General features: G+C 38.3%; 3 protein-coding genes across 4 annotated transcripts; all 3 read right to left on the bottom strand.

The window, feature by feature from the left end:
• Nucleotides 1-18864: 18864 nt before the first annotated feature.
• On the bottom strand, nucleotides 18865-25503 carry LOC121317861 (40S ribosomal protein S4-like). The gene is made up of 7 exons (XM_041253959.1): nucleotides 25464-25503; nucleotides 22955-23103; nucleotides 22450-22630; nucleotides 21802-21899; nucleotides 19881-20052; nucleotides 19266-19423; nucleotides 18865-19036 (listed from the first exon to the last, which is right to left on the bottom strand). Exons 1-7 carry the CDS (start codon nucleotides 25501-25503, stop codon nucleotides 18938-18940), a joined length of 897 nt encoding a protein of 298 aa, XP_041109893.1. The 3' UTR covers nucleotides 18865-18937.
• Nucleotides 25504-28661: 3158 nt separating this feature from the next.
• On the bottom strand, nucleotides 28662-49665 carry LOC121318699 (cbp/p300-interacting transactivator 1-like). Of its 2 annotated transcripts, none has more exons than XM_041255652.1 (2): nucleotides 49605-49665; nucleotides 28662-31709 (listed from the first exon to the last, which is right to left on the bottom strand). In XM_041255652.1, the coding sequence occupies exon 2, from the start codon at nucleotides 31694-31696 to the stop codon at nucleotides 31235-31237; it is 462 nt and encodes a 153-aa protein (XP_041111586.1). In that variant the 5' UTR covers nucleotides 31697-31709; nucleotides 49605-49665; the 3' UTR covers nucleotides 28662-31234. The 2 variants fall into 2 exon arrangements, with proteins under 2 accessions (XP_041111586.1, XP_041111585.1); XM_041255651.1 differs by lacking the exon at nucleotides 49605-49665 and adding an exon at nucleotides 35325-35578 and having other exon boundaries at nucleotides 28663-31709.
• On the bottom strand, nucleotides 43913-70961 carry LOC121318698 (histone deacetylase 8-like). Its single transcript, XM_041255650.1, has 11 exons — nucleotides 70506-70961; nucleotides 69812-69864; nucleotides 69212-69342; nucleotides 68129-68270; nucleotides 62494-62606; nucleotides 61393-61470; nucleotides 59725-59833; nucleotides 58531-58703; nucleotides 57249-57343; nucleotides 49605-49710; nucleotides 43913-45521 (listed from the first exon to the last, which is right to left on the bottom strand). Exons 1-11 carry the CDS (start codon nucleotides 70620-70622, stop codon nucleotides 45499-45501), a joined length of 1140 nt encoding a protein of 379 aa, XP_041111584.1. The 5' UTR covers nucleotides 70623-70961; the 3' UTR covers nucleotides 43913-45498.
• Between the last annotated feature and the right edge of the window lie 1128 nt (nucleotides 70962-72089).

Genomic DNA, 72089 nt, shown 5'->3' with positions numbered 1-72089 from the left:
TTATTAGTTCAATTAAGGGTTTAGTAATGTAATTGACAGCGAGAGAGTTGGAATGAAAACCAGAAGACACTGGGGTCCCGAGGACCAGGTTTGAGAAGCCCAGCTATAGCGTGTCAGTTTCCTTTTCATTAATATTGATGATTATTATTATTATTATTATTATTATTATTATTATTATTATTATTATTATTATTATTATTGTCAGGGAACAGCTGTAAAGTGCAGGAGCTGTGCTGCTTGGAACCACAGCTCTGGACAGATGCAAGAAGCAGCTCGGGGTATAGCAATTAATTGTGTATCGATGAATGATGATACTTCCTTTACATGATATATTGTATAGAGGTGTGTATCCGTCCTTCGGGTGAGACGTAACCCTATTGTAAGTGACTCTGCAGCAGTTGTTGATAAAAGCATCTGCTAAATGAATAATAATATATAATAATAATAATAATAATAATAATAATAATAATAATAATAATAATAATAATAATAATAAATTGCATGTTTCGTATTGAATGACTAAAAGCACAACATCTCTCACTGTAGTTCCCCATGTGGTCCTTGAATGAAGAATAAGTATGTTTTATAATTAGTCTAATATACTCTCCCTAACACATTTAATGTATGTTTTAACAATATAGTCCTCCATTAAATGATCATTTGATGTTATTATACATATCGCATAGCGGCCTGCATATTGTGATGTCCATCATCTATATTACCCCTAGTATTAGCCCAGTTCCAAGTATACAGGCATAGATATCATAAAGCAGCCATTATATGTAGGGATTCAGGTTTTTTTTTTTTGTTTGGATTGCCCAGATGACTTCAATTTTCATATTTGTTTTGGACCAACAGGGGCACTTCATTGAAAAATTAACAATCTTATTGTGCAACCTTAATGCAACAACATTCCATTTGTTTTCAACCAGCTACATGGACAGCAAGTTAGATATCAACCATATCCAAAGCCTTCCTGTCTGAAAAACATGGAGAAATCAAATAATTGCAAAGAAAACTAATCAGAATAACTCCTACAGTAACGAGATTGCTACACATCTTCAAGCAAGGTGGGTGTCATTTCATTTTGGAGGGCAGTAAAATGGGATCACATTAAGTATCAAATCCATAGCAACCCGCTGCAGAATAAATACATTTTCATGATCAAGGTCCTTTGAGCACTGCTCTGAAAAATAAAAGCCACGTTTCCATCTGCACCACTGTACTTCAACAAGCTGTTACAATGGGTCAGGACAAGTTTTGCACTTTGTAGCCAGTAATGTGTGACAGGTGGCCTCCATGCCTGGGTTCTCAAATACAGCACACTGTAATCTAAACCAGCTGGGAATCAGACCTTGTTCAGATTATTGATTTGTCAGGGCCCGAGCCGGGTGGCTCCCCAGCATGGGGCAACGGCCTCGCTTTCTCTTGGGGCTGAAGACCCAAACAGCTTCCTGGCAATGACGTGGCGGACCTGAACCCTGAGGTTGTTGTTCACTTCTGCCTGACACCTGTGGCCTGTAATTGGTCCTGGGCAAAGCAGTGTGCTGCCTGGCGTAATCAGGACCCAGCATGAGCAAAGCTGGAGTACAGACAGTGCACAGCTGAACGGCAGGCCATCAACACAAGAGGCAGGTGGGTGTCCCAGTCTTTTTGGTAGCTGGCGGTGGTCACAGCCAGCTGCATGGCCAGCATGCAGTTGAAATTCTCAACTAATCCATCACTCTGCGGGTGCAGGGGGGTGGTCCGGGTCCTCTGGATCCCCAGGTGCCGACACACCTCCACAAAGACCCAGGACTCGAAGGTCTGAATGGAGCTCCTGGGGGATCCCAAACCAGCAACAGTCTCTGCCTCCTGGTCTGGTGTACACCTCCGGCCACTTGGTGAAGTAGTCGAGAGCTACCAGGACGAACCGGTTCCCCTTCTCTGTGTGCAGAAAGATGCCTAAGACATCCACCCTCTCTATGGGTCCGCCGACCGGTTACTGCTGGAGGGGGGCGTGCGACCAGCCCGGGGGTCCTTTTCGAGCAGTGCCGGTGTCACAGCAGAGGCAGTGGTCCTTGACATCCCGTCTGCACTGCCCCCAGTAGAAGAACTATCAGAGCCGCTGGAGCATCTTCGTGACCCCAAAGTTGGTTCCCCACTGATGCTCAGTCAAGCTCACCCTCCTTGAGCACAGCCTCGACCCTAGACAAGCTCTAGGGAGGATGGAGCAGTGAGACAGATCTGCTGGCGCAGGGCATTAGGAGTCAGGCCACGGACAAAGGCCCCTTGCATGGCTGGCGGGTAGATGGGGTACCCCCGCTGGGCCAAGTACAGGACAGCTGGCTAGCTGGCCAGCTTTCTCTGTTGGGCTCCAGGCATTGTTGAGCGCTAGCATCTTGAATTTGGCCTGGTATCAAAAGTATGCTCAATGCCCTGTGCTCTGCCCCACTTCGACGTTGACACCTGTTTCAAGCATCGTGACGCTTCCTCCGCAGCTACGTCTTCACTATCGATGCTGATGACACACTGATCCCGTGCGCGTGGCAGATCTCTCAACCGCATCCTCTGCCATCTTGGCTCTTTGTTCTGCTTCACCCTGCAGACTCTCGCTTTGTATTCATTCCTCGCTGTTCCTGGTCCTAATGGCGTTTGCCTCCAGCACCCCTCTGACACTCAGCTCTGCTACAAGTTCCTCCAGCCTGCAACGCAGCTCGTCTGCTCCCAGTGGCGGTGAAACTCATCGCCTGTTCGCCTGTTCCTGTTTCATTTTCTGAGGCAAGTGCTCCATAATCGCGTTTCTGTACACCAATGTTGTGTTTTTGTCAGGTTTACGAAGCAGGACTAGGGAGACAGTGTGGAATTCTTGATCTTGAATTTTTATTGTTAATAAACAAAGAATTCTTCTCAGGGGCCGGAATTCATGCCACCAAAACAACAAACCCTTCTATTACTATCTTTCTCGCTTTCGCTCAAGTCACTTCTTGCTGTCACTCTCTCTCACTCTTCCCCCTCTCTGAAACTCATGCACCCCCTTATATATACTCTACTCATTTCCCGCCGCTGTCCGGCTCAACCAATCAACCCATGGTCTGCAGTCCTCCTCTTCCCATTGCAAACTAATGGCGTGACCCGTTCCCCTTACAATACACGGAACATAAAAGTTAGACAAGACGAACGGGACAGACAACAAATCCTACAAAGACGCAATTGTCCAGGTTGTTGCTAATATATATATATTATATAAGCATCATATATAATATACACATACATTTGACGTGTTGTTGCTAATATATATCTATTACGTTCACACAGTATATATATATATATATATATATATATATATATATATGTAAACTGCACAACACAGCCGATGAAAACAGTGGTGTTCCCTGCAGAGACAAATTAGCCCCTGGCAGGCGTGAATAATGTTTTTGAAAATTCTGTCCTAGCGCAGATCCTTGGCATTCATATTTGGAGTGCATCCACGTGAACCAGGAAGTGAAATGTGCAAGGTCATGTTCCTGAGGTGGAGAAAGGAAGCGTCTTTTCTGTCGTTCACCTTGGCATGTTTCTGTTCCATTTCCTCAGCAATGCTACTTTTCAAATGCACATCATTTGTAATTTTTAAACTCTTCTTCCCTTTCATTTACAATAACAGTCATATATTTTACCTAGAGTTAGTAAATCACAGATATGTTGTTGGTAAACAGTAAACATTTAATATCTATTACTTTAATTACTGCCTGCATTCTTCTGGCACACTTCAGACAACATTCTGATTGTAGGTGACACAGCCTTCCATTCGTCATGGAGATCACTGGACAGTTACACCTGTTTTTGAGGGTGTGGCAATCTAAGCAGAATTCTCTGTTATAGCTCCTCCCACAGCGGTTCAGCTGGGTTCAGGACAGGGCTTTGGGCTGGCCATGCGAGATTGCCAGTCACAGATTACCATTTATTTAAATGAGGTCGCTTGGCATGCACAGTTGCATCTGAAATACACTGACAGTTATTATAATATTATGGGTCGCATTTAAAAGTAAATCCTGCTCTCGATTAATTATAGGGTATTAACAAAGTCAACAGCCAATAAAACACTCTCCTATAACTATGATGCACATTGTCACCACTGTACTTATACTAGTCCATAATACTAAAGCAGCAAGCCTCCACTCCTGCATGGATGCCTCGCTCAGATATGCAATCAATCTGTCGGAGTGGGTGGGCAGCTGCTTTGTACATGTGTGTCAGAAATAAAAACTGGTCTGACATACAAGAGCTCTGGCATGAAATTATAGAATGAAGAGCAACTGGATCATTTACCAGCTGCCAGCACTGCTCTTGGGGGAAGGCTTCCATGTGTGTTGGCAGACAGGCCCAGTCATCTGAAGGTCTTCCCTGGCTGCACTAAAGTCACAAGTGGGTTACGTACCGTAAATTTGGTAAAACTACCTCAAGAATTACCTGGTTTAGCCATTGGTCAGTCCAGTCATTTTATAGTGTGGCAGAAAACAGATGAAAAAATGGAAGTTAGTTTGTGAAATGCAATCCACATTTAGACTAACTGAAACTCATCAGAAAGTTTCGCCATTCTACAGAAGTTTTAATAGAGGCTCTAAAACTACAACTCCCAGTATGCAACAAGTGAAAGCATTGCATATGTTTAAACTGGATAGTGTTACACTGTGGCAAAGTGGTGAGTAGACAGAGGTGAGTGCAGTGCAGGAACAAATCACACAGACAATTCCGAACAGGTGCAAGGGTGTTTATTGAAATGGTTTACAATGTCCAGAGCCTTATGGCGAATACCTGTAAATAACAAATGATGGAAGCAATACAGCGGCGTGTATCACTTCAGTTTGTATAATCCCACAGGTTTGACCCGCAACCAAAAGTCATGCCTTTTTGTCCAGGATACTCTGCAGCATTGGCTTTCAGAGGAGGAGATGTACAGAATTGTAACAGAGCAACAATACACACTGTTTCTCATGATCTGCCATATAAAGCATACACTGGATTTCTGCATAGTATGCTATTGGCAATGAAATCTCTCAGTGGAGCGCTCAAGTTTGAATATTCTCTGCTCTTTTATCATTTCTATCTGTAAATTACTGTTTTTCCGGTTCAGTAATTAACATTTTCCGTTCTATGTATCGATATAGATGCAGCGAATGTGTGTGTAGCAGCTATAGTTTAAGGCAACACATTATTTATTTATCTGGCTTTTGGGGATTGGTTAATTCATGCAAAGTGAATAATCTCCATTAGGGATCTTGTTTCATATCCATGTTTTCCCCACAGACAACCAGCCTTGCTACAAACAAGCAGAAGATGAGAAAATTACTATAAACCTCAGAGATTGTTTCAGCCAATCGGGTTCTGAGTAGAGCAGTCATTTTCTTACACAGGCTTTAACTCCAAAAGGAATCCTTAACAAATCCTATAAATTTCTCCACATTTCAGTGTGCTTTGTGAAAATGTGCATTGAATATTATTCCCATTGTACGGGTAAAAACACAACCATGTTCAACAGCAGTTCTGGAGTATGAACTGTGTTTTTATGATTTTGTAATAAGGTATATAGCTACAAGTGTAGAGTACAAATGCAAGGAGGTTATAATGAGGTTGTATAAAGCACTGATGAGACCGCACTTACAGTACTCTGTTCAATTCTGGTCACCACAGTACCAAAAGGACACTGTGGTCCAGCAAAGAGCAACCAGACTAATCCCAGGGTTTAAAAGAACAGAGCTAAGAAGACAGGCTAAAATAACAGAATCTATTTAGTATTGAAACTAAGAAAAGAGGACATAGTTGAAAATGGAAATGAAGATAGACCAATGGAGGTGTGTTTCAACCACCTCCTTTACCCATAGCTACAGTATTAGTACCATCCTGCAATTTTAAGAATGTCTGGGGGGGTTTTCTATCTGTCAGGAGATTGAATAATTCAGAGCCACAGAAACAAATAATTATTTTCTAACATTTATTTCTAGTAATATGTTGGGCTGCAGTGGGTAATGGGTCTGCTCAGACCAATTATATTTCTTGCAAAACAAGACAGATTATAGAATTAGTAATTTGCTAAACAATCAACAATTTTCTAAATCAAATATTCAAATAAACAATTGCACATGCCCATCCTTAATTAGCACATCCACCCAACCCTGCCAAGCCAAACCTCCTGCATTCAGATTCCCCACAAAGGTGGAACAAGCTGTCCTACAGCACAGTTGTTGATTTCAAAAAACAGAAATGCATAATATAGACTGCAAGAAGTGTATTAATTTCTCATCCACCTACAAATAAGTCCTAGTCATTTTCTCTTAATTAAGGCTAAGGGAATCCAGGAACTAATGCCAGATCATAGCTCATACACAGCATCATTCCCTTTCCTCTGAGACAGTTACAGTCAAATGCCCCACTCCCTCTACCACATGAGAGAGATCTGTCCCTAGTCTTACTGTATCAGAGGCATCAGTCTGCAGGACAATTTACGCATTCATTTATTTTACTTTTTGGGTCAATTTAAAAACCTGTCCTGTCTAAAATGTACACCGTACGCCTCTTTACATTTTAGAAATTTTCCTTTCTCATCTGGGGGTTAGAATTTTAGAAATAAAGGTGGGTAAAGGTAAGCGTGTACAATGTGGGAGGCTGTAGGAAATTCAAATATTGCATCATTTTGTGTTCTATGTTCCCACGGATCTATGAATGTTAATTAAAATGATCATTAACAACAGTGAGGTTTAATTATTATCACTCTCATGTGATTTCTGTCGTATGGTACAAGGCAATAAAGACATACACAGTTTAACAAGCCTCATGGCCAGCTATGATCAGCAAAGAAAAAAAGCCAACATAAGTGTTCAGATAAGTTATCTAATTCAATTCAAAGGTGCTTTCTCATTATTACTGATTGGTATTGCAAAAATGCATACATTGAAAACTAAGTAAAAGTTAGGAAATCTCATCTTGCAGTAAAACAAGTTTTTTTACAGGCTCCTAAGATGTCGTGTACGGTGTCTCACATATTTCAAACTGTGCATAGGATTAGTTTCAAATTAGGTTTATGCTGTGCTTGTTTGTATCCGAATATCTCATAGGGAGCTCAAAGCAACCCACGAACACATGCGAGTGAGTCTCAACGGGACTGACAGACCACCCTGAGGTGTATGAACTATCCTTAAGAGTGCCAAAAATATAAACCATGTTCACAGCACTGTATTGGCGCATAACCATGGAACTGTATAAGTGAAGTTTCTCACATTTTTATATGGCAGCTCCACAATCAGGAGAATATATATTTTCTCCTCCATAATGAATTATAAAGTACAACACCAATCACATTGTACATGAAAGCTTTTTTTTAAATGAAATTCTCAAGTCTGCAAACCATAAAAGTGCCTAATCTTGATTTGAAACTGGAAAATTAATGATTACCGTGCACAGGCATGATGGAAAATACTCCACAGTGATTGCATCTGTATTTGTCACCTTCTTTGTTTTAATTTGTTGTGCAAACTCCATGGCCGAGCATGTATTTAAGAAAAATAAAACCGTGTGCAGTTCTTCTCAGTGCTGTGAAAGAGCAGGCTGGAAATGTCAGCTCTGCTCTAGCAACTACCCTGCTCCGCTCCCCTGCTCCATATACAATTCACCCGCTCCACTCCACTTACACTCTCTGTGCCCAACGCAGGGCCAGACTAACCATTATGGCAATAACACCATTCGCCAAAACATGCATAGGAACCCCAAAAAGTGGGTTAGCCTAGGGCCCCCACGGCTCTTAATCCGGCCCTGGGTCCTCCAGTCAAAACTCTAAGAAAGGTTTCCAGACTTCACAGATCACTGAATGGCGATTAAGTTTTTGAAGGTGACCATTTCTTGTGTCAAAATGTTATGGTTTCATAAGGTCTAAAGTTTGATGGGAAAAAAAACTCTTGCTGTTATTTAACATTTCACAAAAAATTTAAACTGTTGAACACCACTGAAACTGTGATGTCATTTTCCAGAGAGTGCCACGTGGCAGCAAGAAAAAGCATGTGAAACAATACACGGAACAGAGATTTCAAAAAACAACACTGAGGAGGAATATCTGGAATATTTCAGCTCATCGTTAAACAGGTTGCAGCACACACTTTGTGCATATGGCTGTCCCTCATGACCAATGAATTTGTCTTTCAGTCCAGAACAATGCAAACGCCTTTGGTTGAATCATCGTGGGCCCAACTCCCTATTAACAGTGTTATGGCAGGTGTTCTTGTGTGACACCTGTACAGCATGCAGCAAGCGGTTACCTTCTGTATCTCAATTCCAACACAAGTCTTGAATGCACCTAGCCTTTCCACTATGAAAGCCCAGCCTTAACCAGGAAAGGAACGATACTTGTACTTGTGTGTCTCATGGTGAATGAGTCGAGTGACTTCTAGCTGAACCCTGAATCAGGAAACTAAGTCATGATGTAAAACCCACATGAGAAATACATTTATGGCAAGGGTTCAATCTGCATTAAACACAACCAGCACTAGTTCCACTGGGCTCATTCCAACCAACTCTGTTGTATTTCAAATTTCTCCTTTGCAGAAATAGACTGCATTGTCTATTGTTGTGCCTCAGCTACCTCTGAATAAGAATCCCAATACTCAGATTTTTGGCTGTACACAATGAATTACTTATTATCTTAATGCTTGTAAAATTAGCTACGAATATTTTTTTTTAATAATGCCCTTTACTCTGTTTTGTTTTTTGCTCTGACAAGTTCTGAGTGAAAGCTATCAAGGGAATGCCTTTGAATTTGACCTGTCAGCAGGACATTAGCAGCATATTTTTAGGATTAACAGGTGCCTCGAATTACAGTTTAACCATTATTTCCTGGTCTACTGTATACAGAATATCCCAAAATGTCAAAAATAATACAAATTGAGAAATTAGCCATTTTTTGTATCCAGTGTACTAACACATGGACAAATCCACCCAAATCTATTCTGTATATTGGCCACATTTATCAGGGGTGAAAGCCACTTCTAAATTTAAAACAGTCTGCATGTCCATATTCATTTAAGATGGATTTCAATATTGTTGGTGCTAGGTCTAGTTTTAATGTGTTGGGAAGGTGCAGTTTTACAGACTTACCAGGTTCACTTCTATGATGGGTCCCATGATGAAATTCTTTAAGGGGACTGTATTGAATTGTTTTCTGGCTCAGCATTCTGAGCTCACTATTGGAAGCTGAGTAGTGGGGGCGGGTTCCGGACTGATGTTGGTTCATTGAGGAAGGGGGCTGTTCTATCCTCAACCTGTGTGTAATAAAGTTCGCTGACTCAAAACCAAGAGAATCACAACGAACTGAGTATTAGATCAAAGCCATTGGTGTTGTTAGACTTTGGAAAGGGTTATACAGTATATTATATATACTGTATATATATTTGAAAAACACTTCTTGCAGTTCTCTGTGTTTTGTTTTTTTGTATTGATATTTTTGTTTTATAGCTTCCATCAGATAAATGGGCTTCACCTGAATCAAAGTGCATGACATAGTCTGAAAAACACAATACAAATGAAAACCAAGCACCACTGGATTTAACTCAACTGAACAATAATCTTTTCAATAACCACTTTGAATACATATTTTTAGCCAATAGCTTTTTATGTTATCGACCTTCTTGGAAGCAACACTAATGCATATTCGCATGTACTGTTTTTTTTGCTAAAAGCATACACTACTGTTTCATACCATTCGTACACACACATAGTGCTGCTATAATCTCACCTGAAATGAATGCTTTCCCTTCTGAAAAGAAAACCTGGCCTTCACCATGAAGCAGGCAGCATTAACATCAGTATGCTAAAGTGAGAAATAACCATGTAAATATTTAGATGTCTTTCAGACAAATCTGTTCAACAAAAGATAAAAGCTTTACTCGGTGAACACTAACTTGTAGGGCTTGGACTGCTTTCAAATTGTTTCTCTATTTGGGGATGTTAGTTTCATGCTGATATGCTGCCAGTAGGAAAACCTAAACCAACGATGACATACCATAAACATAGAAAATTCTCATGTACCGTTTTTTATACGTATAATCCCACACGCACATGTTAACGTGTAAAATGGCTACTGACTTTGCTATTTTAATGACAGAATTGCAGTTACATTACAAAAGCACACGACTGCACCAGACAACATTTATTTTAAGTACAGTACCAGAAAGTGGTATGTCATCAGAATGTGATCAAAACTTGATCAGTGTAATGTCAGAAAATGGTACACACATTGTTTTGAAAGTGCTGTGCTTGACTACTTAGGCCACTGCAAACAAGACAAACTGTAGGTCACCCACAAAATCGTATGTTTACAATTTTAGATAACCCAAAGTGTTGCTCATCAGTTAAAGTCGGATAGATTTGCTTAATTGTGAAAACAAAAATGATATTAAAAATAATTTTAAGAGCTAAACTCTGTACATTGCGCAACCCTTTCAGGTGGGTGTTTCCTTGTTTTCGGAGCTAAAAACATTTGTGCGTGCCACAAATTAGCACACCTGTATCGCACCATTACATCAGATTTGGCTTCATCACATGTGCCTAGGTTATAACCAAAATCACTGACCCAGCCTATGAAAAAAATACCACCGGAATGAGTCAGTCAGCCAATAAACTAGATGTGATGAATATAGTTAAACAAAACAGGATGTCCATTTTATAAACAGATACAACATATGCCCTACACAGCTTATTTCATATAGTACCGTAGTACTACTGCCTGTTTCCCCGCCACATTCGTACCCCCTTCTCCACCATAAGACCCTTACATAATTCTGTAAAATAAAAATAAATAAATAAATAAATATACTAGAAGGGTGTCTAGACCAGTTTGGTAGTTTCTCACTTCTTATACTAAATTAGACTTGTTGCCAAGGAATGTTTTACAAAAGGAACTTTTCAAGATTCTAAAAAGTTAACTGATAATTCTCCGTGATAATTCTGAGTGACACAGGAGGTGCGCTGACAACCAATGTATACTGACTTGGAACTGTCCAAACAGTCAAAATGGAAATTATATATATATCTATATATATCATATATATATCTATATATAGTATATATATATATATATATTATATATATACTTATATATATATATATTTGATAGTAATATTGCAAAAGTTTTCAATTTGCTCCGACGTTACGGTTAACGCCTTTCTTTGTTTGTATGAATGAGAGAGTGGCCTGGTTTGACAACCAACGCCGAGACGTATCTTTGCAAACTAATGACTTTTTTTTCTAAAGCCCCTGATCTCAGAGATGTCGATGTGATTTCCCCCTCCAGTTCCTCAATGATATTCAGCGAGCGCCTGGATAAATCCGAGAGCTGTCTCAACACGGAGATCAGAGTAAAACTGCAAACATCCGCTAAGTCTTTGAAATCCGCACCTTGCCGATTCGTGTCTGCCCTGCAAACCTGTTTTGGGAGAATAGACCTTTTGCAGAAAGGCATTTTTAAGAAAATCCGCTGCAATTCAAGCTCAGCTGTAACTCGTGGAAAAGTCGAACAATTGCAGGGTAACTTCACGAGGAGTTATGATCACTTTCATGTTTTTGCATTGCAATTAATTGTCCACAGTGTGGAGCTCTCTCTAGTCGTTGCAAACTGAAGCATGTGCAGGACCTCCTGTTATGGTAGTGTTGTTCAAATTAGACTGGGATACTTACGTATTTGTCAGCAAGGTCCTTTTATGTTGGTATTTAGAATCAGTTTCCTTTAATAATATCTATCTAGTAAATTGTATGCCATCGTTTTGCAAAGACATTTTTTAAAATAACATTAAAAGAATGCCTGGATAATTGGACAGCACATGAGAATTTAATAATAAAAGACTATACTAGCGACTAAACTTTTCTTCTGTCATATATCAAATCCCATAGTGGTAAAAAAATAAATCAATAATGACTTCCATTACTAGCATGTGTAATGTTTTTTGGTCCAGGTCAAAAGTTTAATGAGTTTGTTGGTGTTGTTTTCTCCTGACCACATTATAAGCAACATGGGGAAATCCTTCAGGATTGACTGATAGTTTCTCAGTAGCTTGTGTCCTCAATGTTTAGTACATAACCCTATATATATATATATATATATATATATATATATATATATATATATATATATATATATATATATATATACTATGCAAAGTTCCCTTTCAAAGAAACCACAGTTACAATATAACACATTAGAAACTTGAAATGATTAAGCACACAGACAGACTGGAGCTAGGTGTTACAGCAAATCAGATCTTAAAACCAAGAATGTGCTTCCCTGAGGACTGTCCTAACACTGACATACAGTTCTCTTTGCATTGTCTTCATATAACTTGTATTTCAACTCACAAGTTTAATCTCGTGTTATATACACTATCTGGTCTAATTGGCAAGGAGACTTTTGCCAAGATTAAGGTTCTCAGCGTTGTTGCTTCTATTTCAAAACATATCCTTTGTCTCTGTAGTGTTCTTTACGAATCACAGTTCAGCTAGATGTTTTTATACGGGTCATTTGTTTAACAACCTTGGACAGAACAGTAATGTGACAATCGTCCTGGTTGTAACCCTTACTTTATAAAAGTTTACCACGGTCATAGTGCAATGCATAGTTTACCATGGTTTGCTATGGTTTTTTTTAATATACTTTACTATACCTCAGTTGTTTGCCAATGCTTCACCATGCCTTCATGACACTATTGCACTTTGCTATGCTTTCGCTCTAGTAAGGTTTGTTCGTGATTCCAGTTCTGCACACTGATGAAGTCCTGCTCCACCGCTCATCTGCTTGGCCTGTCTCTGTGTTTTTCTAAGCTAATCACTCCCAGCTCAGCTCCCTGTGCAGAGCTCCAACGGAAGAGTCCCACAAAGCAACACCGAAGAGAAAGCACCCCAAAGAGAGCGAGGCACACCTGGTCAGTGTTTGTGATGAACGTTGGATGTTGTTTCTTGTGGGTTTTTTTTTTTTAATTACGCCCTTTTCTTTGACTTTTGGACAAGACTGTACAGGGTGTGGCCACTTTATTAGGAATGCCCATTTATCTGAGTCAAGAAACTGTCAAGATCTGTTTTGGAGCTAAAATGTCTGTCTAAATAATTAACACAAACCCAGGAAAATGACTTAAAACTACCACATTTTGTACTGAAATATACATTGACCAGTAAAACAAATCCATACTGTAGATTGTAGATCACATAAATGTTCAGAATTCATTCACTTTTTAATTTTTCTTTTAGTTTGGGATGTGTCACGGCATAAATTAGATTTGACAAAAAGAAAAACAGCCTTTATCAATTTACAAGATAGCTGTTTGAACACTTTTAAAAATCTGTTTGAAATAATGTGTCTTAATGAACAAATTGGTATGGATATTAAATACAAGTTATTGTAACAAATGTATTGTGCTTGTTGTTTAGCTTTGTAGTCATAACATCCTAGTATATTTGTAAAACTGAAGAACCCTGTGGCCTCATAGAGCTCTCAGAAACATGTCTAGTAATTTAGGTGCACCAGAGTGGAACCATTAATCTATTTCCTACAACACTGCATTCAGCAGGTGTAACAAACACATCAGTAAGAAATACCACTTCGAAAATGTGATATATCTTTGGCAGATAAACATTTTCACCAAGTGTATGGAACGCTAAAAAAAGACTTGTGCAGTTTCTGGTCTCCTATCAGTCAGTGCCAGTCAGACTGCTACAGATTTCCCAGAAAAAAAAATAAAAAAAAAAATGTTAAGGTGTATTATAGTTGCTGATCCAGTTATTGTTCTCAGTTATTATGCACATATGGTCCAGGGACATGTTTTACAAATAAAATCATTCTATTTATTTTTAAATACCTTGCAGAGTCCAATCCACATACTGTTATTTTAAGGATGGCTTGTTAGTACACTTGCTGGGTTGGATTAGAGAAGAACAGGTGGTGCCCAGCAGTCCCCATATGGCTCTAATGTATAAATCCTGAAAGGAAGAGCAGCAAATACCAATTCCATAATATCAACTATTGTTATATAATTTTCAATCTAATTAATTTGGTCATGCAGCCAGTGAGCATATATTCTTCTGTATGCAAGTGTTGTGGAATGATCATATATATATAAATATATATATATATATATATATATATATATATATATATATATATATATATATAAATATATATAGTGCCTCGCAAAAGTAATTAAGACCCCTGACCAATTCTCTCATATTACTGAATTACAAATGGTACATTGAAATTTCGTTCTGTTCGATATTTTGTTTTGAAACACTTAAACTCAAAATCAATTATTGTAAGGTGACATTGGTTTTATGTTGGGAAATATTTTTAAGAAAAATAAAAAACTGAAATATCTTGCTTGCATAAGTATTCAACCCCCACACATTAATATTTGGTAGAGCCACCTTTCGCTGCAATAACAGCTTTAAGTCTTTTGGGGTAAGTATGTACTAGCTTTGCACACAGTGTCGGAGTGATTTTGGCCCATTCTTCTTGGCATATTTGCTCCAGGTTGTTCAGGTTGGTTGGACGACGCTTGTTGACCACAATTTTCAAATAGTGCCACAGTTCTCAATGGGATTGAGATCAGGACTTTGACTGGGCCACTGTAGGACATTCACCCTTTTGTTCTTGAGCCACTCCAATGTTGCTTTGGCCTTGTGCTTGGGATCATTGTCCTGCTGAAAGGTGAATTTCCTCCCAAGCTTCAGTTTTTTTAGCAGACTGAAGCAGATTCTCTTGCAGTATTTTCCTGTATTTTGCTCCATCCATTCTTCCTTCAATTGTAACAAGATGCCCAGTCCCTGCTGATGAGAAGCATCCCCACAGCATGATGCTGCCACCACCATACTTCACTGTAGGGATGGTGTGTCTTGAGACATGGGCAGTGTTAGGTTTGCGCCACACATAGTGCTTTGAGTTTTGGCCAAAAAGCTCTATCTTGGTCTCATCTGACCACAAAACCTTTTCCCACATCGCAGCTGGGTCACTCTCATGCTTTCTGGCAAACTCCAGATGTGCTTTCAGATGGTACTTTTTGAGTAATGGCTTCTTTCTTGCCACCCTCCCATACAGGCCAGTGTTATGCAGAGCTCTTGATATGGTTGACTGGTGCACCATTACTCCACTCCCAGCCACTGAACTCTGTAGCTCCTTCAAAGTGATTGTTGGCCTCTCTGTGGCTTCTCTCACAAGTCTCCTTCTTGTTTGAGCACTGAGTTTTGAGGGACAGCCTTTTCTTGGCAGTGCCTGGGTGGTGTGATGCAGCTTCCACTTCCTGATTATTGATCCAACTGTGCTCACTGGGATATCCAAACACTTGGATATTATTTTGTACCCTTTCCCTAATCTATGCATTTGTATTACTTTATCTCTAACTTCTGTAGAATGCTCTTTGGTCTTCATTTTCCTTCAGATTCACAGCCTTACCAATGATCCTTCAACAGTGGGGTTTTTAGCCAGAAAATGTGACAGCAACTTTAATGGTTCACAGGTGGAGGCCTTGGTAAGGTAATTGTGTCCTCATTAGGGCAATTTCTTTCATCGGTGCAAACTGGGAGCTTCCACAGCATAGGGGTTGAATACTTATGCAAGCAAGATATTTCAGTTTTTTTATTTTTCTTAAAAATATTTCCCAACATAAAACCAATGTCACCTTACAATAATTGATTCTGAGTTTCAATGCTTAAAAATAAAATATCAAACAGAATGAAATTTCAAAATGTACCATTTGTAATTCGGTAATATGAGAGAATTGGTCAGGGGTCTGAATACTTTTGCAAGGCACTGTATATATATATATAGAGAGAGAGAGAGAGAGAGAGAGAGAGAGAGAGAGAGAGAGAGAGAGAGAGAGAGAACAAGGCACACAGGTCAGTGTCCATCAAATCAACACTACGAAGGTCACTCTTGAAATCAGGACTTGAAGGATGTCTTGCTATAAGAATACCTCTGTTAAGAAAGGGGAACTGGACTATGAACAATGGTCAAAGGTGCTTTGGGCTGTTGATGGATGGACAATGACACCTATGCCTTCTGCCAGTTCAATTCATTGCTTGATTTATTTTCCTTAAGGATATTATCTTCAAGTATTGCACATCCTTGTTTGACAGCTTTTTTGGGTCTTCCAGTCCTGGGTTCGTCAATTACAGATGATGTTTCTCTGTACTTGTTGATTATGCTTTTGCACAGCAGTGTGTATGTATGTATATATAAAACTGTCTGTCCCTGAAGTGACTGGTTCATTTGTTATGCAAACAGAATCCCCAATATGTATTTTGTAATATTAAAGCTGCATCTCCCTGTTGCCAGATGGTTTATTTCACGATGGAGACAGCAGATCTGACTCTGATTTGGTATCAAAGATGATGCACTACAGATGTTAAAATACAAACTGTAATACAAGCGCGCACTACTTACAGTGTGATAAAGCACATTGAGTGCAGATCAAGGGATCTTGTGATTTAATCCTGGTCGCTGTATTACACAAGTATGACCTTGAGAGAGTCCAGAGCAACCATGCTAATGCCAGAACCTCAAAGGTAAGATTAATGAGAATAGATCTAGGGAAAATGAATTTATTTAGCTGCTTTGAAAAATCTAACTGTGGAAAACATTAGCCCTGAGTTAATGGTTCAAGAATGGTATAGACATCAGGGCCAGGTGTCAGTGTATGGAATTAGTTATGCTGCTGTTTCTTTAAGAGCAGACCAGAAAGAGTTCTGGTATCAAATCTACATCACATACCTAATAAGAACACTCTACCTCATGGATATCTTTTAACAGTTAAGAAAATACATTTCAATTTGAGTTGTCACCTTAGTTTTATAAGTGTGATTTTTTTTGCCTTAATTTCTCCCTATGCATTTTTCTGAAGCAGAATGCACAACATTAAACACAAAGAAGCAATTACATTATAAAGTTACCTGATAAAATAAAAAATAAAACAAAACACTGGAGGTAGTTCTAGCTTTTTAATATTGCTATAAAATCTAAATTCAGTAGACTGGTAAAAACACTTGGAAACTCAGATGACAAGGTACATCTTCAAATACTGGTGCTAAGGAGCCAGGATTTCAGCGGATAGCGCATATAAAGTCATACTGGGGTTAATTTACAGCTATTATGTTGTACCGTCATTTCATTTTATGGATAGTTTTTTAAAAATTATTATTATTGGAATTGACACTGTATGTTTTATAGTATTCATTATCTCTTTTGTATGTTTCATTGCATCAATGGATGTAAATTGAAACTTGTTGCTTCCCAGGTCACTCCAGTAAACAACATGATGCTTCTCGCAGAATTGTGACTGCTTAATAAAGTCTACAGAAATGAATAAATACATTATTAGTGTACTGTTCTAAAACACTGTATAGTATTATTTTTTTAATCCCTAAAACAGTTAATGTGTCAAAACAAGCACCAAAAGGTTAAACAGATTATAAGTGTCATTTTCACATGCTTCCAGCAGGTGTCACTATTGGACAATTAATTAGAGGCCATGGTCAAATTAATAATAAAGTATAACCAAGGCGTGAATGTTTGATAATAATAAAATAAATGATCCCTGACAATGTCACTGGTAGCTTCTTGACCATCTACTAGCTTGCGGAGTTTGGCTTTTAACTACAAATTGCTGTAATTGAAAACATATGCTGCTGGTGACCTGGCCAAAAGCACTAGAACTATTTATGAAAAGCATGCAATTGCATTCACCATGTTTATGATGCTCAATGTTAAAAACGGAAATTATATTATTTATTTATTTTTCCATTTCAAGTAATTTACTGTACTATACTGCATAAAGGATGGTTACATATTGTACATGTGTAAATCAAAACTTGTATAAACTTAGAACATTAAAAATAAAAATAAACAATTAGAAGTCACTGGAAAAACTATCCTTTCCAAAAAGCTTGTTTACAAAAGGATTCCCAGGACGAAGGCAGAAGCAAGTTAGTTCAATTCAAGCACAAAGCAACCACGTCTTTCCAAAACATGAAAGGTTTCAGTACGGAACGAAGTTCACTTCTATATCACATTTAACTTTCCTGAAATTGCTTTTGACAGATTAACATTTCATAGCTTTATTTAGTACTTGGAAATGTATCTTTTTCATCTCTGATAATGTGCACTTCTTAACATTGGCCACAGATATAGTCCAATTCAAATTGTACCCGTTGCAGGCTGTAGTCCTTGTATTATCATCCTTTTTCTTGTCTTTTTCTTCTATGGCTTCTGGTAGACACTTCTAATAGCTTGTAGTCTAGGTGATGCAAAACTTGTGGTCATAGTTGTACATACTCAGGATGTAGGTTATTGTGATATAGGTTTTCATTCTAATATTATCTAATGTTGTAGCTACAGCTGTGGTGGGGGGGATATGTAGGTTTCACATCAGTTGATCTATTTAATAGAGAAACAGTATAGCCATGTGATCAGTGCCATCTAGTGGAAGTCAATGAAGCATTTATTTGAATTAATGGTAATACATAAACTTCACATTACAGGTGAAGAATTAAAACACACCTTTGTCTGCTCAAGTTTTTTGCCAGATGCTGAGTTTGCAATACAGCATGATGCTTAATATTGAAAACAGAATTCAGGCCATTCTGTTTTAGTACGAATAGTACAGTGCTAGGTTGAAATAAAGTTCCAACATAAATCGCATGGATACAGAACTTACATCAGTATCCAATGTGTATCCACAAAATAGTATAAACAAACCTCTACAGACTGCAATGTACAATCGTAAATAACCAAAACTTCAATATGTACCTAAATGTAAAGATAAGTAGTTCCCACTACTTGGTTAGTTTTAAAGACACTAAAAACAGTAATTTTGTAAATATTTTTTTATTTTATTTTCAAATCACGGACAAATGGTTTCTCTGCACAATTGTCAAGCGCACTTTAGCTGCTCTGCTTGGCTGCCAGTCTCTTGTCTCTCTCCTCTGCAATGGTGAGGCGGATACCCTTTCCACGGGGCAGGGAGACCCATGGCTTGTTACCCTGAGAAGAAAAGCATGACGTCAACATTTCTGGAAAAAAAAAAAACTAAAAAAAAAAAGACAATTCTGACAATGCTTTTATTCAAGACATTAAATCCTACTGCAAGTATATCCCATTTCTACAGCTCCAGATGTTTGTCACTCTCATCACATCCCCAGCAATTTAATGCAATAGCAGTAATCCATACTGATCAGTATCAGCTTGATCAGCAACCTTATTAGACACTCACCTTGCCGATCACAAAGATGTTGGACAGCCTGGTAGCAAAGGTGTTGCCAGTAGAATCCTTGACGTGAACCACATCGAAAGAGCCAGGATGTCTCTCCCTGTTGATGATCACACCAACACGACCCAAGTTAGCACCACCAGTCACCATGCACACGTTACCTGGAATACAGAAATCAAAATGTTAGACAATGCATTTCAATATACTGATCTAAAACATTGACAACCGCCACAAGGATATATTTTAATGTTATAAAACCATCAGCATTTTACATGTCACATTTTAAAACACGTTGACAGTCTGATTGAATGAACATTAAATCTGTTTTGCCTTGGGAGTCTGGTCAGCTTTTTCTTTGCAGTTTGGTCTGTACGGAGAGTTGGGGGCCCAGCAAACTGTACAAAGGTTGACTGAATCTGTGAAGGATCCAGTCTAACAATGTATTATTGTTGCTATCTTTACAAACGTGATCCCTATACAGGCCACGTACCAGCCTCTGTAAATCGGTTAAGGACACTTTCTACAGCAAAGCCATGTGTCAAAACCCCTTCATTCTGCCTGAAGATTTTCAACCCTGCAATGTCATTAAAAATAGCAAGTCAGCACACGTTGAGTTACCTGTATCAAACTTGATGAATTCAGTGATCTTGCCAGTCTCCAGATCAATCTGGACAGTGTCGTTGGTCTTGATGAGTGGATCCGGGTAGCGGATTGTGCGGGCATCATGGGTCACCAGATGAGGGATTCCCTTTGTGCCAACAAAGATCTTCCTCACTTTGCACAGCTTGTACTAGAGGGAAACAAATACAACAAACGAGAATTTTTAAACTAAAAATAAGGCATGACCCTAGTTAGCAATACAGGAAAATGCTGAAGTTTAACCAAGTACTGGATGAAACGCATTTATCCTACCACAATGCTGTAGATGCACTCGTACACATCTTGTTTAGGGAGTGAATACACAGTGTGGTGGGAAATGGGGGTCCAGACTGCGACAAATGATCGCAAATGTGACCCAAATGTTTTTGGCAACTATTTTTGGAGTTAGGCGCCATTAGCACTTTAACACAAAAAATGCTTCCTATCCCTTAACTTGGAATTACTTGTGGCATTAAATGAATAGTATAAAAATATAATTCAGCTGTCAAATTCATAATGAATACAATATTATACATTTCAAATAACTTTTTTTACAATGCAATTTATCGATACTATAGTTTGTATATCTAATATCTACATCTATCTATCTACTCTCAAGAGAAACAAACGGAATCATGAGAAGGACGGTAACAATCTGATCTAATACAAATGCCTGGGAAATCCAAAGGTGCCTCAATAACACAATCAGAAAATGAAATCCGGTAACCTCAGGTTTTATGCAACAAAAGTACAGGTGACCAAATGTGAGAATTTAGCTTAATATATGAACAGTTGCATTCAAGAAATTTAGAAGAACAAAAAGCAAAACAACAAAAATGCACCAAGGATTTTGTGTTGCACATGTGCCATTAACAACATGAACCAAAAACTAAGAATTCTAAGGGCGGGAATTTAAATGAAAAATATTACATTAGCTGAAAAAAATTGTTAATTCTAATAAGCCAACATTTCCCCAGTCGTATCACTGGGTGTATAAATAAAGTGGTTGTATGAGGTTGGTAAACAGAATTTATTTAAAAGGGGAAGTGTAATGCAAATGAATATACAACCATATCAATAGAAAATATGTTAACTAAATCTTTTGACATTTTCAGCTTCTCCTAGAGCAGTACATTGTATAAAAACCATTAAAACAAAATTAACATTGAATGTATTGGAGCTCTTCCGTCGCGCTGTGTGTGCTGTCCTGTCACTGACTCGCTCTACAGTCACACATAGTATTCTACTGAGCATATGTCTCGTTCCTATACTATAAAGCCATTGTTTTATTATGGCAGCCCTTTGTTGGCTTAAAGGTTAAGGCACACAAATACTTTGTTACTGTTTTTCCTTTTGTTATTTTTGCACCAGAACACATTGCAATCCAACAATTCAACCTGCCAGCGTTCATTGCTGTGGGTGGCTGTCAACGATATGATGTAACACTGGTGCCAGAAAGGTTCCACTATGGCAGCAGCCTGCATTTCCAGCTGAACCAGAAAACTGACAAAAAAAGTGAAGTACTGGCCAAACGCTTTACTTAACAAAACTGGCACAGCGAGACACACTTGTTATGTATACAGAGCATTTAGAGAGCCTTATTTTGAGTAGAGTTCCCCTTTAAAAAACTCCCTTTGCTTCCGACCTTCTCCATGACTGTTTAAGCCATTTGGCATTCATGATAATGAATTTTAACTTTTCAAAATGCAAATTGCATACAACTGAACCCAGTAACTTCTGATACTCCAGATAAGCAACTGTAGCTAAACAGGTTGCAATCCCTCTCCCAAAACTAGTGTCTTTAAAACTGCATATTGGTCAATTTCACTCTGAAAAGCTGAAGGCTACATAGGCAACATGCCATGTTGAGAAGCCGGTTTCAATAAACATGTTTATTCACCTTGGCCTCCTCAGCTGTGATGCGGTGAACAGTAAAGCGCCCCTTGACATCATAGATCAGACGGAAGTGCTCTCCAGTCTTCTCAATGCTGATGACGTCTGCGTTGAGAAAAAAAAAGCAATAAAGATTAGGTCATTATAGCATCTCTAAAACAACTATGCACTATTTTACAAGGACATGAATATGGCAATTGTAAAGGTTTTCTACAAATGCTGCCAGAAAAGAATACTAAATCAAATGGCCTGCATAGCCATATCTGCTAATTTCAACCCTTAGAACGCTTACTGATCTACAAAGCGACTATTCATGGAGTTAAAGCAAGCAAAAGATTACCTAAATCAAAGCTTCTAATTGTATACAGCTATGGTCTACCGACTATAAAAAGACAAATATCAAAATACAGTCGTGTAACAAAAAATCATATTAACTCAAGTGTGCGTCAATATGGCAGCCATATTAGGTCAGCGGTCAATGTCCTGGTCAACACAGTTAACATACAAGATCTGTACAACACCAAGGGTTCATTTTACTTGCACAGGACTCCCAATAAATCTGACCTAAAGAGTCAGCACCAGTTTTGTTTTCTATATTTTTTTAAAAACACTGTCATATTTCACCCCCCAAGTTGTTTTGATTATAAGTGCTTACCCATGAAGCCAGCAGGGTAGGTGATGTCTGTGCGGACCTTGCCATCAATCTTGATGAATCTCTGCATGCAGATCTTCTTGACCTCATCTCCGGTCAAAGCGTACTTCAGACGGTTTCTGAGGAAGATGATGAGGGGGAGGCATTCCCTCAGCTTATGCGGACCAGTTGACGGGCGAGGAGCCTGGGAAGAAAGCAAGGTGGAATGGTTAAGAATACCTCTAAACATTTCCTGACTAGTAAGTGCAGGAAACCCAGAATAGGTGCATTGTATTTTATCCAATAATTTCTCTTAAACAGCAGAAATACATAATGTCAATGAACCAAAGCTATGACCACGCAAATCTGTTTGTTTCTTTCCTTGTTAAATATAAAAGCTCTCATTGAAACAGCACATTACTCATTTTTAAAAAGTGCTCGTGCAAAGAGGCAGCCACAGGCCTAAAGTGTACACTAACTATATTTAACATGCATCAGACACCTAAAAAAAAAAAGAATGTCAACTTACAAACACTCCCGTCAATTTATCCAGCATCCAGTGCTTCGGAGCTGCTACACGCTTCAGGTGCTTTTTAGGTCCTCGAGCCTGGGAAGGAAGGTAGAAAAGTTTAACAAATAGCCAAGCAGGCCTTACACACCGACATGTCAGTAATAGATCTTTGATAGCAATTTAGATCAACGACATGCGAGCTGTCAATATGAAGTCACCTAAAGCTACACAAAACCCTGATAACAGCCAACTTAATATGTTCCATTCCAACCGGTGTTAAATCTAGTTCTGGTCATAGTGTTAACATGACCTGCACTGCACTCGCCACCCCGTATCAAAAAATTATGCAGACACCAAACGACGTTGCGTACAACTTATAATCTATTCAAAAACACCAGAATCAGTTGCATTAAAAATATAAACGTATATCCTGAACGTGTATAATCGCTTCGGATTCTGCAAGTGTGACACTGCAACAACATACAGTACACATACATTAATGCGTCCATCACTACACTGCCACCACGTACTCAACAGTCCAATCACTAGTTAAGAGGCCTATATAAAAGTCTGAAGTTTACCACTATGGAAAATAAACTGAATTTACCGCTTTAAGAATCAGACTTCAGGTCTTTCCGTATTTTAAACCGAAAGCACCCAGGTCAACTACTTCAGTACCTAAACAGGCCTACTTTCACATGTTACTGGGAAACGCACAAGCATATTTACAATTCACTTAGCATACCCATTGAACATATTAACGTATGGGTATATAACGATTAAATACGTTTTACCATGTTTGGTAATTGTTACTGCCGTTTTCCAATACAGTCGTGCTTTACTGTTTAGACCTTTTCGATACAATACGGAATACCGATAAATTTCAACCAATGTATCTTAAGATTCCCTGAGCCCGAATTTTGAAATGCGGAGGGACATTGCTTTTGTAAATGTTAAAAGCTTTATATCTGAATTTAGGGTTCGTTACATTTTTGGTATTAACTGGATGTTTAGGGATGATTTAGTTCAAGAACAAAAGAGAAATTCTCCTCACCATGGCGGTTTCTGCAGGGAAAAGGACCTCCCACTTTCAGGCCAACCCTGATAACTTGCCGGGCGACGGACACTGAAAGGGGACATGTCCCTGCTCCTAATGCGTTAGCAAATACCGACACCTAGGGGTGGAGGACTGATTGAAAATGCACTCTAATTTCTAATTAACATTGGAAGTCTAGTACTAAAACCAAGCTAACTAACAAGAACGCATGTGTAATCTTACGTAATAAGCACAGTAATACATATTTATTTTTATTTTGATCTAAGATGGTTGCTATATGTTTTTTGTTTGTTTATAGTCATATTTACAATGAATTATTCATAATATAACTGCTCGGCTAAAACTAACCTCTCTTTCTTGCTAAAGTAATCTTAATTATACATTGACTCTTTCCACGCGAGGATTTGAGCGTTAAAACGACTTTTTAACGACTTAGCAGCAGATACATTAATTCTGTCGCCCAGAAACTAATTGCTTCTTCATTCAACAGGTCCGGGAAAGGGCGGGTTATTTAATTTCAGTTTTAACAGCGTCCACAAGAGGGAGTCTGATCATATATAATTTAAAATCACTGCCAAAGTGTTCTATTGTATGATTATACTGCTACATACTGCTGCATATTTTCAGACATGCGTCTGAGTTATTTTCTAATAAGCTTCTTCCCCTAATGACTGTCAGATGCTTGACCCAGAAGACATTGCTGAGGTGAAATAACCTAGTAAGTGAAACAGTAATATATTTCCTGGGAGGCAAGGCAAGAAAGCAAACGGAGAACTCTCTTTTACTAGTCTAGTACAGTGTTGCTCTATTAACAGCTATTAAAACGCTTTTAATTACTGAGCCATCAAGCATCTTAAAACTGTTCTTTAAAAAAAAAAAACATTATGTTTGTCTAGTGTTTATTAGCTAAAGGTCTCAAACGGAAACTCTTTAACACACAAGCTGGTGTAAATAAAGCTGTAAACGATATGGAAGCATATTGTCTCTGGGCACAGCTGACTGCTGACGCTTCATCATCCTACAGCTCTTCAGCGCTCATGAAAATCAATTCCAAATGTTTTCTTGCAACATAGAGCTGAAAACTTTAGGTTACTTACCGTAACCCTGGTTCCCTGAAAGGGAAGACGACCACCAATGACATTACGTATGGCAGTGTTCTTCGGTAAGACATCATTGTGAGGGCCGCCACACCCCCTTTTTCACATTTGTGTATTGTCGGGGGCTGCACGTCAGGGACGACGCTAAAGTCCACCAGGGGCCGCCAGTGGCCCGCGGGCCTTGCAATGAAGAACACTGACGTATGGGATATGCCTGCCAACTTGGTAGATATCGCTGAGCTCTCTATACCAGAGCTGCCAGTAGGCCCCTTCCTGGGATGATGCACTTGGTCTCGCCCACCAAGGGGATAAAACTGTCATTCAAAGGAAGCCTCTTTCTCTTTTTCCCTTTTTTTCTCTTTTTCCATCAAACCCGTGAGGGCGACCAATGCACCCTCGCGGTTGGTGGTCATCTTCTCTTTCAGGGAACCAGTGTTATGGTAAGTAACCTAACGTTCCCTTTCCGTTCGAAGAGGACCACTAATGACATTACATATGGGATAATGTATACCAGAGCCATCGCGAGGGAGAAAGAACGACAGCATATGAGGGACGCACAAGCACTGACTAACCCAGAGGACCCGTGTGCCTAAAGAAGCCAGGGCAGGGTCTACCACATTAAGACAGTAGAACCTGGAGAAAGTATGCAGCGTAGCCCAGCTAGCCGCAGTACAAATATCAGACATAGAGGCACCTCTGAAGAGGGCGCAAGATGTAGCCAACCCTCTAGCAGAGTGTGCGGCTATACTATCAGGTGGGGGCAAGTCAGCACCATTATATGCAGTTGAGACTGTATCCACAATCCAATGTGACAGACGCTGCTTAGAGAGGGGCTGTCCTAGGGTCCGTGTCCCATGACAGACGAAGAGCTGGTCAGATTGACACAGAGCACTTGTCCTATGCACATAGCATCTCAATGCCCGCACTGGGCAGAGGAAATTCAATCTCTCATCCTTTGTTGAAGCAAACGGAGGTGGATGGAAGGATTCCAGTTCCACAGACTGATTAACATGGAAGGCTGTGATCACCATGGGGAGGAAAGCGGGGTTGGTGCAAATACGCATGCAGGAGCTGTGCACAGACAGCACCTGCAGCTCACTGACCCACTTAGCGGAGGTGATAGCCACGAGGAAGGCTGTCTTTACGGACAGCAACTTCAACTCTATGGAGTGTATGGGCTCAAACGGGGCCTTTGTGAGAGCCTCCAGTACAATATTAGGGCTCCATTCGGGGAGAACAGTCCTCCTAGGACGGCGAGTGCCTTTAAGAATCCGGGTAGCCAAAAAATGCGCACCCAGAGATATCGAATCCACATGGGCATGGCAAGCAGTGGAAGGTGACCTACCAGCATCAAGCAGTTCTTGTAGAAACTGTAAGTTGACTGGCATAGGGCAAGATATGGGGTCATGACTTCTAGCCAGACACCAAGCCTGGAAATACCTCCACTTATATGTGTACAAGGACCTAGTGGAGTCTGCCCTTGCGCTCTGCAATGTACCCACAACTGCATCTGATAGCCCTATGGCTAAACATAGTGCTGTAGCAGTGGGTACCAAGCACAGCGTGCACCATGTACCATGCAGTGCTGTAACTGTGCACTGACGCTGTGGCGCTGGGCACCGTGTGCCATATGCACTGAGCACTTGTGCACCAAGATACGTAAGTATCAAGGGCTATGCGTGCGCTGCTGTACCAAAGCACTGGGGGGGCCGCTACGCAAATGTGCCTACCCTGACCGCGATGTCACACACACTTGGTCAGCACGTAATGTGCACCAGGGGGACACAAGGCCGAAGCCGCGGTGGCCGAGTTGAAGCAGACAGCAAAAACATGGTAGAAAGATAGTATAGGGGAGAGCACACTGTTTGTTTACAAGGCCTGACTCATCGAGGTGGGTGGACTTACGCAGCCGGCAGGGTCTTGTTGACAGCGGGGATGTGGCAAGGCTTACCTCAGTGGAGGAGAGCGCAGCTGGAAGAGTCACTCAACAGCGGGGATATGTCAAGGTCTAACTCTGTCTTTTCAAAGTTGTTGATTCTGGGAAAGCAGCGAGCCAGCTTTCAGCTCGAATACAAGGGCAATATAATTGACTCGATTCAACTGGAGAAGCTCTTTTCTATCAACACGCTCAGCTCAGCTCAGCTCAGCACAGACATCTTACCATACCATCTTGAGAAGGAAAAAGAGAAATGGCTTCCTTGGGATGACAATTTTATCCCCTCGGTGGGCGGGACCGAGTGAATCGTCCCAGGAAGGGGCCTATTGGCAGCTCCGGTATAGAGAGCTGAGCGATACATACCCAGTGGGCAGGCATATCCCATAAGTAATGTCATTGCTGGTCATCTTCGAATTGAAAGGGAACAGGTTATCACCTGAGTTTAATCTTACCAGACCGACAGAAATGGATAGTCTTGTTTATTTATTTTTTTTTTTTTTAAATATTTTTGATTTATTCCATTTCGACTCTTTTAATTGTTCTATTTTTTACAGATTAGCTTTTTATCTTTTAAAATTACATTGGGATCTTTTTAAATTTCTGTTTTATTAAATTCTGTGTGTTTTTAATTGAATAGTCTAATTGGTCTCTAATTAGGCAATAATATCCAATACAGTTTTAATCTGGGTGATTCCTACTGTTTTTTGTAGTTCTTCTATTTTTATTCTTGGGACAAAGTTATATATTTTAAGAATATGGCTAGTACACATAAACAGCTATGGTGAAAAGTTTTGCATCACCCTAGAGAATGAACTAACGTTGAAGTGGAATGAAACCTGCTGAATAATGTTACTTTAACATAATGAATGGCATACCGCTTTGTAGTTTTCCATGTACTCTGAAAAAACTGATAAAAACTGAAAAATGTGACATTTTAAAATCGAAGATGAAATACTGTACTGCTATTCTTGCTTCCGGTAGACTTTTGAGATATCATTTTGTACTTTCTTTGAGGATATCATGTTAAGTGAAAGATCTAAATTATGTTCGATTATTTTTTTTTATGATGTCTCCATCATAGAATTCTAGATGATGTAAACTTTCAAGAAGCCTTATATCATCTTGAAAAGCGCTTTGTGATGGTGGTCCACTATGACAGTTGATATATATCATGTTCATCAGTATTTTCATTGTACTCTACAGCATGATTCTAGACCCAGGGCTTGTTGCTCAGCAGGGAGATGTTCTTATCTTATCTTTTTTACTATTGCAAAGCTGCAAGGGCAAACAATGGGTCCCAGAGTTTCACTGAGAACCCCCCCCCTCCCAGTGCACTAGGGAAGAGCAATGTGACAGAGAGAGGTTTCTTTGGGATTATAAAAAGGCTGCAGCAAACAATACTCATTGACTTTAAAAAAATCATTGACTCTGCCAAGTTAATGGTTTTCCCCATTGAGAAAGCACACAAGTGCCATTTCTGATATTGATCGGATAGATGACTTTCAGTGAAACAAAACCGTTATACAGTCACCAAAAAGATATCTCTGTGAAGGCAAAAACATTAGATGTAAGTCATAGCTGCCAACAGAAACAGTGGAATAAGTGTAATAGTTTATTAAGCATACAACAAAAATAGATATTTACATAATATCCAATAATGTACAGTCTTCAGTACAGGGGAAAATAAGTGCAAAAAAATACATTTAACAAAAAAATATTATATATACACAATTCACTTGGTACACACACTTAAACTTTTCCAAACAAAAATCATTTTTTCAAATCAATAAGGCAGGGGTTTGAAACAAGATGCCCTCATCGCCATAACAGAAACCAGTCTGAAGCCTTTAAACTGTACACCAGAGCCAAACACACTCCATGAAGAAAACTCCTGGCTTGGGCTGAACAGAAATCATATTAGTAAACAGCTGTCCTATGAATTAACCATGCCCTGGGGACAGGTGGACGGGAGACAGGCACTATCCTCATTAATTTATAAGTCACTAAGATCAAGTTCCCTGTGCTGTGTAAAGCTAAGTGGGGGTTGACTGTATGGGTAGAACACAAGCTCTGTCTTGTTCCTGCCATGCGGGCACTTGCTGGAGGCACAGTTTCACCTAATGCTTATTTAATTACTAGAATGCAATCCCATTCAGCTATACAAGCATCCCTCGCACCATCGACAACCTGACAGGCAAGGCAAACATCTGTGCTCTAGAACATTGTATCAGTATCTAAATACTGAATGAAGAGGATCTGGTGCAGTGTCTATAAAGCTTTAGTTATGAGTTACAGTGATACAGCTTTTTAAATTCTTACCTCACTAGCACCAACATTGCTAATCCACTTTTATTCTGCCAAAGATTTTAGTTCTTTGCTTTTTTTTTCCCAAATAACATTGTATAGGTTGTTGATTAGGCACCAGCTGTTTAATTGTATAGTCTAATAGGAGAAAAGTTAATAGCAGGAGGAGGTTGCTCGTCCTATTAGTGCTTATCCAGTTCCTAGTATGGATTGATCCCAGAACAGTCCAATTGGTTTCTTATAGACCCCAATCAGCAACATGGCTTGGACCCAAGTTATACACCTGCCACTCTGGAAAAGGGTCTCCTCACAATGTCCTGTGGTCCAGGTGTATTTGCTAGATTCAGTTCCTTCATCTCATCTTCCAAAGTCATATTTTAGCCCTGGGATTAAGCTGGTTACTCTCTGCTTGACTTTCTCCAAAGCTGCAATGTCCTATTTATTTACTTTTTTTTTTTTTTTAAATGCAATAACCAGAATTCAAGTAAGAAATTTCAAGTGCATTCTAACCAGTGCATTACACATTCAGAGCCTGTACTGTACACTCGACTATATAACCAAGTATTCAGTTAGCTTTTTTTCTTGCCTCATTTTTGCTACTAGGCTGGAACATTTCACATTTAATAAAATGTAAAAATTTGCCAAAATGAAAAGATGAATTAAAATAAATCTGCATATACTGAACCGTACAAGCAAGCAAGGCACCAAAAGATCTTCAGCATAACAAAAAGGGGGGGTGACAGCTAATGCTGATCCGAGAACAAAAATAGATTAGCTGGATTCCTAAACTGCCACATAAAACGGCTGTGAAATGTGTTGTTTATAATCAAATTCCTACACACATGCATCAAGGAGCATTATTTGCTCTCAGTTACGGTATAGAATTTTATTTCTAAAAAGAAGAAATAAAAATAATCTCTGAAGATTGAATTCGCAATTTTAATGTTCGAGCACTGGTTTAATTCAGGTCCTACTCCACATTTTACAATGATCCTTCTTTTCATCGTGACATTTGTGATGATCGTCTACACAGCAAGTCATATTTCTGCCAGGTTTGGTTAATGGCAGATGCAGCCAAATTCTCAACATCTCCTTTTCCTTGATATACCTCGGTGCCATCGGACATAGGCAGCTTCAGGAGGGTAGCGTTTCATACAGCAGGGAGAGAGAGGGGGGTATACTCCCATGAAAGCTGACAAGTCTACACATCCAGCTATTTAAACTCTTCAGGGAAGTTTTGTTTTACCATCTACAGTGCACCAAGAACACATGTGTTTTAATTAACTTGTACTCCATTTGGAACAGAAATCAATACATTCTAAAGAAACTAGCATGAATCAAAATACTTTCCTTCTGTGTCTATCTTCTCAAACTTAGAAATTCAAAGCAAATATGATTGAACTAGAAATAAGTTCCTTTTAGTGCTAAAACACGTTTCTCTCCATATGAAACCCTGAACGTTTCATTGCAACGGTCTATAATTAAGGACTGGACTTGGTTTAGAAAAAAATAAGACAACTGCTCTCCTTAACCCTTTTTAAGATGTGATTTACAACAATACAATTTGTTCCAGTCCAATTCTCTGCCAAAACAAACACAGACTGGCCTTTGCCATTCATGTTGCCTTATAGGCAGATGCCAACAATGCCCCCGTCTGCCGTAGCAGTGCGAGCGATTCAGGGACGTGAAAGCAGCCTCAAGCGAGACTGTTCAGAGGCATGACATTTAGAAAGATATTACATAGATCTCAAGTTCATAGACATAGAAACATATGGGTCTGTTTCATGTACATTTCAACTTCCACAGCAAACAACAGAGCTGGGTTTGAGACATTAAGCCTAGACCAGGGGCTCCCAATTTCTTTCTCCATTGCCCTCAAGACGATCTTTCCTACATGAGGAGAATCAGCAGCTGGAGGAAACATCCGAGATAAAGTCAAACTCATTCTGGCCAAGCCACAGCTCCGGCAGCTCGTTGGCGCGGTCCAGTCCCAATTCCACCACCAGGGACATCAGGACCTCTTCATCCACGGGGTCCGAGTCAATGATGGTGCTCCCTGGGTTGGACAGGGCGCCCTGGCTCTGCGAGCTGTAGGTCCTGGGTGGGGCTATGGTGTCCCCTGCTACACTGCCGATGTTGTGGTAGTGGCTGTTGAGTTTCTGGAGCTGCATGCTGGCCAGCAGGTGAGGGCCTGTCTGGAGGCTGAAGGGCTGGGGTTTGGATGTGGGTGATGAGGAGGTGGTTACTGAGGGATGGATCCCAGTCTGAGTGAACTGTCCATTCATCTTGCCTGAGCCTGGGAAGTGGATAATGGTGATGGCCTCACGGTCTTTCATGATTCGGCTAGGGTAGACCAGAGAACTCATCTCCCGGGCTCACCTAGAACACAGAGGGTAGTGTTGAGGAAACATCATTTGGGCATTCATACGGCTTACATGTCTTAGACACCTAAGGTACCATATGTGCTAGGACAAGCCTGAATACATTTTCTGTACACTGCTAATTTTACAGGGGCATATTAAAAAAAAAAAATTGCCATTACCTACCCTACCTAAACAACCTATGCAGAGTTTCTCCAAGTACTGTTTCAGAGTTTAAGCCTGAAACAGAAAACCTTATTTTCACACCAGAAGACTGTTTAACTTGTGCCTGTACGACTTCAGTCAGGTTATAACAAACCAACATTTTTGCGGGAAAACCCAGTTTGCTTTCTTGTGCTTCCAGCTCCTACACTGGGCATTTTTTTGTAAAATTATAATAAAAGCTATTACTGCAATCCACCCTGTGTTTCCCAGGTTATTAAAACAGTCCAACTATGATACAGAGCTTCATTAATCTGTTTGGATCCACTGTTTGCTCTTCTTCTCTTAATTTATTCTTGCTAAACTGCTGTAGTCTTCCTTCCACGTCATACCACAGTTATCGGCTGTTACACATTCTGTTCTACCTGGGAACTTCATACTGTATTTAGGAGGTCATTCCAGCAGTCCTTGGGCAAAGACAGCATAGTCTAGGCAAAAGACACACAACAGCCATAAAGGCATTGCTGTAGTTCAGTGCTCAGTAACGCAATTCCTAGAGAAAGCGGATTTGAAGTGAAACATGCAACACATTTCCTTTGCCTCAAAACTTCTTGGAGCAGAATGGAATGAATTTCATAGAAAATTATTACATCATGATAATATTCCTGGTAAACCTTGCAAGTTAGCATTTTTTTTTTTTTTTTTTTTTTTTTTAAAAGGTCTAAAATGGCAATTTTTGGGGGTTAAGGAAACCGCAAAGACTGACCTCCAGATTAACATTAATTACTTATTTTATACAAACACACACCACCAACTGCTCCCTTCCATTTAAATAAGTTAATTTTCTATACAAAATGCTGGCCTAAAAAAAAAAAAAACACACAAAACACACACAGCACTCATTGTATTTTCATCAGCTTCACCTCAGGTACAGATGGTACATTTTTGCAAGCTGGGCCATAATAAACTGCAGTCATCAAAAGCAAAATAAATGTGGGTTTGTGGCTTCAGATTTTTAAACAAGCTGTGAAACTATATCCTTCCCTCAACACCTACGAGTGCCAAGGCTTGAAGAGCCCTGCAGTGGTGAGGAGGCCTGTGCAGCGTTTAAAGTAGATTGCTGAAGTCCTGACACTCGGCTTAGTGGAACAATTTGACTGGTAAAGTAGAACTGCCAATCAGGATCATTTTCCACATACAAAATGTTAAATGAATGTACCAATAGGAGGTGCAATCACCAACACATTTCCTAAACACATTTAGCAAAATACTTTGGAACTGAAAACATACAAGCTTCATATTCTGGATATACTTATAGAATAATGAATTGAGAACGCGTTAGTTAGGACAAGGGAAACACATGCAGATTCGTAATTTATATACAGGAGGCTCCAGGGTGATTAATCTATCAATAGCTGTTTAGGGCAAAATAAAAGCTGTGGTAATTAATAAATAAAATTACTGCACCTATAGGTACCAGTAATACACTGGCTGGGATTATAAATGAGGCCACTGGCCTGCAAATAACATAACATATATTGCTCACATGAATGTACAGTTCTTAATTGTTTTCAGCTCTTAAACAGTTGCAGAGTTCAAGTTACTTATAAAATGCTATAGCTAACATTTGTTTCTTCACCATGCCCATGTCCTAATAGCATCACCCTGTACATCTAGTGGGTCTGCCATTGAAGATCTTAGTCTTAGAATTGCCATTATTCTGAAGGAATTCTTGCACAAGATTTAGCTCAGGGGTTCTCAAACTCAGTCCTGGGGACCCCCTGTGGCTGCTGGTTTTCATTCCAACCAAGCTCTCAATTACTTAACTAATACCCTTAATTGAACCAATAATGTGCTTAATTAGACATGTTTACTTGTTTTCAGGTCTTAAGCAATTGCAGTTCAAGTTACTTATCAAATGTTATAGCTAACTTGAACTATGCAACTGTTCAAGAGCTGAAAACAAGTACAAAGGTCTAATTAAGCAGATTCATTTCAATTAAGGGTCTAGTTAAGTAATTCAGAGTTCGGTTGTAATGAAATCCAGCAGCCACAGGTGGTACAAGGACTGAGTTTGAGAAGCCCTGAATAGCTGCATGTTGTCTATGCCACACAAGACAAACCTGCCAGTCCACCATGCCTTTATACATCACCAATGGTTGTTGCTGCTGCTTTATGGAAATGTGCAGCACACCACCACACACAATGGAACTTGTGACACATCATGTGGCAATTCCATCTATCAAGTTTAAGTGCTCAGAGAGGTATTCCCTTTCTCAAGGAATGCAGTTCAAATATAAAATAAATAAACAATAAAGCTCCTGTGCACATCTCTGCTGCGTTAAGTGCAGGGTGTCTAATTAGGGATGTTTGTCAGCAATAAAAACAATCTGGAGTAAGTGGTTTGTTTCCCTACAGCAACCTGGCAAGTCTGCCTTGCCCATACAAACAGAACTCTTATTTGAAACACTTGCTTTGTTCATGTTATAAAAATAACCAGACCATGCGGTTATTACAAGGAAGGCTGTCATGGTGTACAGGACTGGTATGGTATTACAGATGTATTATTCCTTTTGGATTGATTTAACACACCATATATATTTCTGGAAAATTATGTGGTTTCATGGTTTTGACCCTGCAAAAACACAACGCACAACCAAAAAAAAAAAAAAGCTTCTTAAACGAATGGAAGGACCACTCACTTCTACCTCCAGACAAAACAAATAAGCTAATAAAAATAATTACAAATCAGTAACACCTCTAGGAGAAATTAATTTGCCACCCTATTTCAGATCATGGGATATCAAAGCGTTGGGGTGCATAAGACACTTCTGTTTTAAAACTGCAAACTCAAACCAACCTTACCAATGGCATGTTATATTACCTGAAAAATCCAACTCACGCAAAAAGAGTGAGAATTCCCCAGTAAGAGGTCTAAACTGTCCCGTATGCTATTTACCTGTGTAGATGTGTTTTGCATTAATCTGTGTTTAAGCTTTTGAGGTTTAAATTGCCAATAATAAAGCTGTTTCTACATTTTTTTTAACGCTACATTTGCTATCAATTATTTTAATTAGGCAGACACACACAAAATAAATCCGATGTTCCAAATGCAAAATATCTGTAATGAAAACAGGCAGGGTTTGGTGCAAAAAACTTATTTTTGGACCTGTTTAACTAAAATCTAGAATTACTATGTCGTACAATTATCAGTGGTGCTACTGTAACTTACAATATGTTGATAGTAAACTATAGCCACTTAAAGTTTTCTAACCCCATTCAACTTTTACTATATAACTTTTCCCCTTCAATACGGTTTAATTGAACACTAATTATTTGACTGAATATATATATATATATATATATATATATATATATATATATATATATATATATATATATATATATATATATATATGACGATGTTCAGTGTTAATTTTCCTTTAAAATAATGTCCTTCTTATATGGTTACCTTAACAAGTATCTTCCTCCTCAGCACTTTGGTGGGTCCAGTGAAGTCTATATGAGAAGCGATGTTATTTCCAAAAACAGGAGATACAATTATCTTAACGAGAACTGCACGTAGATGTCTTCACAATTGTGAAAATAAAGTACCGTGAATTGGGCTTGTTGTGTACATTGGTTTTCGACCTCTAGAAAAACAGCCACTTATCCCCTCAGTTAGTCAATGAACCCGGTCTGTAGCTAACCTGCTCCGCACTGCTGAAAGTCCTTGACAATGAATGGACACTGACTTAAATTCGTTTTTATATCGCCTTTGGATCTTTACAAAGTCTTCCAGGGCTAGCCTCAAGAAGCGTCCTGGAGTTTCAACAATTTACGAGGATTCGGACCGACTTTTTGTTTGCCCCGTTCACAAAAGATTCTCGGCTAGGCAACTCCGGTCGTGCAGGAAAATTCCATCACAGGTTTAGTTAAATTATGAAATACTGTAGTTTAAAACCTAGTTAGAGTCTTAACTGTTTTAAAGTTATTAGTTTAAAAAAATACAGTTGGAAAGACCTGGAATATGAGGGGCATTTTCACATATTTTTATAATTCGTTTTTAAGTTATTGACCATATTAATGGTGTTATTTTACCCGGTTAATGTTACATTGAAATTATTATTATTATTATTATTATTATTATTATTATTATTATTATTATTATTATTATTATTATTAATCTCTCAATTATATATCCACAAACTTGTGTCAATACCATTGTGTTTAAAAATCTCTTTTTTGAATGTTAATGTCATTACAATTGTTAATTTTGGATTAGAAGACGTTTTTCTTTGTTTGTTTTGTTTTAGTTATTTGGAAGAATATACTGTGTAGGCTATGAGGCTGATTTGATCAACCTATAATACAAACGGAAAGAAATTAATCTTCTTAACGGATACGTACAATAAATGCACTTCGGGTTATACATTTGTAAAACTAATCTCTTAGTACTACATGCACAAAGTATTGGCACCCTACGCTTATTATACCACAATTCAAGGTAATAGATTAAGGACAAGCATTTAGTAAACTATAAATGCTTTTTAGCAAAACAAAAAGCAAAATACACAATTTATAGTAAATAAATCATTTTAATAAAAAAACAAACTTTTTTTTTTTTAAGTATCTGTTCATGACAAAAGCATGGCACCCTGATTTATTACTTCATGTATCCTGCTTTTGCTTTCTATTACCACTTTCATACATTTGTGGTAATTCTTCACCTGTATGTTACACCTTGTTGGTGAAATCTGGGCCCTTGCACATTTCTTTCAGCTCAGACAAATTGGATAGCCTGGGCTACAGCTTTTTTTGTTTAGTTCTGTCCAAAGCATTTCTGTTGGATTGAGAGCCGGTGACTGTGAAGACCATTTCAGAACTTTTTCTTCAGAATTCCAGAGTTGACTTAGCTGTATGCTTTAAATATACTGTGGTCCATTTTTGGGGAAAAGTTATTTGTTAATCTCATTGGACCAGAGAATATTGTTGAAGAATGCTTCAGATTCCTGTTTATAGTTCTTGTCTAGTTTGAGTTTGTTTTATGAATTTTCAAGACAAGAAGTTTAACCCAGAAACAGGGTTTGCACCCTTTTTTTCTAGGCTGAAGAGATTTCAATCTTTTAACTTTGTAGCTCATGTCATTAAGTCCTGAGATCAGCCTATGCCTTTCTCTCTAACTTCTAAAGTGTAATTCTGTCTTTTATTGTAGTGAGTGGCCAGAACTGCACACAGTATTGTGGATTTACATTGAACCTTCATTAGAACAGTATATAATGATGGTATTTTATACACGCTACAAAACCAGGTTTATAGCCTTGTCATGATAAATATACATATTCCCTTGCCCATGTTTTAAAGTACCGATGCAGGGAGACTGATCTAAGCAGATAGGCAGATGTTCAGTTTCCTAACACAAAGGATCTCTCTCATCTAGTTCAATAACACTATACCTTGGAATTCAAGGAACATAAAGCGCACCCCTTCCACACACTTCTGTTTCACATATCACACTGCCGTTCTATATCCTGCCCTTTCCACACACTTAAACAAAAGCAACACAATGCACACTTCTTCTCATCAACCCACATAAGAAAAACAAGCTTGGAGTCTATCTGTGCATACACACTACATGCAAAATACCTCATACATACATATAGTTTGATGGCAAATAAAACCATTACAGAGATCTGTAAAAATTAGAGTGACTTTGAATTCAAAATGCTTAATTTGTTTTAATGAATGAGTTGCGTGCATTTAAGACATTTACATTGTAGTCCCTATTTGCAAAACTGCTTTAAGGAGCTTTTATTGAAGATCATTTTGACACATTTAATCAAGTTTGCATTTCAAAAACCCTTTTACAACTGTTTTTAGAAGTTTATTCACAGTATTTAAAGCTCCCTTTATCCAGAGCATGTTGCACGTATACCTCTAGTTCATTTAAAGGACAACTGTAACCTCGATACCAGTTATTAAAGTGAAACACCAGAATATATATTTTAAATAACAGTACATACCCTTTTATTCCTGGTTAAATTGGATGTAGTTTCCAAAGTTTTTGTTTAAATGCACAGAACGCAAACTAAACATCGCTATTGTGGATATACCAGTGTCTGTATTTTCACTGCTCTTTTAAAATCCCTTTACATTTCACTATAGGGTGCTTTATAACAAACAATACTGAAGCAATAGTCCTTACTGTTGTGTTTCGCACTTCTTTAAAGCTGTTATACAGAAAGGGGCATCATTTAAATATTCTCCTCAGCCTCAGCCTCAACTTAGAACACGAACTACTGAAAGACGTTTGAAGTTATGTTAAGATGTTTTGAATAGGTTTTAATGAAGGAAATTATGTTTGGTATTCATGAGTCGTAATCAGTTTATTTAATAAATATCAAACTATATGCAACATGTTGAAAGTTCTAGCATTGAAAAAACACTAGCGTTAATAACTTTTTTTTTCTTTTTACCAGATCTCATTTGGAATCTATTTTATATGGATTCAGATTCAATAACAGAACGAGTAGCGAATTGCACTGTTCTAAATGCTGCCATTTTGCTAAGTAAATACAAAGGATATCAGGCCACCAACTCCCAAAGTCAGCTCTTTAATCTTTAAACATATTTCTATTCCAAGTGTTGTAAAGAATACTACAGTATGTGAACTTTCATGAAGTATCTTCGGTCTAGCCATGGAACTTCTCAACAGTCAAACAAAGTGAAATACCAAACATAACACCATTTACTGAAAAACTTTTAATAAGCATAACTAATGAGTTAAGACCCACAATCTCAAATGTGTAAGTCCAATTAATTTTTTCATATGTTTTTCTGGGATACAGTATATTTGTGAATTATTTGGCACAAAAACAAAACTCCTGAAATAAAACAATAAGCTCAGTATTAACATTCTTTTAGCACAGAACTGCCTGCCATTTAAACACTTCAGCACACTGATCCAACTTAACTGCAAATGAAATGGATCTTTTCCATTTAGTAATTGGGATGTAAAAAAAACAGCATGTGGGAACACCACTTGGCATTTACTAGGAGCTTGAAGGGATAGCTCAATGCTGTTGTTTGTTTCTTTATAATTTGACTAGGGAAATGAGCCACATCTGGGGTATTATGCGAAGGGCCCTGAATCCCTTCAATTTCCTCAGTGTCTATTCTGTATGGCAGCGCAATTGCGTATGACTGAAAGCCACAGCTCAATTAAACGAAGCTGTTCACTAAAATGTGCTAAAATATTTTTTCAGCATTTCTTGTTGTATAGGGTAATTGTGAATTAATTTTTGCAGTATTTTTTTTTTTTTTAATCTCTTCTTCACTACTGAAAATAGCATAGGTTTAAATGGGGGCAACAATTTGCATATTAGCTTTCATAGCGGCACTGCACTGTACAAAAAAACCTGAAAACAGTGACTTTGTTAGATATTTTCCAATGCAAATCTTTTAGAAACTTTTTTTTTTTCAGGTGCACATTCCCGATGGTCATTTTCACACTGCCCTCTGCCTTACTCAGAAAGCAATCTTTCTGATGCCCAGGTATGTAACATGTGTTGCATGCTGATATGCACAAAGTGGAAATAGGATTTGGAAAAGAGAATGTGATCTTTGCAGGGCTTTGTTTTCCAAGATTTGGGAAATATTAGGTTTGTAATGAGTCAAAAAGAGCCTGAGGAATTTTAAAGACTATAATAGAATGCACATGCTGGTGCCAAACAGAAATTTGGAAAATGTTAAGAACAAACTGGCTGTACCTGGATCTATTTAGTTTAGAGAGTCAGGGCCAGATGCACCAAGTTTTGTTCCAGTAAAAAGTTTGCTTTATATTTTTATAAACATTCAGAACTATAAACAATCAACTTGTTAACTTAAGGTCTCAGATGGACATCTTGTTATTTGTTACTTTCAAGTTCTGAAACATGGATGTTTATTTTATTTAGAAAACTGCACTGAATGAATCAAAAGCTTATCCTTAGGATAAAAAAAAAAGCAAGTAAACCAACTTAAAAATAGTTGCTTGATTGCAATATATAGACACCACCAAAATCATAAACCCAAATGCATATTTTATATATATATATATAATCCATTTGTAAATGAGCTTGGTACCACTAATGGGGACATTAGTATTCTAATCTATTTTCTCTTCACAAATATCAAAAATATGATATTGCACATATAACTTAAGTTAAAATGCACTATTTGTACAAAAAGGAACAATATTATGCAGTTTGAAGGTGTTTGTGTTTTTTTTTTTTAAATTGCAGCCTCCTTGGGGCACTACTTCTAATTTAAAATATTAGACTGATAGGCTTTTCAAATAACTTATCCCCCCATTAGTGTGATAAAGTCAAACTACTTTGTCAGTAAGTTAGGGGTTGCAAAGGCCCCACCTCCAAGCGTTTCTGCTTTTATTCACCTGTCCCAATACTTGTTGGAGGGTAGTACACAGAGAAACTGCTGGTTTGAGGGGATTCGTTGGTAAGACCTTCTATCGTGTTATTAAATTGTAGGCAGATGGAATACCATTAAATATAACAAATGGCATCCTTGGCCTGCTGTCTTTATAACTCATGGGTCATTTTTACTGTCAATGCTTGTTAAACCATGGACTCCAGGTCAGCTGACAGCCGTGAATATCTGCAATATTGCCTGCTACCATCAGCAAGCTAGCATTGAATTCTTCAACCCGCATCAATGTATAATGAGGACATTATTGTCTGAAGTCTGCTTGGCACTTTCAGTGACAGCAATGTCCTACATAGCCCAGCATGCATTATTGAGCAAGTGTCACCAATTTCAATACCAAGAATGGAACCCCCCTTGACCTTTGTGTATTGTAATGAAAATTCCAATGTCATCAATCCTTCAAAAGGAGTGATTGGCAGGGTCACAGTTTAAAAGGGAATCAAACATTCCCACAGCTGACCTATTCTATAGCAGACATTTCCACCCAAAAATAGTCTTTAATATGTATTTTGCAGTGACAAACTGCAAGCAAAGACGAATTAGTGTATTATAACATTTAGTAGTTCCCGGCTCAAGGCTCCTACATTTCATACTGCGCTCAGCGTTTCTACCAAACACTATGTAAGTTTATCCATCCAACCTGGTGGTCCTAGAAACAAAACTCAAAATGGCACTGAACTAATTTAGTTTTAAACAAATGTATATGAATTGCAAATCCAATGCTTCCTTATGAATGCAAATGCCAAAGATAAATGTGCATTCTGACCATTACTGGTCGCTCTATACCCCTGGCTATGTTCCTACTGTTCATGCAACATTATCAACTAGATTCACTTTTTGGTTCCAGAACCCAGGCATGACTTTTTTCTTAAAACACACAAACAGCTGTTACAGATTAAAAATGAATAATCTGTTAAGAATGAAGAAATCATTATTGAAGTCAGATCAATTATAATATGTATCCACAGCATGTATAATTTCATAACCAACCTCAATGCCTGATTTTGATCAGATGAATAAACATCTTTCTTATTAAACGTATTGCTTGAACACTCACCAAATTGTAATGAGCAGCTTGGAAGATACAGTACGCAGCTGCTAGGAACCTGACGAGCACTGATGGGCCAAACGACCTACTCTTATACATCATTTGATGTTTATTGTATAGCCTTCATTAGCCCATGTCTATACCAATTTTTCAATAGTACAAAAGCTTAATAAACGTATCCCTGTGCAGTTAATTAAATACAGAATAGATTAAGTATACACATGTATTTATAGTTGTTTGACACCAAGAAATGAAGTTCACCAAAACATTTGGTTTGTAGGTTTGAGACATTAACAAAAAAATGAATGTGTCTGGCTTTGATGCTCACTAATGCAGATGGTCAGCAGTGTTGTGTGGAGCTCCAGCTGAGATAGCTCTTGGTTATGTGGAATAAACTGCCATTCCTCATTGAACACATTGAGGAGTTCTTCATGGATGTTCGTGGGTAAAGTTTTTCACTGGAAACACATGTTCAATTGGACTCAGTTTTAAATGAATCTGCTTTCTGAGGTAAAGACTCAATGGAAGGATAATAGGAATTAAAACTTTAGATCTCCATTCACCAGACTGAACAAGAAATAGAAATGGGATATAAGGCACCTGAATAAAACCTGCCAAGGCTGCCAATACTAGATAACGGTGTATACCAGGAGTAGCACGAAAACATATTTGCAAGCATTACATATACACACTACACTTTATAAAGGATTATTCATAAACTCAAGCATAGATAGATGCTGTACTAGTACACAGGATAAAAGTATGCTTTGGAAGTGGTTCAGCTCTTGATCGCACTGCAGAATCCCCCATTTGGCTCCAGGGGTCTGATACGATAGGTGCTTTGCTACGACCCCCCCCCCCCCCCACATGACAGATACAAACGGACATGACCACAGCCACCACAAAAACAAGGCATATTTTTAAAAAATTAAAAAAAAAAACTCTAGGGTGCACGGAGGTGGGATAAAGACTGTCACTCAGTCATACTGCTGGGTCACTGTGAAAGAGCCTGGCGGGAGACATTTGGGGTTAGACGGAAACAAACTCAGAGCAGAAGGAGGTGCTGCTGGTGGCAGACTCTCTCTGCAAATCTAGCTGCTTTCTTTCCAGCGCTGTAACACCCATAGATACAATTATTCACATCAGTGCCCCTTTCCTCAGGCAAGGATCCTTCTGCCCCTTTCTCTTGCCCTCTCTCCATTGGGAACTACACTGATTTTGAGACACACTTCTTTTATGGCACACCAGTTTGGGCACGGAGCACTGCTGCTCACTTTTGGAAGTGAAACAGACTAAGTGATTGGAGAGGATGTGTTTTATAAAACAAGGAGAAAAAAAAATAAAGCAGGATGCAATTTTCATGAACTGCAGAGAACCTCTTTTAAACTCATTACTGATATATTTGAATAAGAAACATATTACAACCAAATGGACACCAAACACAAACAGTAACATTGACTTTGGTTGCCAAATTCATAAAATGTACTTAAAACAAAAATACTTTTGTAAATGAGACACTCGCTATATAAAGAGGAATGGACCTACACAGCCCATTTGTCTTTTATTATCGACTACATAAAATCGCATTTAATACAAAATGTGTCACAGAGTACTGTAATTATCGCAGAAAGTGAGTTAAAACATGAATTAGCATCCAATCCTAACAGTTCCGTTCTGTGGCATTGTCAGTCAACAGCAGAAAAAAACAAAACAAAGACTCAGATGAAAATTAATTTACAGTACAGAACAGTTGGCAGTTTAAAAATCAACAGTTACAAGTTAAAAACATGTTTTCTAAAATGATAAATGAAGTCAATTTCAAACGCTTATACACTTAATAGCTACATTTAAAATAAAAATACAAATAGTTCATTAGACATGCACATCAGCTGTTTACAACTTAACCATTTTGATCAGTAGTAAAAAAAACAAGCAGGGTTTTATAAGTACAGTACTAGGAGTCATCCCCAGGTAGAACTACCCTCCATGCCACTATGTCTAACTGATCATTACACCTGGAACCTTAATGATGGTGATACTAAAGATTGCACCTATTTGTTCATATTTATCTTGCTTTGATGCAGCTATTTGTATTCTTAGTCAATACAGTATTTACAAACAGAGGATGAAATGAATTAAAGTCTTCATGGGCTCAGCAGGAAGTCCATGTGAGAACTCCTCAATGCTGTTTGCAGTGTAGGGTTACTGAGCCTTTGCTACCAGGATGCTGTGGCAGACGCTGTCCTTTGTGTGTCAGAGATATTTATCAATTCTGCTGTTTCTATCTGTACCATGAAACAGGTTGTTAAGGCAGATCTTTCCTCGTTCCAATATCAAATAGTCTACAATCCAAATGGTACCAATAAAAAAAAAAAAGTCGATATTGCCTGCTTAGTTAGAAAGCAGCCTTTATGTTGCTTTGTTTTGTATTTTTCTAGAGCTGATACATACATATCATATTATATATATATATATATATATATATACATATATATATATATATATATATATATATATATATAAAAAAAAAATCTATGCACTTTTCTTTGGTCACTCCTTTTTCTACCAGCCACTCTCACTTGAGCCCCAGTTGAAACTGGTTTGATCACTATCTACTGTTGATAGGAACATGTTTTAAAATGGCATTCAATTCAGTCCCAGTGGATGCAAAAAAAGGCATCCGAGTATATTTATACACAAAGGTGGAGATTAAATTGTCAACATTGCATTGCATCCCGTTAACAACCCCATGCCTAAAGTAATATCGGTGACTCTCGGTAAGCAAGGACTACTTATAGGATAACAGGGGGTGGGGGGCTGAATGGGCTGAACAAAAGGTTGTGAAGTCATAATCTGGTGCCATGTTGCAATATGGCTGCTTGCTTTGTGGTTTTCACATTTCATTCAAAGCATAAATCTACAATAGCAAAACCATTTATTACAGGACTAAGTTGGAGATGACTTTAGAATTAAATACAGCATGAAAGCCCACTTCTTTTCTTTTTGTTCCCCCATGAACGAGGTGCAGATCACACGGCTCATGTCAATCAGGAAGTTTACTGCTTCAAAAGTTTTGATGCCAAGTACACTGCGGTTCTTGTTAACACAATACCACCATTTAAAAGTAATAAAAACACAATAAAATTAGCCTCCAGCCACTCAAGCCCTTCAGCATTTGTCTACTAGAAACAGCCAAATGCTTTGCCCCAGTCTGTCCCCATTTACGTTTCCCAAATTTAAAAGAGATTTTAAAGGATATGTCATCATCTCAGAAGTGGTATTTCTTCCACACACTCGAGAAAAGTGCAATCACATGAGCAGTGTGGCTTGTTTAATGCACTCCAGCTGTACATGAAGAGACACACAGGCCTGATAACCTCTTCACAGACAGCCTCAACTAGTTGCATCAGGACCAGCTGGTAAGACAAGACTAAAGTGTATTCATCTTCCAGTTCAGCAAGTCTATATTGAGTACACGCAAATGGTTGCTTAAAGATTACTCATGTTTTGGCATATAATGATCTACACAGGATTCTAAAATTCTTTCATATAAACTAAAGTCTTGATTAAACTTACCAACATTAAACTGTAATTTACTCCAGAACTTCCATTTGAACTCCAAGAAAGAGACTGGACAGAACTTTGCTTAAATCTATGGATCTCTCTCTTTGTTTGAGATTTTCTTTGGCAATAAATACAGTTTTGATTAGTTTCTAACTTAACTGCATGCCTGGCAAAGGAAATCAGGGTGAACATACCCACACATTTTGATTGCCCTTGACAATGAAGGCCAATTAAGTACATAAAAGTGATAGAAAATTCATGTTAAGCGAGATAACACATACAGTATTTCAAGAAGTCTTTAAACAGTACTAGATACTTTTAAAATCAGAACAGCTTGCAGGCTGGCATTTACCATCACAAAAAAGTGACGAAAGTCCAAATAACTGGTCAAAATGGTTTAAAAAGAATCAGTTAGCTGGTTTTCCCATTAAAAGCCCTTGGAAACTTTCAAGTAATGTTTTCCAAATTTCCCCCCTCCGGCGATAACTTCTACATACTGTCTTCATTAGCACGGCCTCCCTGTTCAGGAAATATGATCTGCGCTCCACTCTTAAACCACATTCTTCAGATTCCCTGTAAACAACGAGAGAGAGAGAGGATAAAAAGAATAACATGACTCTTCACAGCAACCCATGAACCCCAACAATGGAAACTCTTTCCAAAATAATTAAAAGTTTAACTCTGCATCCCATACAGCACCCTTTCCCTCACGAAAGCAACTGGTATTCGAAACGATAGGTTAAGGTTTCTATAATAACATCATCAACTCTATGGAAGAATCAAGCCCTCCGCAGTGGAGGTGTAAACCCACACCAGTTTTGGGACAGAACCACACTGTTCTTGCACTGTGCAAAAACAGCATACAAATTGTCCACTGCTGTGTTTTCATCGTTTTATGATGATATAATTGTTGCCGTTCCCCACAAGGTCCTATTAGATTGCGTCAAGTAAGAAGAAAAAAAAAAAAACCTTTAAAAACATGCTCCAATTCGCTGATATGAGTGACTCAGAGTGGACAATCATTTGGTAGAGAGACGTCTACTTGAAAATAAGGACACCAAGACTTTCTTCTTACAGGAACACAGCCGTATGGGAATAGGAGTATGGGGGGGTAGGGGTTTAGAAAATATTTTAGCTGGATTATCAAAATGTAACACCACTGATCTTTCTGAAACAGACACCTCCCCGGCAACACAGTGACCCCCAACACTACTGTAAGAGAGGGGCTCTTTTCATCACAGGGACTAGGCTTGTTCTAAAACCAGCGTGATCTCCCTGGAAAACCAGGGGTATTTGTGCTTTCAGAGGTTTACAGAATCTTGTTTATATCTGAACCTAGAGATTGACTCATATCTGAGCCCTGTGACTCAAGACTGCTGCCAAGAACCCCTTGCACTGGCCCCTGTCACTAACCACCCTCTAAACACTGCACACATTTCTTCTGCAACCACAAAAAAAACAAACAAAGCCCCTTAAATTATTCCATATGACAATGGCTCTATTTCCCTTATCTCGCACACACATGCAGGCACAAAAACAGAACACAATATAAAAAATGAAAACCAAATTGAACCATCTGACAGGAATGAGTTTAAACAAGTATGTCAAACACACTTATCTGCTGCCACAGCTGTAAACACTACATTAAAGATAGTGTAGATCAATTCCATGACAAGTAGATTACAATGATCTGCATAAACACCAATATAAAATAAAACTAAAAACTAGAAAAGCACCTCCGGGGGCATAAATCAAAGAAATGTCACAGCAGAGTTAATGTCTTATTTTTGACATGATGGGCTATATTTTCAAAGAGTTCATTCCAGCCTCAACACGTTGATCTTACAACACTAGCATCAAACAGTAATGTAATTGAACTTATCTTAAGCAGTCTGAAGTTGTTTGTGTCTCCGTTTTGTACACTAACGTTGCATTTTCATTCTTCAAAAAATAGAAGTTAATTAAAGACCGGAGTAAATGTTTTAAAAACACTGCCCAATAGCTCCTAAGCACCCCTCCTCCCATACTTGTTTTCAGAGCAATATAGCAAGATCTATTTTACACAACTCATTTAATCGTTTGAAATTCCTTATTTTATGAGGGCTTTTACAGCACTGGAATCCTACTGGGCAACTGTGAAATCCTAAACACTTTGAATAAAGAATGTTTATTCCAAATGTCATCACAGTAGGATAAGTGAATTCTCTAGATGTAAAAATATAAGTGTGACACAAGGACGAATACTGTTGGTACCTGTAAACAGCAAACTCACCTGGTTTCAATATTGCCCAGGAAGAATATTCTCGATCTACAATCCAGCCATGGTGCTTCTCAAACTAAGCATATAGCCCCAAATAAAGGACTTAATACAGTAATGTAGCAGGAAATAAAAACCTCTAAAACAAGCTGCACAATTAGTTGGGAGCAGCTCACTGACAGAGTCCAATGGTTCAGTGCTACTATGAAGCTCAAACTGCTCCCATTTATAAGTGGGGTTGTAAAGGACTCCAGTTTCATTGCAGCCAGTTTCACAGAACAAAAGAGAAGGGATTCGCTGTAATGAAAGGGTTTGAATTCACTAGAAATGGAATGGCACTGAACGACCGAAAGAAGCCCATGACTGGTTCATGACTGGTTCATGACTTGCTGTCCATCAACGCTCCCCAAAAAACCTGACAACTTGAACAGAAGTTGTAAAAAAGAATGGTCAAATACTGTCAAATCTAGGTCTGCAAAGTTGGTAGAAACCTATCCCAGCAGACTCACAGCTGTAATTTATGCCAAAGGTGCTTCCACCAAGTTTTAACTCAGGGGGATGGAGACTTATCCAGTTATGATCTTTCAGTTTTGTATTTTTAATATATAATTTTTTTCTCAATAAAAACTTCTCCCCTTAACAGTGTGGAGTATGGTGTGTAAATAAGTGGAAAAAAATCCTCATTTAAATGCATGAGACACTGAGGCACTGACAAATGCGAATAATGTTCAAGGGGGTGTAGAATAGGCACTGTACTTCCCTTGATTGTTTGAACAAATGCCACCTTTCAGAACACTGTTTGTGATGCCAGATTATGAATGCTTCTGAAGTTTTTTCTTTAGACTTTTCAAGTCATTCACTCCATTTTCAGAAAGCGGGGTCTTTTGAACTTCTGAAAAAGTGTCTGCACTCTAAATATGAAAATGGATTTTAATATTCTGATGAAAATGAACTGCTTACCAAAGACCGTTTTCAAATACACAGGTACACAAGGCTATGATGGTCCTGTTGCACTACCATCAGGATTCAAAATACAAGATTTCGTTTCATTTCAATGTCATTTGAGGAGACACGCTTGGCTGGTTTAATGTCCATTCTTCCAGATCTAAGTTCCATATAGATATTCAAAAGTTTACGGTAACAGTGAATCAGAGTCCCTATCTATTTTTATTTCTATCCATTTTACACATTGCTACAATTGGATCAGCCTTGAAAGGCTCCAGAAATGACCTGTTGCTGGTGGCGGTGATGCTGTGTTTAAAAGTTTAGTTATAGTCTGTGGAAATCATATGTTTTTTTGTTTTTTTTTTTAAATAAAATGAATGAAACAATGTAATAGTATATGTTCAAGAAGTTGTTAAGTTGAAATACGTCAAAAAATAACCCCTATTAGATTACAGGTTATTATTGGCTTGTGAGTACGAGAGTATTTACAGCCCAGCTTTGGCCTTGTTTCAGTCGGGAAGAAAATGCTTTTCCCCCCCGATAACAATGAAATCTGCAGTGTCAGTAGTATGCTGAGTATCATCCGTTCAATCTTTGCACATTTGCTTCACGATTGCTTAACCGCAGAGAAACCAAGAGAAAAAGAAAACAACTAAAAACATCTGCTCGAGGTCCGTGTCCCATCTGTGACTGCATGGTTAAAGGCATGTTGTTCAGAAAATGAAATCACACAACAATCTTTCTTTACTTCCCGGAGTAATGCAGAGGTAACCACTTCAACTTTACTGACATCTCCACGCTTGAAAATGATAAATGTTCTTTATATTGTAATACTTTACGCACATTCAAGGAAATACAGTGCTCCCCCTTTGTAAGGGGCCCTTTATCCCACAGAATCAGCTATAAGATGACATGGAAGTGGCTCTCATTTGCCTCATAATGCCATTCCACTATCACTTTCATTCTCATTATAAGGCTGAACACAAATAAAATGGTCTCGTAACGGTCGCTCTCTTCTTTAACACAGAATCAAGGCAAATTATATCAATGTATTTTTGGTTCATAAAGAAATAGAATGGGTGTTTTAATATAAGGGACATCTGTATCTAATTGTTTGTAAGAAAAAAATATATATTAAAAAAATGAGTCGTGCCACAAAAAGTATTTCTTATAGGACGATACCAATAAATGGAAGATGATAGAATAGATCAGCGTACCACACGTGAAGATGATGGATGCTTGTGCAGCTGGCCCAATATCTCAAGGTGTGCTGTCTTGATTACGCAGATCACCCACACAGAACCCTTGCATGTAGTACAACTGTTTGATTTTGTATTGTTCAAGGTATTCCCTTTTTTGTTTTGCTGCTATTCTTTTTCAAATAAAGACTAAATAACGTGTTGAAAAAATGATTTTCTTCTAATACTCATTTATAAAAGCAGACTGTACCTTACCTTTAATGGAGCTGATGACCTGTTGAATTTGCCGAGGCTCGTTGCGGTCTAGTCGGCAGCTCGGAGTGATCTCTAGTACATAGTCAGGGCCAAACTCCGTAAAATACTGCAAACGAGAAGAGAGGATGCTTCAGAAGTGAAATTCAAATTATATTTAAAAGATAGCGGGAAGAACTGATAACTTGGAGCCAAAGACTTTGGGTTTGATTCTAGGTTGCATGTCCTTTAAAAGTCACTTGAATACTGGCCCCTATTCACAAGATTGTAATGTTTTAAGGAAGGTTTTAATGAATGATTTGTTAGGACTTATTGGTTAATTAAATCAAGTTTGCAGTTAAACTGTTTAAGAGTGTGTGGCGGTTATTCTCAGTTCCAAAGCACTCTTAACCTAAGCAAAGGTTAAAGAACAGGCCTTTTTTTTTTTTTTTTTTTTTTTTAAATCTCTCTTTTAAACAATCACAGCCTTTTATTAGTTGGGGTGTTTTCAGTCAATCAGCAAAGAGAATTCTACAATCCTGCAGCAACATGTTGTTGTCAAAAATGAACTTAATAACAAGTTCGGCTAATGATTGTCAACAATCAACCAAACCCTTTAAAAACGTGTCCTCTTTTGTAGAATCACATCTTTATATGTCCTGTCCCTTTATTCTAACTTGGTTGTTTCTGTACATATGACATATTTGTTCAGATACTGGTAATGCCTGAGTAAGGCGTGAGCTTCCCTTTAGATTATGAGGTGAAGGCACGACTCCAGTTTCCTAACTCAGTAACAATAATCACGTTGTAAACAACAAACATCTCATCGGTTAATCTGGAAATACAGCAGAACTCAGAATTCCACACAGCTGCCAAACACCACAATACCATTTCCAGGTCGAATCCCTGTTCTTATTTAAAGCAATGGTAGGAAGTACCAGCCCTGTGTGTCTCTATAGGTGCCGACAGGCTATTAAAACAGCTAGTAGCTCTGTGGAAAAAGAGCGTCAGACAGAGCTACTGAAGCAAACATTACTGCAAAGAAAGGTTTCAACACACTTCAATGATGTCCAAGCCTTTATTACTATTATTTTAACGCCACCTCTTTCTGTCAGAAATGAAGGCACTCTGGACTGTTGTTTAAGCTGCATTAAAGCTAACACACATTCAGGGTTACATGTCACATTTCTTAACTTTCGTACACAAAGAGCCCTGACTTAGTGATCTAAAAGGCAGCAATATTTAGATCTGCCACAGCTTCAATCAACTGAATAAACCCCACTTTATTTGCATGCATAGCTGGGCGGTCATAAGCAGTAACTGCAGGTTGACTACCTGCTGGCAGCTATTAAAGTATACAGCACTTATCCAGATATTAGCAACACATCAGTGTAGATAGTATCTAAAAATAATGTGTAATTTGTATATGTAAATTCTGTAACAATTCTAATGATATTTACTGCAGATTAAATTTGATTAACAAACTTTATTATAATCTTTCACAACATATGCCACAAACACAAAGTGAAATACTAAATCTGCCAGTTTAAGTTAACTGCCAGAGTGCTGAATAGCGACACCTTGCTAAATACAAGATACACCTACTTATCACTGGACTTAAAATACTAGTGAATGTTTTCTGTGAAAATCCCTAAAAACCCTTTCCGTACATATGTGTGGATAGTCATGGTTACCACAAGCAAAACAGCCATTCTGTACAGGTCAAGGACAAGGGGGCCCAACAAGCCCCCCAAGGGTGCATGATAGACAACCTCGCCCCTCTGAAGACAATAGCTCAGAAAGTACTTGTTTTTTTTCTGACAGGGCTGTGAGAAAAGACAAAACTGCAACAGTCTGTGTTGTGCCAGCACTTCCTTTTCTAACCAGTGCACACAGCTGTTCTAGGCAGAGGAAGCTTCAGTTCCGACAGTGGCTGGCGATGACGTCAACACCCCATGGGAAAGAAATTTACCCGTTTTTTTTTTTTTTATCAGGGCTTAACTGAAGACAACGGTGAAGGGGTTTTCTTCAAAATTTCATTTTTCTATTTCATTTATTTTCTCTCAGTTTTACCTCCGAATTATTGATTGAATGTTTTAAGTTTCGGATGACTGTTAATAGATATGAATAGATGAAAACTAAAATGACAAAAAAGTAGAAACATTTGGAAATAATTTAACTGAAATCCATCCCATGATAGTGATTACGATTAAAGGGGAGGTCTCATCCAATTTGCACTGACCTTGCCTGAATTCTGCTAACCTATTACCTAGGCATTTTTTCTGTCTTAGCACACCTCTTGCATTTCAGTTTGTGTCAATGCATGCACTGCCCCAATGAGTCCTAGCTCACTGCGCTGTGCTTCTCCTTCCCAGAATCCTACTGGAAAATGCTTCTTCAGTGAGGTCAAGCGTTCACCTCTAATTATATGCATAATAAAATGAATACCCCAAATCGGCACTGACAAACCACGGCCTGAATTTGAGAGACGGATATTAAAATACACAAAAAACGAGTCAACTGTGAGGGGCGATAACAGCGCCTCGCCCCATTGGGTAAAATGGCCCACTGGAAACTATCTCCACTATCTCCACATAGGTCACAGCTAATTACACTATGTAACACAATTTTTGTTCCTGGGTAGCAAGTGTTATTTCCTAATTGCTTAAGCCTCAAAAGTATAGAAAATGGCTATTATTCCCCACAAACTTTGCTTTTGTGACCAGGACAGTGATATTTCAAAATATCACTATTTCCAATGGGAAAATGGGCAAATGTGTGTCTTTTCGCTCACATAAAGTCAGAAAAAAACAACATATGAATCCAAATTAACATGTATTTATACTAAAGTAATACAAAGATGACTACAAAAGATTTAGAAGTGAGTAGTTTTTCGAGATTTACAATTATACTGTATTTATAGTATAAACCTGGTTTTATCGCAGTGAAATATGAGCGCCCAACTGTTCAACATGCCCAGCAGCACAGCACTCAGAGCATGTGGATCGTTAGCACTAACGAGTAAAGGCAAGCATGCTTTCTAGATGTTATATATTTTGTATATTTAGAATGAATCAAAATCCAAATGAGACTTCACTTTTAAAAGACCAAAAGGTTACAAAGATATACTTTAGCATCTGGCCTGAATCTGGCTTTAAAAGTACCTCCTGTACATCTAGTTGTTTCAATTGGGTGTTGTACCTTGAGCCATCAGAAACTGGTAAAAGCTTCAACACAGCATCCAAATGTGAAACAATGACACATACCAGGTAACAGAACACAGCATTAGTGCTTATCAATTTCAAGAGATCATCCTATCCATTTATAGCTAGACCTGATGTAATTTATTCATTTATCAAGCATGTGCTCCTCTCAAAGATAGCCATGAGCAGTCTATGTGGAATCAAGCGAAACTTGACATTGTTGCAATGTGCTTAATTAAAAACTGCACTTTCTTGCCTGTTCCTGAGTTTTCTGTGAAATTACCCTTGGTTAAAAGAGTGAAGGACCCCAAAAATAACTCAGGCAAAGCTTGCAATCCTCTGGGAAAAGTCATAGGTCCTAGTGGTGCTAGTTCTGTTCCAAACAGAACAATATCCTTGTGGATTAAAGGGCAACACTGCAGGGTTCCAAACAATTCAAGGACTGTAGTCACCTTTTTAACTGAGCACACTGGGACTTCTTATTACGTGAACCTAAAAGTAATTTATGAGCAATTTGTAGTGGATTGTACTTCGTCGTACTAGCTACAGCGTGTCGCACCAATCACACACACATTCATTTCACCAAGACAAGACAATGCAGTGGTGCTTCCAGCTAGTACACTCAATCATTTGGAACGATTTGCCCTTTCCCATTCCAGTGAAGTTTATTTTTGTTGTAGCTTCCTTCCCGTTACCAGTCCTCCACCTCATTGGAAATCTTAAGTGTGTTTGCCCCATTAGCAATGAAAATTTGTTTTATCCATTTGTTTTCATATGATATGTATTTTTCAAGAAAGAAACTGAGCCGTGTTTGACTTTCGGGTGTCGGAATAATCAAGGCACCTAACCGTGCGTGGATTTTTAACAATCATAGTCAATACAACAAGCTAAAAGATACAGTGCCTATAGAAAGTCTACACCCCCTTGAACTGTTTTCACATGTTGTGTCAGTGTCTCAGTTTCACGCATTTAAATGAGGATTTTTATTCCCACTTATCTACACACCATATTCCACACTGTTAAGGGGAAAAACATTTTTATTGAGCAAAAATATATATTAAAAATACAAAACTGAAAGATCATAATTGGATATCCCCCTAGTTTTTATTTTTTAATTAATTTTCTACAAATTTCTAGAATTTTTTTTTTTCACTTCGAAGTTGTGGGGTAGGATGTGTAGATAAATGAAAAAAATAATGCATTTTAATTCCAGGCTATAAGGCAACAAAAGGTGAACATTTTGAAAGGGGGTGTAGACTTTCTATAGGCACTATAAAAAAAAAAAATATTGATATGTTTGAGAAGTTTATGAAACTGAGAACACATCCTGAGTTTGACAAGCTGTGACTAATACAAGTTCACACGTTCAGTGGCTGTAGTTCCAATGAGTTATATAGTGTTGTCAGAAGAGCATCTGTATACAGTAGACTGGGGCTCTGCGGAGCTGTTCTGTATACAGAATCAATGTGAGTGTAAGACACTATAAAACTAAGACAAATACAAAACTATAGCAACACGTATTTTTATTTTTATAAATAAGTTGGAAATCTAGTTATTGGTTCATTTCAGAAAGCAAGTCTTGAATAATTTGCAGTTTGGTTTCAAAATTGCTGTAGGTGTCTTTTCTTATTTATGTTGTTAATGTTTTGCGTTTTGAGTTTAAACTCAGGGCTCCATCAACTGAAGACCTGTGTGGATCTGTAGAGACTCAAACACATCTGTACACAGAAACGTAGGACATGGTTTATAACAAGGCTCAACTCTTACTCTGACCAGATAACATAAATATAATCTGCTACTCAGAAGAGGTCATATACCTTGATATGCTGTTCTATGCTTATATTTAAATCACACTTTGAAGACAACATGATTACATGTTCTTGCACTGATGGCTTGAATTATTATATTCTTCATCTGTGTACCTATGTGATCACTTCTAGTTTAGAAGTAAATGTTTTAGTGGAACAGGCTATGGAGTAGCTTTTGAAAGTTCTCAGTAACCCCTTTGTTTGTTTCCATTGTCCCCGAAGCAGAGACCCCAGTGTCTTCTGCCTGTCTGGACCCTGCTCTGAGGACTGATGGCAGCTGGTGGAGCAAAGGGATTTGTCCGTCAGGTACAAAGTGCTTTTTGTTCTTGTTACACATTTAGGTGATTTCCCTCCACAGCTTCCAACCTCTCTTTATCTCCCCAGGCCCACTGCAGTTAAATTGTGTTTTGTTTGGTGCAAATTGACACAGACAATGATGTGGCTCTTTGATCTTCAGGCATGCAAGACAAAGAACTGCAGAGAATAAGCGGGCAAGAAAAGAATGAATGGACTTCTCAAGGAAGCTTTCCATCTGAGCAGCAAGGTTCTCATGTCTCATGTACTTTACAAGACAGACAATGAGAATAAAATCGACACCTTGGGTGTTAGAATTCACAAGAGCTTTGAGGGAGAGTGGTTGACACTGGCCATGAAGTGACAGCTACAGCAGCAGAAAACAAATAGCCATGCAAGGGTTTTTAAGGATTCACACATTGACTAGGATTCTAATTCTGACAGTCCTGACATTTGCACACTATATTCGAACAACTCTGGGCACATTCACCCTTTTGACTTCAATATCTTTAAACTTACTGCAATCCACCATATAACTCTTGATTGAATGCAGGCATCCTGCTCTGTGTCCTTGAAAATAGAGGCTTAGCTCACTAAAAAAAAATATGAATGCTAATTAAAGCTAAACTTTGGGAGGAGTCAGGAATCAAAGAAATGTTTCTGATTAAACAGGCTGGATTCGATCTGCCGACGTTGTGAATTCAGAATTTTGATGGGAAGACCCGATACATGACGGATATAAAATTGAAATAGCTAATGAAAACTGACTAAACGACCAGGGATATGCTAATACAAATAAAAAAACTATCATGATTATTTTGAAAAAAAGATATTGCAGGAATATATACAACAAAGCAGGAAGTCAGGGAAAGTAATCCATTGTGTTTTAAACCCTACAGCCTGTTCAGTAGCACTTTCATTTGATACTTTGTGCACCTTCTTTATAGGAAACTTAATTGAGACTCACAGGCAAACCTGGAATGGTACTATGTAATGATGTCTTAAAATATCCTCCAAAGGGGTAATATCCAAAGTTGTTTTTTTTTTCTTTCTCCTTAGCATAACTATCACAAGTCACTTATTGTTTTGCTGTTGCTCTTTTTATTTCATTTACACTTTGTCTCCTGTGAAACCCATTTATTCTGCTTCCAAGCTATAAATTGATTTCTTTTGGGTCCCGTTACTTGCAAGACAGGAATGAACCTGCTGCACTGTGGCTAGAAAAAATGGTTTCCCTGTATGGCTGGAAGAAGACTGTCCACATTTAAAAGAAGAACCAACACTAAGAGGGAACAGTGATATCTCTTTTGGTGCTAATAACAGGTTACTGTTAGACTTAAGACTTAGACAAAAGATACAGTTTGTGCACAATATCTACACCAGAAAATAAGAAACCAGACACATCAGTGGTTAGGGTTTGTATCTTGGATTTAGCTGGGTGTTTTATTTCAGTATTTCAACTCTGAATAGTATTTAATTATTTGTTGTATCGAACTTTATTTATCTGTCACTGAAGAAATTTATATTTAATAAAATAAAGTTGAACGTTTTTAAATGACATTAAACGTTTAAAGTATACTGAAAAAACTAAACAAAAATGGCAATTCATTTAGTGCACATAATCATGCAGGGACTTTCAAGGACTCAGAAGCAAACCACTAGCTGTGTCTGTCCTGCCCTGGGATGTAAATGCTCTCTGCTTAGATCCAGGCTCGGAGGCTGTGATTTTGGCCATTATATATACCTCAAATACTGTGGATCCCTCTCCCAATGCAGACCTTTGGCATTCAAACGGTGATTTATCTGTAACTTAAAATGACTGTATTACTATAACTTACTTGTCTCAGTGTATTTGTGGAAACTGCTCAACATACAAGTTGCTGTTGTATTTTTGTAGATGTTGTATATGTCACTTCTGTAGAGTTGACCTCACAACATGTCATTTCCTATCCCGTTAATTTGAGTTTCACCCTTCCCGCCCTTCAACAGTTTTTAATATAGCCTGGTGACAAGCCATGATAACTTTTCATACAATTTTAATGTGGGTTTTGGTTAGGAAGGGTTAAAACTTGAAAATCTTCAAAGCCAAAAGACCTCTTTGTGCTTGGGAGGAGAAACCTTTACTGTATCTCTCCTTCTGTGCAATTATCTGGGAATTTACAATCTCTCTTCATTCCAAATCTCTTTTTGGAAAAGCGCACAATTCTTTGGAAACAAGTGCTCCCTATGCCATAGGGACAGTGTGTTATTGTTCCTGAACCACCTGACAACAAAACGGTATTGAGACCAGGAGCTAGGGCTTTGATTATGGGGAATGACTCAGCGAGGAGAGTGAAGAAACAGGAGCCCCACTGGAGCCTTACCTCGTGATCCGGAATCTCAGAGGAGAGCGTTTGGCCGAGGACAGTGCCAGTCAGATAGGTCCAGCACCGGGCAGTGTTGGCAAGGTTATACCCTCCTGTCTCCAGCAATACAGGGAATAAAGGGGAGACAAGAAAATAAAAAAGGATTGAAGTAAAAGGGTTCTTTGTGTGCACCTAATTAGTACCTTTCATCGTTGCCCTGCTGCATGGATAAGAAGACTTGCACAGCAAACTCATTTAAAAAAAAACATTTTTGCTATTGACAGACTAGGTTATTGACAGTGCTGGTGAGCAAAACCTTCTGTTTAGTAGTGTTTAGGTACAATGCAGGCAGCTTTAGAACAATGCTCATGCATTTATTTGTATGCTGACCATAGCAAAACTAGTAATCAACATGTGGACTGCAATTAAACAGTGCTAACAAAACACCACCTAGGTGCCGCGCCAAACGACTAGAAAAGTGACAGTCAACCTCAGAAACTGGTAGCTGACTAATTGAGTGCCTCAATTTCAAAGCAGCAGCTGCAACGTAATCATGTCTGTGTTTGCTTACTGGTAGCAAACTAGCAATGTCAATATTTTCATTGCTGTTTGAATTGGAACGTAAAGCAATTGCGGTTTCAGACGGACTGGAGTGCATTTGTGGGTGCCATTCATTACATATAAATATGACATTGTGAAACATTAATAAATAATTTTTAAAAATCCCAAGCAAAGTGCAACTAAACTGTATTGATGTGCTTGGTTAGAGAATAAGTGTGTAATGGCTGCACTCCATGACGTATGTTATGATTTTAAGTTACTGACTTAAAAGTAGATACAAAATAATGTCTAAAGTCATGTTATGTTCAAATAAAGAAACCGAAGATGCAGAACTGTAACAAGCTAATGAGTCTGAATTTCAAGGGTGTGAACGAAGAGGAACTTCTAGGCAGAGGAACAGGGATGCCTGGGCAGAACGCAACAGGTTATTTCTGTCAGATGTGTTTTTCAACTGATATCTGATCAATTGACATGATAGCACATGCTCAAAAAACAGCTAAAAAAAGAATAAATCTATACATTTTTTATTTCAGGAGAAATGTAAGGTAATCACATGTTTGTATATTCTCTGCTTTCATTATATTTGACTGGTAGTATTTGCCAAACATGTATGTGGTTTATTTAAACTCCTACGTTACGTTAGAACTTTTTTTTTTTTTTTAATTTATCAAAAAAATTCTTGCATGCCTTGCTTTCAAAAATAAAAATAAAAAAATCCTAGCACACCACTGTTACTCACCTCCTCCCAATATTAGAGCTGGAAGCTCCCACTGCAGAACATACTGCAGGCACTTCCCCACTCCCACTGGGGTCATGTTGAAGGAGCACATGGGGTCCCCTGCCATTGTGTCTGCACCCAGCTGCAAGACTACAGCTTCAGGCTTAAAGGCTGCATGTACCTCTGTCAGTACACTGGAACAAGCAGTGTTAAAAAGCATCAGCTGGGCTGGGCTGGGCTGGCCAGAAAAGTGACCCCCCCCCACCCCCACCCTGGCTGTAAATTCAAGAGCCACCAGTATGGCGAAAAAGCAGTATATACAGAATAGTCTATCTGTGATATATCTATGAACATATGTACATGCACCTTCAAATGTCTGGGGATTGTGTTACTCTTATACTCATGAATGTGTACAAAAAGTTTCAACATAATTAGATAAGCGGTTTTCAACATACATGTAAAAAAAGTGTGACATACAGACGTGCGAATGTGCAGGCAGAAATACCTTCAAATACCCCCATAACACCCAGCTTCATCACAGTTTAATACATGGTTTTCCCTGTATACGCAAAAATTGAAATGTAGAATATAGATGGACAAATGTACAGACAGGCAGAAACCCTACATATGCCCAGGATCTAGTACTCGAAAACAATTTGAAAATGAACAGAAATGCATGGATGGATATCTCACTATCTTCAGCCTTTCAATCCACTGCTGGATTTCCACAAAAGCCTGCTGCGTCCCTCATCCACGTTGCTCTGGCATGTTTCCTAACTTCATCTTGCCATCTTCCTGGTGGTCGTCGTCTTTGTCGCTTTATATCTCTTGGGATTCAGTCTAGCATCTCCTTGGTCCAGTGATGGTCTGTTCTTGCTACACGTCTGGCCCACTGCCATTTCAGTTTTTTCGCTCTTATAATAAAATATACCCTACTAAAGATTGGAGTGGCTCTTTTCAGACAATGGACAGCTGTACTTAAAAGCAGCTGTCCATTGTGTTGTGATTACGCTTTAGCCTGGTTGAAGTAGTTTGTACTAAAGAATATACATGGAAGTGTAAACCGAACACGAATGGGGGCACTGCAGCTTTCACTGCTACTTATACTTTAGAATTCAAGATGTAGATATCCAAGCTTAAAACCTTTAGATATAACAGGAATGCAACATGGATGTTTTCATTTAGTAACACAAATATAAAAAACAAGAGTAGCACCTTTGGAAGACTTGGTAATATTTGTCATCTTGAATTCCATCTTGCAGGGGAACATTAACGGCATACCACCTTCCTTTCCCAAGCCCTGTGTCGGACACATCTCCAGTACCTGCATCAAAACAAGTTAGGAAAACCGCAGTCATCAAACTAAGAACACACACGTCTATTAATGTAATTCAAACTGTTTAAATATCCTTTCCGTAAACAATCAGTATGAAAAATGTGGTGTTTCTGTGAACAAAAACAAAACATACTGGGGATTTTAAAGTAAGGGGAACGGCATCTCTGACATGTTGAAAACCTGAATTAAAATGGATATGTGAAAAGGCATATTGTCACAGGTCAGGGGTACCGTTTGATTTTGCTGGTGGAGTTTCTATAACACTGAAAATAGGTCAGGATTATAAAATGCTTATCCTAATACACGTAAAAAAGTTAATGCAGGCGATCCATCTCTTCCATAACACAGTGTTTTTGTATAATACCCAATCGAAAGCCACTTAAATGACTAGAATACAGGGAGCAATCTCATTAGCTAACAAGTGTTCCATCTTGTGCAAATAAGTCACCATACCAGCATGGCTTGGAACTTTTAGAACCATTCTGCCTTGACAACCAATTTACTTTGCTAGTGATGGAGTAGGGTAGATATGCCATTTTATAAGCGCTGCCTTCATTATTTGCACCGATTGTGGATCTTGATAAGCCACGCTTCATTGATACTGTTCTGTAGCTAATTCCTTTGTTGTAGTTTGCTACAAGTGCTTTTTTCAAATGTTAATCCAACTGCTTTGTCTTGACCATCACCTGCTGTGCTGTCAAAACATTCTTCTTCAATGTGTAAATAATTACCTCTTTTTCTGGTTACTGACTTTATAATGCAGCTTAGCTACTATGTAATGGTTTTCAATCAATTAATATATGTTTTAATAACATTTTTTTGAATTATATTAAGTGCTGGGTACCAATAATTTTGTTCTTTATAAAAAGATTGTTTGTATTCTGGTCATTGTCATGATACATTAATATGATATATATATATATATATATATATATATATATATATATATATATATATATATATATACACACACACATACATATATATATATATATACACACACACACATATATATATATATATATATATATATATATATATATATATATATATATACACACACACACACACATACACACACACATACATATGCGTCTCTTCAGAGATGCATGACCTAACATTATATTTAACCACAGAGATTGATGTGTTCAATTTCAATTTATGGAGAGCATTTCATAGTCAAGAAGCGGCAATGGAAGGTACAAACCCAGCTAAACACCAAGCCTGTGTAAAACAAGCCCAGTCACACAATGATCCGGCCTGAGCCGGGAACAATAAAAGCAAGGTTCAGGCTAAACAGATGTTTGAAGTCTAGACGTGAATTCCACATAGGAAAGCACTCACTGCGGTGTGCAGCAAGATAAGATTCTTCAGCCCATTGGACCAAACTGCTTTTCTTATGAAAGTGCTGCACTGGAGTGAAAGCTTTATGAATCAGCCCATTATTAGCAGTCAAAAAGATGGGATACAGGTCTTCACACATCTCAAGGTAGTGTTATCACTGTTCAATGCAGTTAATATAAGAATTCAAGATGGGGAATCCTCACCTGGGAAAAATCCGGGAGAAAATTTGTGCAGCGATACCGTCATGACTTTGGAGGTGAAACTAAATGCATCTTCCACACCTGTAAAAGATAAAGAAACACACCTGCTTTTCTACACTTAGTTTAACACTCAATAACGAGGAACACAGAAATGCTCAAATAAACAAAATCAGTTTAATGACAAATGTTTTGACTAGAATCTACGGTTCCCCTCTGTCTTCTCATTCCTTATTTCCCTCTTGTATTAACTTTTATAATTTTTACATCTTTATTTTATGATAATTAAAACACATACTTGATCAATTTATTAATGCACATTTGTATTCTTATTTCTCAAGCATTGCTGAACTAACAGAACATTACTCAGTTTTGCAAGGCTACGCAACCTGACAGTAGATAAGCCAAGTTAATATAAGCAAGTCATGCATTATCAAATATGTTTCAATTCCGTAAGTGACAGCTTTGAAACATGAATCTATACAGTATAAAAGCTTTTTTTGCACTCTACTGGTGTTCATTTAAAGCATTAGTTCATTTAAAGCCTCAGTTTCAAATAAAGGTATGTTAAATTGGTCATCCAAACCCAGAAACGTGTTTCAAGATATGGTCCAGTACATGAATGACATCTAGATACTGAGCAGGTCTAGTACATGAACGACATCTAGATACTGAGAAGATCTCTGTTTGCGAAACGTTCTCTAAGGGTTTGTGCAGGGTTTTCACAGCAGAAACAGGATACAGTATTACAGGTCTGGTTTCACCAGCACATTGTACAACCATCATAACCTGTGTTGATTTATACACTTTTTATTATACTCGACATTTGTCATGTCCTAATTCTGTATCTAGTCTAAATCCCTTTGGATTTCCTAAGCCACTGTGTATGTGATGGCTACACCTCTGTGTTGTCTGCTGGTTTTAGGAGCTTGCTAAATATCCCATAGTCTAGGTTGTTTATGAACATGAGAGCAGGAGCTCTAGCACCTTTATTTTCTTTTAAGCTTTCTCAACCATTCCATAATCTACTGGTTAATCTGCAACTTCCTTTTGGAGTATACATGCAAACACAGTAAAGAGAAGTTTCTCTGCTCCCTGTGGACTTACCATCCCCATGGTGCAAATCCACATCCACGTATAAAACTCTCTCGTACTTCTGCCGTAGTCTTAAAATACCAAGAACTACATCATTAATGTAGCAAAACCCGGAAGCTTCATCTCTGGAGAGAAAAAATAAAGAGACAAAACAGCTATGACACAGAGAGACTACACAAGTGGTATTTTAAGTGGCACAAATGGTGAGGGTAAGGATGACTTATTAGAACCTGCTAATGAAACTGCAGTCACTATTTCTGAAACCTCAACAAAACCGGCTTCGTAAAACACCTGATGAATGAATGCTGTCAACAGCGTTCATCCATATCAGAGTTATCACTGCTTTGTGCTTTGAACTGCTTAATTTCTATCAAAGGGGGTTACAGAAACACTTCAGTGGTATTCACGGAGCTGGTCATCTATCATGCTTTCAAGCAGACAGAACAGAACAGGGCACCACAGGCTGACAGAAATTCATTTGGGAAATCATTACAGAAAAAGCTTATCCTGAACCTGAAAACATAGAATCAGAAGATATTCAGAGTACTTAAAAGTAATGAAACAAACCTTTTGAAAGAAATCTTTGGCAAATGCATATTAATCAAGGCTTTAAAAAAATGTTCTTAACATAACAAAACTCTCAAGTCTTTCTAATACTTTACATCACTTTTTAACTTATCCACACTACCTAAATAAAAGGGGGATCAAGACACACTGTAACCCCGTGATTGTTTTAAAAATGTGATAATTGCACATTAAAGGTAGTGTGAATGGGTATTGACTTGGGTGAAGCACATTATTCCTGCCACAGCGCTAGAACATCAATTCCAGTGTTCCAGGGAATACAACCCCACACAGTATCTTATATGTAACATGGAAGATAAATGTATAGCTCAAGTCCAATTACTTGTAACACAAGAAGTTAACATATTGCACTGTGCCTGGAAAAAATAGTTTGAGTCAATAGGGAAATATCATGATTATGAGTAAGAAAATGTTTGTATGGCTGTTCCACCTGTTATTGTGCTGGGAATCTTTTGGTTCTTCAGTTTTTTCTTCATTTTAGAATACTTAGATAGATAGTAGTATAGTAGTAGATAAACTACAATAGTAGATAAACTGCAGTCTCCTGGTACTTTCGCTGTAGTTCACATGCTGTAACTTTGAGCACTTAGGAACCTGGAAACAGCTGGAACCGAGTGGTAATTTACTAGGTTTACATGCACAAAAAAAGTAGTACTTGATTTGAATCTGAAAAAAATTGTAGAGTTTACATGCTGAACTCAATCTGGCTCAGAGGGATTGATGCTTACAAATCTGAACTAGCTTACATGCAGAATATATAAAGGATTTAGGAATTGATTCTTGAAACAGGTATCTTGAATTTGACTTTCAACAGCAAAGAGGTCTTTCAGTACAATTAGTTAGATATACTGTTTTAATAGTCATTTGTCAGACAATTCCAGATAAGGGATGTATTCCAAACAATGTACAAAGGATGGCTATCAATAGGTCTGGATTTTGTCTGAACATTCCCGTGACATGAACGAAAAGACTTCATTTTCTGCCCGTGTGAAATTCCAAGTTATTTTTTGTGGCAAAAAGGATATTAGGCAGAAAAGTAAAGTACTGCCTCAAACATCACTGGTTTTATAGTTCATGTCGTGGGACTTCATCAATATTTACAGGGAAGAACACAGGCCTTATTGACAGCCATACTGAACTAAATTCATCACAACTGAATAAGAAGGTTCAGAAAAACTGGGAGACATTCATCACATTTCACTGATGGACTACCAGGCTCAATGCAACTCTATAACCCCAATTACTATGGTCATAGTCACAGGTCATCTGACTGCCAGGAAACTCAAGCCCTGGGCACAAACGAAGCACAGTTACATTCAGCACGATTTTGCCAAGAAACAGGCGCTTTGTTCTTTCGACAGAGGGGTCAAAATCCTCCTTTCAGCACCAGTGATCCACTGCTTGCAGAGCGACCACAAACTGCTACAAGCTGGAATAAAAAAAAAAGAGCAGGGCACTCTGTAGCTGGACAGTGAAAAGGCTGGAATATGACAAGGGCTTTTATTGTCACCAGACAGCTGCCGGATTGGGCTCTGGAGGGACAATCCGATCACAGGGAATGCTTCTTTGCCCAGCTTTGCTACAAGTCAAGTTTATATGCTAACCTGTAACAGCAAGTAAACAGACACAGAGAATAAATGATTGCTCCATGCGGGTATAGAAGAGTGTACTGTTAAAGATATTTCAATAAAGTTTGCATGTCAGGCACAGACTATTGGAAACTACTTTGAAATATCACATTTTTAAACACGTTTAACTTTATTACCAATGTGGCCCTTAAACACATTATTTTAATGGTTTAAAGTATTGATACGCCTAGCAAAAAAAATATATTGACCATCATGTTGGATGATAATACAAGTTAAACAATGTAGGAGAATGTCATGAAATTACACAAAGCTAACGTCAGTTTTTAAAGAGGATATTTTCCAATTTTATTTTATAAAAAACATTCTTTAACTAATTTAAGACTCCCATTGCCTCGCACCTTATTTCAGCTTTTAAGTTTAATAGGCACATCTGAACTTAAAAACAGTGTCCACCTTTGTTCAAGTACCTTACAATGAAGGCTTACAAGAAAATCTGGAATGGCTTAAACTTCTACAACATGCGAGTCTTAAAATACTCCTTGTTGAGCAATGAGAACAGGGCCCAAGCACGCTAGGTTCATAGCACAATGTTCACAAGAAGGTAAAGGAGGAAGGGGAAACAGTAGTACATTTTAACCGTGGACTGTACTTCAGGAGACTGCTGTGGGGAGGCAATGACCTGAGGAGTCTGCAGCTGCTATTAAGCACTAATATGTAACATGATCATCAAAAACTATTAAACACTTAATGGTGCTGTGACAAGGATGGCAGAGTGGTGATGTCAGGCCAGAAGCAGGAACAAAAACAAAGGCAAAATACTGTGGTGCAAAGGCGCTGCGGCGCCGTTTATTTTCAAACAAAAATAAAAGTAAAGGTTGAAACAAAAACACATTGCTCACAGCGGAAAATAAAATTTTTAAATATTAAAACACAAAACGAACAGGTCAGGCTGGGCAAATTGCTATCACTGCTCCTATTCTTTTGGTTTCACTTTTGGTTTCCCCTACTCGCTCTCGTACCTCCTCTCAAACACCCATCCAGAGTGCAGAGCGCTGAAGGCTTTTATGCAGGTGACCACATCCCGATTAGCAACAAATTAATTACTTAATCCGGGAGATGGCCACCTTCTGCACAAGATTTTAACTTGTGGATGTGGCTTCCCATCCATGCTGCAAAACAAAAGCTACGGCTCTCGCCTTTATAGATTTACAAATAAATAAATCATAATACAAACACAAAATAATAAACTGCACAGGGTGGAGGGGTACCCCGTTCTAAAATTAATAAACAATACATTTGTTTTAAATACCAAAACCAAACAAAACAAATGCATTTATGGCAGGGCTTTGCCCCGCCCCCTTTTCATGTGCAGGGCTTCTCTCCTGCAGCCCTGCTACAGGTGCTAAAATAAACAAGAATTCAATGACAAACGTTTCGACTAAAAGATCTAACATGAAGAGATCTACCCAGCAGTAAAGAATATACAAATTACAGAAATATCACATTGTGAGAATAGGACAGAGGGACAGGCTTACTGAACCTCAGAGCACTTTTTCTAAAATGCACCACCTGTGCAATAAAATCAGCTAAACCACCAACAATCATGACTTCTTAATTCCGCCATCACTCTTGACAGAAGGCTTTTGTAAATAACTAGAACAGCAAAAGGAATTCGAGTCAGAAAGACAAGACACTTTACGCGCAGGGTCCCTTTCCTTTAACATATGAGACTCAGCAAGTTCAGGAGGCCTCGGCTTGCTTCAGGGGTTAGCTGGACTCTCACAGTGACCCTACAGACCACAGGCTTCCACTCGGCAATTAGCTCACTGAGCCTTTCCGCACAAGAGGGCCTTTACTTCTGAACAGAGGAATCATTTAAGCTTGTGAAAGAATCACTTGTTTCGGAGTTAATACACACGTGAAGGACAGTACACTGTGCAGAGAAAAATGACAGGGTCCTCCAACAGTGACTGTGTTTAGAGCAGTGTAATGGTTCAGTGCTCAAGGCAATCACCTTTATCCTGTGCCAGACCAGATACACACAAACTAAAGTGAAACCTGAACCAACTGGTCACCAACAGAACTGCATGACTGTGGCTAAATACAGCTATATGTTTATTTAAAAGAGAAACCTCATTCAAATGTTATCATCTTACTTGAGTTATGCTCCTATTGTTAACAAAGCACTATTTTTCTATCTTGATATGTTTTCAGTTAGTGCAAACACACGTACAGCCCCTATTCAGTCCTTCCTCACTGTCTATAGAATCCTACAGAAAATTTACATTGTAGTGCAGTTAAGAGTTCACCTCTAAATATGTGCCTAACACAATCTGTACCGTAAACCGATACCGAGAGGGATAAAAAAAAAAAAAATTCAAGAAAGTGCCCCTCTGCTTTTGTGAGCTGTGAAAACAGAGGCTCACCCCATTGGTAAACGGACAATTTAAAAGAATTGAATCCCCATGGTCACAGTGAAAAAATCTGATTCAGGCATTGACACCAGTTGGATTCATGAGAAGGGATCTGAATTTGATGCAATACGTTGTTCTGATCACAGTATAAACGTCCTCACAGATTTTAGGAATGTGGCTTTAATGGAGCCTTCTGGATTTCTATCACACTTCATTTTGCATGGAATGCAAGATCTTAGTGATCCAATATGCTGGGTACCTGCAGAACGGCCGTCAGAACATGCGGCTGGCTACAGTGTAACATGTGAAGGCGAGCACACATTTTAATTATTATATCTGCAATTACAAATGTATATGTAAGCGATAGCACATGACAATGGGTGTGAATTACTGCGCTTATAGAATTACTATATATGTTAATAGTTATTTTTTTAAATTCTGAAACATGTTACATTGATAAACCCATGTTTAAAAGGTTTGTTCTGCAGGCATTTCTTATAAAATGTTATCAATATCACATTAACACAATATGAACAAATAAGCAGATATCTTATGTGCAAAATTATGGAAGTGTTTAGTAATTAGCTCCCTAGGAATCATATTTCAGTAAAAGACTGTACCCAGTTGAGTTATGTTGCTACAAAATGTGATTCGCCTTTTATTAGTTTTTTATTAGTTATTATTTTATTTAGCACATTTATTTAATTTGCTATGGTAAATGCCAGGGTTTATATAAACAATATTTTGTTAAAATGTTAGCAGATTTGTGGTGATACTTTCCAAGTATGATTACTTTGTAATATTAAGTAGAATGTTGTTACTCTTATTTTTTTCATTATAATTTCAGTGCTGAATTCTGTAAGCATCCTCCCAGTTGTCTGCCGAGTTCATTCAAGTCTGTTTTATCCTATGCTAGCACAGTACAAACATGCCATTACCCCAAATTAATTTAGCAATTCCTAAATGTTCTGTCATTTTGTCGGGTTTTTGGTCTTGCCTTCTCCGACACAGGAGGCACCCTACTAGACATTCAATCCAAGCCTCTGTTTAATTTCTTACTTTCTTGCATGATGCCAGCCTCCTGCCCAGTTGATTGCCACTTTGCATGTCCTGTCGATCAAGCACTGGGCAGCTGTTAAAGTGGCCCCGCCTACTGCTGCAGCATAATCATAAATACCTTCTGTTGCAGGGCAGTCATAACCTGGGAGGTAGAGAGAGTCAATATCATTTAAACTAAAGGATCTTGCATAACACATGCAATTCTGTCAACACATGTTCCAAACCTCCACCTAGACAGACATTAAAAATGTAGAAATAGGATTCATAACAATTAATATATGCATACCCCTGGTCCCAGTCAGTTTCAGTCACAATGGGTAAGACAGCAGATGTGACCAAATCTGATACTGAGCTAATAGTATGCACTCGGTAAGCAACTTGGCAGGAGCTTCTGTGGTCAAAGCTACACAAACTGTTGATGTTTCGCGCGAGGAACAAAATGGAGGACTCTATGGACCACTCTGTAGAATCCCTCTCCAACTTCCCCAAATGAATTCCCTGGTACAGTTTAGACACACTGCAGACTTGTCACATCACATCCAATTGAATTAATACAAATTGTTCCCTAAACCTGACATGCTCCAAGGATAAAATGCACAAGACCAAGTCAGGAAATCTGGCACATCTGCAGTCTAACAATTTTTTAAACTGGCATTAGTATGGGTCGATTCTTTGGTCTATATACACTGTACTGCACTCTTTGGAGTGTAATATATAGCGCCCTCTAGTGACAACTGGCTGTCAGCACCAATCCTCCTATTTTGTACTGTTTTTTTTTTTAAATTGGCCCTAGGAAAAGATTAGATTTAAAAGTATAGAAGGTAAAGTTTAAATCATTTGGGATTTTTAAAATATTTATTTTGGTACAAAAGGTTTCAAGGTATGAAAATCAAACTCAAGATACAGATGCTATAAGTTATGATAAAACAATTTACAATAAAACTTTTTTTTTCAAAACCACAAACACCACCCAATTACTTTTGCATCATTTGCACTATTCCCTGTGAAAACCATTTTGGCATTCTCACCCAGTGCACACTCTTCACATTCTCAGCCATCCTGTCCCCCGCCCAACAGTCTTACCCAGGCCATACTCTATAGACTTGGGGTCGTCATCATCTCCCTCCTCCCCGACTTTGTGCAGGTGCTCCAGGTAGGAGTCAGTGTGAAAGGCTGCCATCTCCTCCATTGTCGCAGTGTGGGGCTTTACTACCCTGGCAAAAACACATGCGATGAGGAGAAACAGTCCCTGCCAGTTTTGCTTCCCTAACATGGGAGTGCCAGAGCCAATGCGATGCTCCCTTTGGAATCCCGAGCAAAGACCAGCAACTTTGCACTGCCAGGACACGAGCATGCCCTCCCCTGACTTAATGACTCACCCTGCACACCACATGGCTGTGCTTTTACCAGGTGAGCCACTTGGGGACCCAAGCTAAGTTTATTCTTTAGAACTTTTACATTTTAACATGTGCATGCAATGAATGTAGATCCTGGTGATTTATTTGTTTCATGTTATTTACAGCTCTGCAGTGGGGTACCTGTCACCGACAACTGTACTGTAACAATTACACTGAAACAGAAGGATCTTCAAGGCAATTGCATGTGTGTGTTTTTTTTTTTTTTAATATATTATTTAGCATGCACAGAAGTATGAACGATCTTAGTCTTCAATAGTTGACTTACCTCATATGTTTAAGCAAGCCATATGCTTCAATTAATGAATGAACCATGCTTGCCTAGAAAAACAAAAATGAATTGTAAGGCGCACATGGGATGAACATCTGAAGCTGAACAAATATAATATTACCACATAATATATACAGTTATATAGCCCTAATGACTGGAATAGCTGGAATTCATGTATTTAAAAACATGTAGTGAAACGCGTTTGTTGAGACTGGGCAGACTTCTAATATCCTGGGCATAAAAACATGTTAAAAGAACCATTTAACTGGGGAAGCTGCAAGACCCCCAAAAGACATTTTACACTGCTAGGTACTGGTGCAAATTTGTAAACAATTGTTTTCAGTTTCACACAATGTGGTTTCACCACCCGCCACCTCAACTCAAACCATCTTTGGAACATGTAGCTAATTCATCTTGGGAGAATTGGTTAACAGTAACTGGCAGTTATTTTCTATGAAATTCAAACTGGAAACTGTTGTGCAGGAACAACATACGCAATACATACTTATATGTACAGATTTCATTTGCAAATCGTTAATTACTTCAGTACAAGTAGCGACAAAATCAGAACATATTAACACGGGCGATGGGATCCACTAGTAATTACAACACATACACAAAAGCAAGACATAGCATAACAATGCTAAACAAAGTATAAAGTTACAGAAATAGTGTATGTTTTTATTCTTACCCTTTTAGGTACTTTGGAAAGAGAGTCGCATGTGTCGATGTACTCGGGACTGTACACATACACTACACCGGTGTCTCTAGTACCATTCCCAGCCTCAGAATCACTTTTACTATCCATTGCACTGCATGTATTTTGATCAAATCGTTTGAGTTGCGGAAGATTTGAAGCTAAACTTCCCCTTAAGTGAAGTAATGATTAATCCAGTGTGGTGTCTCATAATAAACACTCCTCTCACAAAGGGAAACACGTATCACTCTATGCTGGACCGGTTGCATTTAATTCATGACAAGAAAATACTTTCAGATTCAGAAATCACTTTCTAATGGGTACAGATAGACAGTTCTATAGGTACACATAACTTTAAAAAAATCGCTTGAATTTTTCATTGGCAAATTAATAAATGTTACTTTCGACCGATGAAGGAAAAAAAAAAAAAAAAAAAAGTGTTTCTTGTGACGCCTACAGACACTTGGGAGAGGGTCAGCAAGAGGTTTCTGGGAGTTGAAGTTTAATTCAAGATCTCCAGATCGCTGGAAAGCAATATACAACGGTCTACCAAGTATGAATTCGACAGGTGACTGCTCGTATATCAAATTAAGAAAACAAAGATAACTATATATATATATATATATATATATATATATTATATATAATATATATATATATATATATATATATATATATATATATATGTGTGTGTGTGTGTGTGTGTGGGTGTGTGTGTGTGTACAATGATGTGTTTGTGCTGCCCATAATCATCATCATGTCAAGGGCAAACTGGCCCAATCTGATATTACTGGTCTTATAAAAGTGTCCTATCTTTTATACTTTAATATGCAGATTTTCTGTGCAGTATTAGAAAGCATATTTTAATATAAAACTCATTGTGACGACTTACTCACATGGTCTACTGGAGAGAGGCTGTTGGCCAGACCATAGATACACCAGCATGAGAACGTTCCTGGTACCTTGTCATTGCCTGTGGTAAAGGTTCGTTTTCATGGTCTTGCTAAAGGGCCTCTAGTAGCCAATGGGAGTGAGTCAGATATAGGAAGTAAAAAGGTACCAGGAAGAACACAAATATATTCATTACAGTGAGAAGAGGATGAGTAAACACTTCAATTATTATAATTATATAAGCACATTTTTACTGTGTGCAATGGCTGAAAGAACAGAACACGTAATAATACATTAATATTACATTTAAAAAATGGAAATACAAGTTGCAATAAACATAATTTGCCTTTATGATGATGATTATGGACAGCATAAACACATCATTGTACACACACACACACACACACATATATACTTCCTGTATCTGACTCACTCCCATTGGCTACTAGAAGCCCTTTAGCAAGACCATGAAAACGAACCTTTACCACAGGCAATGACAAGGTACCAGGAACATTCTCATGCTGGTGTATCTATGGTCTGGCCAACAGCCTCTCTCCAGTAGACCATGTGAGCAAGTCGTCACAATGAGTTTTATATTAAAATATGCTTTCTAATACTGCACAGAAAATCTGCATATTAAAGTATAAAAGATAAGACACTTTTATAAGACCAGTAATATCAGACTGG

The sequence above is a fragment of the Polyodon spathula genome, chromosome 7, assembly GCF_017654505.1.
Source record: "Polyodon spathula isolate WHYD16114869_AA chromosome 7, ASM1765450v1, whole genome shotgun sequence".
In the NCBI taxonomy this organism is placed as follows: domain Eukaryota; kingdom Metazoa; phylum Chordata; class Actinopteri; order Acipenseriformes; family Polyodontidae; genus Polyodon; species Polyodon spathula.
Note: the sequence above shows the minus strand (reverse complement) of the source record. Positions and strands in the feature narration are given on the sequence as shown.

What these genes read in the sequence shown, in the direction of transcription:
- LOC121317861 (XM_041253959.1), bottom strand. Translation starts at nt 25,503, where the DNA reads ATGACCACCAACCGCGAGGGTGCATTGGTCGCCCTCACGG. An exon ending in TGCATTGGTCGCCCTCACGG is followed by an intron (nt 23,104 to 25,463) that starts GTTTGATGGAAA and finishes TTGCTATCAAAG; the next exon opens with ATCTATTACTGACATGTCGG. An exon ending in ATAAATTGACGGGAGTGTTT is followed by an intron (nt 22,631 to 22,954) that starts GTAAGTTGACAT and finishes CTTTCTTCCCAG; the next exon opens with GCTCCTCGCCCGTCAACTGG.
- LOC121318698 (XM_041255650.1), bottom strand. Translation starts at nt 70,622, where the DNA reads ATGGATAGTAAAAGTGATTCTGAGGCTGGGAATGGTACTAGAGACACC. An exon ending in TTTCCAAAGTACCTAAAAGG is followed by an intron (nt 69,865 to 70,505) that starts GTAAGAATAAAA and finishes TTGTTTTTCTAG; the next exon opens with GCAAGCATGGTTCATTCATT. An exon ending in CTGAGATTCCGGATCACGAG is followed by an intron (nt 49,711 to 57,248) that starts GTAAGGCTCCAG and finishes TCTCGTTTGCAG; the next exon opens with TATTTTACGGAGTTTGGCCC.
- LOC121318699 (XM_041255652.1), bottom strand. Translation starts at nt 31,696, where the DNA reads ATGAGTTCTCTGGTCTACCCTAGCCGAATCATGAAAGACCGTGAGGCC.